The following is a 72,089-nucleotide window of genomic DNA, read 5'->3' on the forward strand; positions in this document are numbered from 1 at the left end:
TTTATTTTGTTTTGTTTTGTTTTAGGTGGACACAGTATCTTTATTCATTTTTATGTGGTGCTGAGGATCGAACCCAGTGCCTCGCGCATGCCAGGCAGCGCGCTACCACTTGAGCCACATTATCAGCCCTTGGACCTTTTTCTTGACCTCCCTTCTTATATTCATTTGTCTAGTGACATCTTGAATAGTAAAGAGGCATCTCAAACTCAGCAAGTCCACAGGCAAACAGGTTGGGCTTTTGGTATTTGTTAGGGTCCTCCTTTCCTTCTACAGCACCTGGGTGTCCTTTTACCTCCATTTCCCTGTAAACTGGTCCAGTGGATTTTTGAAAACCCCATACTTATAAGAGTGAGACTCCTTTCCTGTACCATCAAATAGATGAGATGTATCCTAGGGGAACTCCCTGAGAGGTAAAGGACCTGTTGGCAGTTGAGTCCTTAGGCTTCAAGAGAGGGATCTGCAGGCACTATTCATTCATAAATAAGGAGAAAGTTGCTTTTATTTTGCTTGGTTTTTTAATAGAATTAAAGGGGTGAACTGCAAAGCATAGTAAAATAAAAACCAAGGTTTAACACTTGGAGTTCCTATGTAAAGTTATCTATTTAATAATACGTAGTCAAAAATAATAAAACTGGACTGAACCCTGTACCCTGTGTTCAAATCCTAGTGATGTAGCCACTCACTAGGGAAAATTATCTAACCTCATTTTACCTTCTATCCCATTGGATAACAGGGATTAAAAAAAAAAAGCTGTTTTGTGGTTGTGGTGAGGATTAATTAGTCAATATTGTACCCATTGTACCCAGAACCTAGATAAGTGTTTTTATACTAAATGTTAACTATTATTTTTATTCTACGTGCCAGGCACTGGAATTATGACAATGAACAAGAAAGATACAATCTTGTGCATTCACACAGATTATAGGCTAGTTAGACTAGAAAGCAGATAATTACAATATATTTTATTAAGTAAGTGAATGGAGAGATGCTGCAGTACTCAATCACATATGAAGGACATGTAAATAGATTTGAGGACCAGGAAAATCCACCTAAGGTAGGCAATCTCAGGCTGAAAAAAAAAAAGAGGTTTATTATGGTCATCTGTCTTATTAAATAATTCTACATAGGACTGTATTCCACAACCCTTTTATACTATCACACGGTAGTCACTTAATACATATAATCATTGTTGAATAAATTCCTCATATGTAAAGCCAAGTAATATCCTTGTCAGCTGTTTGCAAGTTAATTGTGTAGGTTCTGTTATCAGACAGACCCAGTTAAGCTCTTCTCTATCTGTAAAGTGGCTGTTACAATAGAACCTACCTCATAGGGTCATTTTGGGATTAAATATGTATGGGAAGCATTTAGCACTGTAAAACTAGGACATAATCAACATCCACAGAACAATGGTTTTATGAGTACTCTTTCTTTGAGCCTGCTATGATAATTTTGCATCCAGTAATTCCAGATTATCTCCATGATTGTAATATGGTTTGTGTGTTGTTCTGTCCTTGATCCAGATCACAGGATTTCCCATCCAGATGCGATACACTGATGTACAGTCTGTTATTGATGCTGTGTATCAGACTGGAATTCACGCTTCTGAATTTCCCCAGACAGAATATGCTTTAGCTGTGTACATTCACCCATACCCAAACAACATACTGTCTGTGTGGGTCTACTTAGCTTCCTTAGCCCGACATCAGTGAAAAGAAGAAGGGAAAAGGAAAAGACAGAAGCCACTAAAGCTTTTCTGGTACCATGGAATTTGGCTGCTTATGCTCAAGTCCAGTTGCATGCTGAGCCTTATTTACCTACACAATTGGGCACAATGGAGACTAATCCCCACCCCAAGTCTTTAAGGATGAATCTAGATGACCTCTTCACCAGAAACCTCCTTCAAGAGGACACTTGGGGCATTGAGGCTGTTGGGTGTCACTGTCTACAGTAGGCTTCACATTACTTCTGCCTGGAGAGTTGTTGAAAATGCAGATTCTTGGGTGCCTTGCAAGACCTACTGAATGAGAACCTCAGAGAGTGGAGCTCCAGAGCCTGCGTGATTTTCAACAAGCTCCCCAGGTGATTCTGTAAGCGAAAGCCCAGCCTTACAGAATGTCATCATTATTGAAGTGAAGCTGGTGTGTTTGATATTGGTACCTACTCCAGATTGAAGTTGTGGAAGGACAAAGAGGGGAAAAAGCAACCACAGCTGTTCTCTTGAGAGAGGAATCTCTGCTCCCTTGTTCCCTTGAGTTTTAGGCACCTCTGCATCCTCCCCTTACCCCTGCTGTGCTGCTACCACTACATTTACTGGGGATGTAACAAAAGCACCTTTGAAACTGTCCCTTGCTCCCCTGCCCTCCCTTTTGCCATTTCACTCCTCCCTAATTTTTTTCTGAAGAAAAACCCTTCCTTAGGTTTTTCCTGACTAGCTGCAGGAAAGTCCATAGCAATATCCTGGCCACAGAAGAAGAAAGGAAATACACCCCTTGGTGATCAAGACATCCCCCATCCCCCAAGAGCCTGTAGACTTCCTATTCTCTGTACTTCCTTTTCCTCCCAACAAAAGCCTTTCATTCCTGAGCCCTCTCAAGATGGAGCTTTGAGGCAATAAAAAAGTCCATCTTTTCTCAAGATTGGTGGCCCTTGAATAAACATGATTCTTTCCTACCAAAGCTCATCTCCTGAAGACTGGTATTCCAACAGCAGGCAGCAGGGACATTTTATTCTGGCAACAGGATTGCTTGGGGGCTGGAGAAGGGAGGGAAGGAAAGGGGAAAGAAAGAAGGAAGGATATTGCCTCAACTTGTGAGCATTATGAGGCTACTTTCCCATTCCTCATGATTGAAAGGATTCTAGTGTTTTCTTTCTCTCCACCCATGCTCTGGTAGCCATTTCTGGATTTCAAGCTAGGGATCCTGGAGAAAGAATGGGGTAATTCACCACCAGTTTGGTGATATTTCAAATTATGATCTACCCTAGTCATCTGCTATTATTTACTTTTTTAACCTGTCCAGGTTTTATAGCCACATTCAATGAGAAAGAAAGGGAAAAGTTTGTTTAATCTGTTGTATTTGAGGTCTCCAGAGATAGAACCAATGGAACACGTGTGCGCCCGCATGTATGTGCAAGTGCATGCACGTGTATGTGTGCATATAGGATGTGTGTGCATATATACACATGTATGTGTATGTAGATGTAGATATATATATGCAAATGTAAATATGAAGATATAAAAGAAAAATTAGCTCACATGATCATGGAGACTGAGAAGGGCCAAGATCTTCTGTCAACAAGCTAGAGATTAGGACAGTCAACATGTCCCAGTCAAATCCCATCCAAATCACCCTCAAAGTATTTGACTAAGTATCTGGGCACACTATGGCCCAGTAAAGTATACACATAGAAATAACTATTATATCCATCTTATCTGGAGTAGAATCTCATGTAGCATTTTGAATTCTGGAACACTTTCTGGTAAACTGATTATAAATACCTACAAATTCTAGCCCCTATTTTTAAAAATAACTTTAGAAAGTATTATTGTTTTATTTTATGTGCACGCGCACACACACACACACATTTATATATATATATATATATATATATATATATATATATATATATATATAGTAGACACAATACCTTAATTTTATTTATTTTTATGTGGTGCTGAGGATGGAACCTAGGTGCCTCATACGTGCTAGGCAAGCACCCTATCACTAACCTACAATCACAGCCCTAGAAAGTATTCTTAACATTCTATGTTATGCTAAAGTGGTTTGGAAAAGTGACCCAGGAAATCTTCTCTATCAAGTGGGAGTATACAATGGTACAGCCCTTGCCTAGCATGTGTGAGGCCCTAGGCTTGATCCCTAGCATCACAAAAATAAATACATAATAGGTGTAATTTGCCTTTTTTATAACCACCCCAGATGCTAGCTAGGGTCAAATTTCTTGGAGAAGGACAGGAGGAGTACAATAAGACAATGATGCCTTAAGCAAGGATGTTAATATGAATAGTAGTTTCAGTGAGATTAATAGTACAAATCACAACGAATCAAGAACCAGAGAAAGGGCTTCTGGATACCAGTCTTTACATTCACTAGAGCACAATGTAGCCACTGAAAGGAATCCTGGGTGTTCAGTCATGGAATGTTCACCAGAATATATTATATGTCAAAAACAGGTACACAACATAGATTGTAATGTTCTACCATTTGTGCACAAAATGGGGTAAAGGGGCCATACACATGGATGTTTATAAAGACCTGGATTATTTCTGGAAGAATACAAAAGAGTAATAGTGTTGCCTCTAGGAAGAACTGGGATCAGGAGAGTGAGAGATTTGCTAGTCATTGTGTACAGTCTTCTACTGTTTAAATGTTTTATATTTTGCATGCATTTGTTTAAAAAAAAAGCCATTTTTAAAAAGTGGCTTTTCACTGAGTAAAGTTCAGTGAGTTACAAAAGCTGTCCAGAAATTCTGACCACACCCCATCTCTTGCCAAATCCACTTGTGTCTTCTACTGCAGGCACACTGGACTCTCTAGTTTCCATTCTCTGCTCTTAATGTAGATGTTCTGTCTTTTTCACTTCAGTCCTTTTGTACCTTTGTTGATCATTGCTTCCTAAATTTGGAAATCTTTCCTGTCTTCTCTTCACTCCAGCTAGAGAAATCAGTCTCCATTTTCATTCCAAACATGCTTTCTCCTTACAGCCTTTGCGTTTGCCATTCCCTCTACCTGGAATATTCAACCACCAGATATCTGCATGCTTCCTCAGTCCTTTGCACACCCCACCTTACTATAAAACAATGCCCCCCGCCCGCCCATGGTCACATTATAAACCTCATATCCTGTTTATTTTTTTTCACCACACTTGTTACCATGTGATGTGTTTGTTGTTGTTCATTTATCATGTTTATCTCTTCCTAGTAGAATACAAACTTCGCGAAAACAGAGACTTCATTTAGGAATAGGTGAAATGCCTTGTATCCAGTTTGTGCTAAAGAAAGTACTAAAGAAATCATAACAAACCTGAAATTTGCATTTTAGGGATGTATAATCACAGTGGGGACACGCACACATGCCCCAAACATTAATGTATAAAAGAAATAAACACAAGTTTTATAATGAGGCAAACCCAGAAAAATAACATAAAGATGATTTCTGAACAAATGTCTTCTAATGAATAACCTCTTCAAAGTAGAAACTAGGAGAGACAACCTGTTTATTACACTGATGATTATAGTCTGTGACCCCTTTTTCTGAAAGAGTTCTTAAGGAGGCCCTGGACATTTAAGTCATTTGTAGGCCAAATTATTGTCATAAAGTTGCTTAGAAGTCAGGAATTGGAAACTTAAGGAGGCAGGTACTATTTAAATGCCATTAAAAAAAATGGTAAGATTTTATCCTTATGTGTCCTTTCCTGAGATATGTCAGGCAGCTTCTCCCTGGACTTTGCCAGGCAATGCCAACTTCCACTTCTGAGTTTCCCTTTTCTTGACATTGGTTCCTATTGCCCTGTTCTCCTGGGCATCAACATTGTCTATGATCGGCTGTCTAATCGTATGGTCTGCTGCTGTTCCGCCATTGTGACAAACCTCAGATTCACAGAAGGTCCATCCGTCACTTTGTAGTAATTCTTTATCATCCTGAGTCTTTTTGGATTCAAAAGCAAAAGTGGTGGGTCCCATAATTTTTTAGTATTAAGAGTCTGATTTATTATGTGCAGATCTGTCTTAAGCTGACCATCCCCTTCTTTTGTGATAGTCCACCAAACGTGAAAATAACAATTGATTTGGTTTCTGCTAATCACATTTCAGTTCCAGCACCCCTTAATTGATGTTGCAGTGTTTCCAGTTTTGTAGTTTCCTGATTTACTACCACAGATGGTTAATTACATCCTCTATGGATTTGACAAGCTAGGTTATTGAAGGTAATGTTAATTCCCTTCTTGAAAAGTTCTCGGGAATCTCTAAAGCAAAGAACTAAGGCGAAGGATAGGATTAATTAGGTCTCTAAAAGAGGAGTGGATTTTGAGGTAGAACACCTCGCGGAGATAACACCTTAGAGATTACAGAAACACCTAAAACCCATTTAAAAGGCCTGATGATCCCGAGCATCCCCTAGGATGTAGCAATCTGAGGTAGGGCCCATTGGTTTCAAGCTGTGAAGAGCTTTAATCGCCAGAATAAGGCGTCCAAACTTTCTTTTGCTTGCACGCGGGGCACCGAACGTTCTCAGCAGGTGAGTGGCTTAACCAGATGGGTCACCTAATGGTCAACATTAAAATTTCTCGGGCGCTCTCTACCGACCCGGATCCGCTCTCAGGCCGGTTTCGAAGAAGGTGAAGGACGGGCTCCAGGCCCAAAGCACAAGGGCGGACCGAGCCGCGCGGGACGCCGTGAGCACCCGGGAGGGGGCCGTCGAGCAGCGGAGCCGCTGCGGGGCGTAGCACCTGGGCCCGGCCTGGCCGCCGATTGGACGGCTGGGGGCGACCCCGCTGTATCGCGAGAAGAGATTGGCAGTGCAGGACTGCTTGTGCCCCCGCGCTGGCTTTGTACGCCGAGCCGCCCGCAGGTCCTTTAACAATGGGCGGCGCGAGCGCCCGGGCGCTGGGCCCTAGCTGAGGCCGGCGCGTCGCTGCCGACTGTCCGCAGCATGAGCGGGGCCGGGGTCCCCCGCACGCCGGCGGGGCTGGGGCTGTGAAGGCCGCGGTTCCGGGTAAGAGAGCCGCGGTGCGGCCGAGCAGGCCTGGGCTGGGCGCGGGCACCAGTCCCGGGGGCGAGGCGCGGATCCTGGCCGGCCCGGCCTTTTGTTCGCCATTCAGGGTCCGCGCGGTTCCTCAGATCCCGGGGAGGAGCGGGCGCCCGGCCTTCTGCGGCTGGGCCCGGGGGCCGGCGGACGTTCGTTTCTGGCCTCTCGGAGGGAACTTTGCGCCCCAGCGGGGCTGGGACTGGTGTCAAGTCTACCCGCTCCTCGGAGCGTTTCAACCCGGGACTCCAGGAGTCCGAAGGCGGGCCTCCCGCCCCGGCTCTTGCCCAGCTTGCAGCCAGGTCTGTGAGTTGGCAGCTCGGGGTCCGAGTCGATCCCCTTCTTTCCCTGAAACTAGTTGGGCAGTTCCCTAAATAAGCTAGCTCCTCCTGAGTGCATAGGACGGGTCTTAAGTGTGGGATCTAGGAACTGTTGGGTGCGTCCCGGGCTTAGGACGAGTGTGGTGAAGATGAACAGCCGCACCGGGTAGCTGAGGTCACACCCCTCAGGGAGGGGGCGCGGAGGGTCGTGGGGGAAGTTGCTGGCAGTGACCGCGTCTGGGGCGTGTCTTCCAGACTGAAGTTGCCGCGTCTGGCTAGGCGCGCCGCCGAGTCTCATGGAGCTGGAGGGGCAGTGGTGGCGAGGACAACTGGCTGCTGATATTCACCAAGCGCTTCGGTACAAGGTAACACTGGTTCTCAACCTTGCCATTCGGGGTCTTGCGCCAGTTAAAATGAACCTCAAGTTCCCAGAAAGTCCAGGTCTTCCAGGCCAGAAAACCCTAGTTCGCTTATTTGCTCAAGGTTAATTAACTTATTCGTTCCGTCCCTGGGCTATATCAGAAGAACCTGCAACTTAAATGATGCGAGGGCTTAGGAAAGGAAAAGTGGATGTTCTTGTCTCCAGATGGACCACGAATTTGATCTTGTATTTCAGAATACATACACTCTGAGTTTTTATTGGACAAAGCAGCCATAATTGTTCTATAGTTGGTTCTGCATGCCGCTGTTGTAAGTCTCTTTTGTACATATCTAAATTTCCCATCCTTTCATCTAACTTGCTGTGAGACATTGGGCTAGTTAGTTTTCTGGTTCTCAGTTTGCCCACATGTAAAGTGAGGAATAAACATAATAGAATGTGGGGTGGAAGGTATAACTCAGTGGTAGAGCACTTGCCTAGCTTGAGCGAGGCCCTGGGTGATCCCCATCACAATAACAAAAACAGTAGAACATATCTTACTAGGTGATTTTGAAATTTAAATGTATTGTATAGGGGCTTTAGTGCTTGGCATATAGTAAGCCCAAGTAAAAACTGTTATTATTACTTGCCTCTTAAGATTTGGGACTGTTCAAAAAGCTTAATATTAAAGGTAGAAAGACCTAATATACTTAACAGATATTGAAAAAATACACTTTTCTGGGCACAAAATCTGTGTATCACAGCTCTTAAATAACTTTACTCTGCATGTTACAAAACAGATTAATAGACAGCTCTGCCTTTCTGATAACCAGAAGGTATAACTTCTGAGCCAAAATGATCCATAGTTTAACTCACTTTCGCTTTGGATAGAGAGAACCAAAGTGAGAAGCAAAACAGCCTGCTCTTTAATAAAGGGGATTCTGATCATTGGACTTGAGATTCTGGGATGATAACAACTTTTATCTTAAGTCCCTGACGACACTAAGTAGATTGGAAAAAAAAATCGAATTGACTTAAATTCTTAGAATTTTGGATGTTTTTAAAGCTCTAGGTTTTTAAATGCTGTTTACTACTTCTGACGTTCAGTCTTTTATCCTGAATACAACTCAGCACCCTAAGAGAGCATTTTTACTGCATAAAAGTTCCAACTATGGAATGGTTCTCTGGAGTGTTAAGAAGAGTTGCAGGTTTTCTTCTTTGAAAATTGTCTGGATACACTTTTAATTTTTTTTTTTCCTTTTGGCAGATGTCATCTTTTAGTTGGAAATGTGCTTTTCTAAGGGTTAGATTTTTAATCCCTCTTGTATGTGGTGAAATTAATCATTTGTAAATGATACTTATGTTTTTTAATTGACTAAAACTTTTAAGATTTTTCTTGGTGATCCCTCATGGTTTTCAATTCTTGTATTTTATGTGTAGATAATTGTAATCATGAGTAATTATCTGAGTTGGTTTTGTCAGTTGAATTTAGTAGTTTTTTTTTTTTTTAATCTGAGTTTGTTGAATGCTCTTGTGCATTATTCTCTGAAGGAGCCAAAGAATAAGACAGCCCTGCACTCAAGTTGCTAATGAACTGTCATAGGACAAGATAGCACAGAGTCTGAAGGAATACCACTGAAGGTGTCTTGGACCATCTGTGGCACACTATCCTGGGTTGAAGTCAAGGAAGTTAAAATGAATTTTTATTATAGAAAAGCAAGTTATGGGCTGGGGTTGTGGCTCAGTGGTAGAGTGCTTGCCTAGCTTATGTGAGGCACTGGGTTCAATTCTCAGCACTGCATATAAATAAATGAAGAAAAAAAAAAGACAAGTTAAATTCAGGCTGTTGATTGATGATTTACTTAGATAGTCATCTGCTTATTGTATTGAACATGCTGAGTACTTAGTATTATCAGGTGCCATACCAGTTGGAGCAGTAACTGAGAGACACAAACATCCCACTTTCATAGAATCCAATCTTTTTTCATAAGTCAGAACATCCAAATTTAGGTCTTTCTTTGGGGTGTTGCCATTGGATACTCTGGAAGATGTTCTGTGTTTAGACCCAAGGTTTGTAGAGAAATAATCAATGTGACCAGCATTATTTCTTCTAGGGAAGAGTGAAATACAGTGACTAGAAATCCTCTTCAACCCCAAATGCCAACTAGACAGTTTTTATAAAACACAATTTACCACTCAAAAAAACCTACAAATCAACATGTCTCCTCAGATGCTTATGTCTCCTTTTCTTATCTTCTTGCTGCATTTAGTGTCATAGTTGTTTGGGAAAGAATTTTTAGAAGATTTAATGACAGTTCTCAAATTGTAGCTTTGTGAAAAACATTTAGAAAATATTTATCCCATAGAATTGTAGTTAAAATTCTGAGTATTCTTTTAAGCCTGTATTTCTGTCCTGTCTGGGAAGGGAATGGCATTTGAGAAGCAAGAAGTAAGAGTGTTCAATTCTGAGGGATTGGAAATAGACAGCAGGGGAAACCTGTAAGTTGAGAAAAACATAGTCATTTTCTTATGTTTACATAACTGCAGTACCTAGACAAGAACAGACTCTTGTTGGTTATGTGATAAGCACTTCTGCTTTACCATTTAAAAAAACTTAAAAGAGAATATATTGGACACGTTATTTAAAATTGTCTATTGATGGCCCTTAGGTTTCCTTCCTTCCTCCTCCCTCTCTCCCTCAGTGCTAGGGATCCAACCCAAGTCCTTATGTGTGTTTGGCAGACACTCTGCCCCTGAGCTACATCCAGAGCCCCTCCTGACATTTTTTTTAAGTTTGTAAGGTTAACATTGCTAATAATAAACACCTCTAGCACTTTGAAGGTGTGTTTCCTAGTATGTCTTTTCCAGAAAACCTACCCTGGCTTTATTTTTTCCCAGTTCCTCACTCCTTAAGCTGAGTTAGCCTTTCTCAGTGTACTCATAATACCTTGTGATTATAATATTGTGTTATAATGATCTCTGTATTTTGATTCACCTGCTAGAGAGAGGCTTGAGACTGTTTTTCCAGCTTTTCTCCTGGGGTTAGCACAGTACCTGCTACAAGGGAGATGCTCAATATATGTCACATGATGGCAGCAAAGAAAGGTAAAGTTACAACTCATTTACACCATTCTAAAAATCTATAGAAATAGTGAAGGAGAAAGGAAGAATCCTAGGAGCTATATGAGAAACCAGCATGTTCCTTTTATTGAGAGAAAAATTATTTTCTCAGTAGTGTTTGTTTATGCTATTATTATTATTATTTCTATTATTATATATTTGTATATGTGTGGTACTGGGATTGAACCCAGGGCATTTTACCACTGTACTAAACCCCACAATCCCTTTTTGATTTTTATTTTGAGATGGGATCTTGCAAAGTTTCTCAGTCTGGCCTTGAACTTGTAATCTTCCTGCCTTAGCCTCCTTAGTCATGGGATTATAGGTGTGTGCCACCACACCCAGCTTGTGTTGCCTTGATCCTCTTAAGGTTCTTTTACCTAGTAAATCAGTATATCTGAAAATATAATATTTTGTTGTTCCTACAGAGGTCATGATATATATTCATTATTCTGTACCTTCCTGCCATACCACCCCCAATTTATGAGATTTTTCCACATCAACCTATCTAGGTATATTGACCTTTATTTTAAATGCTACATTGCATCAACATCCCATAGTTTATTTAACTAGATCCCTATTAATAGACATCACACTTTTTTTAAAAAATTAAGCTTTATATTTTGAGATTATTAGAATCCTATGCAGTTATAGTACAGGGAGATCCCCTATAACCTTTACCTAGTTTCCTCCAGTGGTAACTACTTGAAAAACTATAATCCTCTATCACAACCAGGGTAATTACATTGACGTAGCCAAGATGTAGAATATTTTCCATCATCACAAGGGTGTATCTTATGTTACCCTTTTATAAAAAGCATACCCTCCCCCTGCCATCTCATACCCTCTTTTTAAAAAGAGTTTTTTTAAAAAATAATTTTTTTAACTTTATTTTATTTATTTATTTATGTGGTGCTGAGGCTCGAACCCAGTGCCTCACATGTGCCAGGCAAGTGCTCTACTGCTGGCCCTAAACCCCATCCCCTCATGCCTCTCTTAACCCCTGACAACCACCAGTCTGTTCTTTCTATAGTTTTGTCATTTCAAGAATGTTATATAAATAGAGTTATAAAATATGTGACCTTTCAGGATTAACTTTTTAAACTCAGCATAATTTTCTGGAGATCCATTGTGGTTGTTGGGCATCAAGCTTTTTTTGCTATTACAAACAGCTGCAAAAGGATTCCTTTTTATATATGATATATTCCTGGGATTAGAGTTTTTAGGTTAAAAAGCATTTGTACTTTTAAAAAAATTATCTATTACAAATTACTCTCCAATAGTTGTCAATCTGATCAATAGTATGTGAGAGCTACTATTTCTCTCTCAATAGCATAAACAAAAATTGATAAAACCAGATCTAGTAAGTAAACAATTACATAATGCTTTAAATTTGAATAAGATCTGACATCTTTTTATATATTTTTGGTCCTGTTGTATTTTTCCTATGATCTTGGTTCATATGTTGTCTTTTTCTTACTGATTTACTTGTAAGAGTTCTCTAAACAGTAAGAAATTAGTTCTTCATCATATTTAACAGAAATATTTATTAAATATATCTATTCTCCCCTTATTTGAAATGCCATTATTTTCATATATCTTATCCTGTCCAAGAACATCTTTCCATGTAAGTCCTTCACACCTATCAATTTTTTATCTTTTTTTTTTTTTTTTTTTTTTTTTTTTTATATTACAGATTGAACCCATGGCTGTTTACCACTGAGCTACATCCCCAGTCCTTTTTATCTTTTATTTTGAGACAGGGTCTTGCTAAGTTGCCTGGGCTGGCCTTGAACTTGTGATCCTTTTGCCTCAGCCTTCTGAGTCACTGGAATTACAGATATGCGCCAACTCACCCAGCCAAATTTATCTTCATACTGTGTTGGCATATGTAAATCTATTCTTGGTCTTTATTTTTATAGATACTCATGTGAAATATTGTATTAGATTGTATAGAAAAACTATTTTAATATTAATTTTATAATCAACCATCCTACTGAAATCTTACTGTTTCTCTTTAATTTTTCTGTTGATTTTCTTGAGTTTTCTGGACACAAATTCTGCCATCTAAAAAATAACAATTTGTTTCATGACAATAATTTATGATTCTTCCTTTCCAATAAGTATACCTTCACTTTTTTCTATCTGAATTGCAATCATAGGCACTAGCCTGGTAATCCTTCTATTGTTTCACCTTCAAGTGAGATGCAGGCTCTTATATTCAATATCTTTTTACCTCCGTCCAATCCATTCCTTCATTAAAGATATGTATGAATATTTGTTCTGTTTCTCCCAGGGTCACTTTTATTTCAGATGCTGTTGTGGTATCTGTCAAGATGATTGTGCATATTTGTGTATGAATTTTTTTGTGAATTACAGTTCCTAATACCAAACAGTCCTTGTATTCATGAGAAGTATTACAGCTGATTATGATGATGCATTTTTGATACTAATCTAATCTTAGAAAATATTAGATTATATGTAACTTCCCTGTTTTCATGTATTGTTAAATGTACATGTGATAAAATTTGCCATGTTAACCATTTTTAAGTGACTGTTCAATAACATTAGGTATATTTACATTGTTTTGCTTCTATCACCACTGTCCCCTCTAGAACTTTTTCATCTTCATAAACTGAAACTCCATACTTAGTAATTTCCCAATTTTCCACCCTTACCCTTCTGTCCCTGGTTACCACTATTCTGCTTTGTCCCTACAAATTTGAATATTCTAAGTACTTCACATAAGTGGAACCGTAAAATAATTATTCTTTATAATCCAACAGCATACTGTCTTCTCTGTAGCATTTATCAGAATTTCCTTTTTAATACTGAATAATGTTTCATTGTGAATGCCACATTTTATGTATCCATCAATCAGTAGGCATTTGGGTTGTTTTTCATGTTTTGGTTATTATACATAATGGTGACATGAATGTGGGTGTACAAATATCTGTTCAAATCCCTTCTTGCTGTTCTTTTGGATATACCTAAAAGTGCAATTGATGGATCATTTGGTGATTATTAAATTTTTTTGACGAACTGCCACCATCATCCATGATAATATGGATGTGAACTGTACCATTTGACATCCTACTAGTATTGTACAAGAGTTTCAGTTTCTCCACATCCTCGTTAACACTTATTTCTATTTTTCTTCCTTTTTTTAATAGTTTTGATTTGCATTTCCTTAGTGATTAATGATGCTGAGCATCGTTTCATATGTTTCTTGGCCATTTATTTATGTTCTTTGGAGAAATGTCTATGCAAGTCCTTTGCCCAAATTTTTAAAGTGGGTTAGTTTTTTATTGTTGAATTGTTAGTTCTTTGGATATTAATCTTTTGTCAGATATATAATTTGTAAACATTTTCTCCTATTCTGTTGGTTGCCCTTTCACTCTGGGGACTGGACATTTTTCTTTTTGCCTGTGCTTTTGGTATCATATCCATGTTACTTCCTGCTATTGTAGTACCTATTAGTTAAGTGTCAGTTTTATACTTATCCATAAAATGAATTTGGAAATTTTCCACTTTTCTCTATGCTCCTGAAATATTTTACTAGTATATATTTTCCAATTTTTGAAAAACTAGTTGGTATATTATTTAAGATTAAAAACTGATGATGGGAAAAATTTAGGTATATAAAGGGCAAAAGAAAGATTAGGCAAAAGAAGATCATAAAACTGCTGAAAAGGACATGAGATTAGAAAATACTAAGGATGAGTACTGGTCTCTAGATCTCTGCAAGTATAACATAATTTATGCAGCATACCAGGAACATATCCACCTTCTTAAGAAAAGTTTTGAGATTCCTCAGGGGTGTGTGTGTGTGTTGTGTGTGTGTGTATGTTATGGTTAGATTTTTGGCAAGGACACATTTTTTTGAAAACACATGATAGTGAAAATACAATTCTCTTTTTTTTTTTAAAGATCTTTGTAGAATGCATCCATTCCATAAAGCAAGAAACACTTAAAATTGGTCACGTCAGAGGTCGTTAAGAATAAATAGAAAACTTTGATTTTAACCAGATTAATTTTTAAATGCCATTTATTATTCTCCCTTTTTTCATTTCTGTGTTCCTCTTAGGAAAAGTGTGTTTTGGACGTACTTGTAACACTAATATATTGGAAAGACTATGTGGGGTATTTCTACAGATTATGTCAGACTAAGTGTTGTTCTTCTTGCTTTAGGAGCTGAAGTTGCCCTCCTACAAAGGCCAGTCCCCTCAACTAAGTCTCAGAAGGTATTTTGCTGATTTGATTGCCATTGTGAGCAATCGCTTCACACTCTGCCCTTCGGCTCGACATCTTGCTGTCTATTTGCTGGACCTGTTTATGGATCGCTATGACATCTCTATCCAGCAGCTGCATTTAGTTGCGCTTTCCTGTCTGCTTCTAGCAAGTAAGTAGGAATGTGATTTACATGACTGGAAATCTCCATTACTTATATGATAAAATAGACTTACATAGAACTCAAATCCTATTCATTAGTACTATCAGGAAGTTTATGATGAAAGTGCTTTTTTAGCAGAACGATTGTTAACCAGACATGAAAAAATGGTTCTGGAGTATTTAAAAAATATATGCCTAAGCCCAACATGTTGAAGATTCTGATATAAATGCAAATTCTAGACCACCACAGATCTATTGAGTCAACATTTACCTAGTGGGACCTGGATAATTTTTAATTTTTAAAAAGTTCCAAAGATAATTCTGTTGTGCTTTTCCAATTGAGAATCATTATTTAAAATCAGTGATTCACAACCAGGAACAACTCTGACCCGAAGGGGATGCTCATCAACATGTGAAAGCATTTAGTTATCACAACTTGTTGAGGGATGCTGCTAGCATTTAGTGCACAGAAACTTGGTATGCTGTTAAACATTCTATAATGCACTGGACAGTTCCCCAGAATAAAGAATTCTTTGGCTCCAAACATTAGTGGCGCTAAAGTTGAGATACTTGTAAAAGTACCATGCTCTTAGATTGTTAGAATGCTTTCTACTGACTATATAACAAATTGGCTTAGTGAACTGAACGTTCATTGTAGCTACTACAGATGGAAGAATCTTTCTTGTGCATCAGGCCAACTAATCTTTTTAACCCAATTTACAGAAGGTACCACTAGACCTTTTCCCACCTCTTTCTCTTAATATCTAATTGGAACTCATTTCATTGCTTGCTAGTACTCTCAGTGAAGAGAAAGGGCAAATAAAGGAATTGAGTTTTTTTCTTTTTTCAGTAATGAGAATGTCTTTATTGAAGTCAAATTGATGTATACTTTTTATATTATCCATGTTACTATAATAGAAAGTTAAGCCCTGTAATATGTACATATATCATCAGTCTTCACCTCTAATCACCACTGAAGGGTTAAGATCCAGTATGGCTGCTGTCCACAAAACATTCCCACTATGCCAGTGCCACCGAAGTTCTTTCTGAAACACCTTTGTGTTTTGGCTGCTAATAAACTTAAAAACCAAATGTAGTCCCCTGTGGTTTGATTTCTGGTACTAATCTCTTCTCAGATTTTATTTTCCTATCTTTATTCTTCCTGTGATTTGATGACCTCATCTACTTATTTTGTCCCCTTGAATATCTTTTTGTATGTTATTTCATATCCCTTGTTAGGACAAGAATGAATGTAAAGCCATTGTCATGTAAAGCCATGACTTCCCACTATTTGTGGTTTAAGGTAGAAACTGCTTACTATAGCATTTAGAATCTTTCATCTGGATCTAGTCACCCAGTCTCCTTATTCAAATTTCTTCCCAGATACCTTGAGCCAGATTCTTAGCAGAATACTATCTACTTCCTGAATAACTGCATTTCCCCTTTAATCTGTCTTCCTCCTAAGACCCAGACACATCTCACATCTCTCCCCCACCCAGAAGCCAGAGAGGTACTCTTTGCACATTTATAATTAACCTTTAACTTTTTTTTTTAATATTTATTTTTTAGTTGTAGGTGGACAGATATCTTTATTTCATTTTTTTTAACCATACGATTTATTTTTATTAGTCATACATGACAGCAGAATGTATTTTGACGTATAATACATACATGGAATATATATACATCAATCATATTGTCTATTCTGCTGCCCTTCCTATCCCCCCTACTCCTCCCCTCTCCCATCCTTTCTCTCTATCCAATCTATAAAGGTCTGAACCTTTAACTTTTAATTAAAAAGTTTCATGCCCATAAGTAATCACATGTACAGTGCTGTATATGTTTCATCACTGACTGTGAAGCCCTTTGGGGTTTAAAACTTGGGATCATTAATGAAAATTTTTTGCTTGCTGTAGCTGACACTGTCATTTTGCCACTACAAAATCACACTTGCTCTGCCTGTAGTTCTTAAAAGAATGGTGTAGGTCAAGTGGGAAGCTCATCTTTGGATTATGAAATGATGCATGGTCAGTTCATAGACTGACTTATGTGACTAAATTAATTTTCAGTTTGATATGTTTTAAATTTGTAGAATTCATTCTTAGTGTTATATTCTCATACTCTGCCTTCTTACATTTGATGTCAATGGCAGCTCTCCTGTTAGTTACCATAAACATTATTCAGATAACTGCTATCTTCCTCATGGAAGGACTGAACTCTATTATGATCCTCCCCCAACTTTTCCCTGCTTTGGGGTGGGCATCCTGGAGTATGAAAGTACGGGATAGCTTATAACTGAAAGGACCAGGTGAAATTTATTTCAGTTATGGAATAGGTTGAAAGACAGCTGCTTATAAAATTCCAGGAGCTTAAGTTGCCAATTCCTTGTTGTATTCATCATTAGAGAAAGGAAGAAGGACCTACACATTATTTCTGATTGCCTTGTTTTAGAGCAGGAACTATAATGATGAATTTTTCTGGATTTGAATCACCCACAATATGAATTTCAACAACCTTGCATCCCAGGTTATTTCTCTATTAAGATGAAAATACAGATCCCTTGCCTTACAAAGTTTTGAGGATAAGGTGGGTTTTAACATAAGAAAATGCAACATAAAGGGTTTGACATTGTAATTATTCCCTAAGAGTCCTGGTTTATCCTAAAATAGACCCTGGTTTGTACAGGGAAATTCTCATATCCTGTGTTTATCACGTGTAGCATGGCTTCTGTTGGTGTCTGTGGCCAGCATGAAACATATGAAGAGCTTGGAATCAGCCTTGAAGATGGGGTGTCTGATAATTTGCTTAAGGTCTTATGAAACTAACAAATGATCTTGGAATCAAGATGAAGTGAAAGTGAAATTATAGACTTTTAGTAGTAACAATTGTAGCAAGTGCTTGTTTCTCCTTGACACCAGTAGTGGGTTAGCAAAGTTTTTTTTCTTTTTATAACTTCCTCTTATATTTCACAATATTTCACAGTTGATCTGATTTATATCTCAAATTTCTAATGAGCTTAGAATTTTTTTCTATGAATTACCTTTTTCTGTTCTTTATCAATTTTTCTATTAGATTGATGGCCTTACAAATTTGTGAGTATTCTTAGTATGTATTAAGGATGACTTTCCTACTAAGTAATTAAAAAAATAGAAAGTGGTTTGGCAGAGCTCAGAATTTCCCCAGATCCATTACCAATTCGGTGTACAACTCTTCTCTACCACATATCTGTCATTCACTGCTGTCTTTGAAAATGTTGCTTTCCATGACTGACTTGCACATTTCCTCTAAAGGAAAGACAACTTGGTGTTTTGTTTTCTGTGGCCTCTTAATTCTTTATTTTCTGGGAAACTGATATGAATTTCCTGTGCCCTTATATCCTGTTTGGGGCCTTTATCAATATAATCACATGGCTTCTGGTATTTCCTTTCAATTGAAGAAACCGGTCTTTTTGATGTGTGTGTGTGTGTAGCATTATGGATAGATAAATAGATTTAAAGTACACACACATAGCATCAGCATAATAAAAACTATAGATATGAAAGCAGTTACTCATTGATGTTATCACACTCTTTGAATTTAATGTCCACAAAGCTGAGCACTTATATCACTATACATAATTAAAAAGTTCCAAAACTCTTTAACCTGAATTAGAATTCTAAATGTGGCTATATATGCAATATGCAAGTTATTTTTAACTTTGCAAATCAGTATGCAGTCTTTTATAATCATTGAATACTTACTGTATACATTTAAATATAGAAATCTGTCATTCTAGTAGTTGTCTCTATAAAATCTGGTACAGTACTTTGGTTCAGATTTGGGAATTCAAACATAAATCTTCCTTTTGGCTTCCTTTTTTTGTTTAAATCAGTTTATTTTCCCTCTCTATCTCCTCTGCTGTTGTTCAGAGAGGGAAGATGGGAGGGGAGGGGAGGGGAGGGGGGATAGTAGGGAATAGGAAAGGTAGCAGAATACAACAGTCACTAATATGCCATTATGTAATAATGTGAGTATGTAACGGTTGTGATTCTGTAATCTGTATTTGGGGTAAAAATGGGAGTTCAAAACCCAATTGAGTCTAATGTATGAAAGATGATATATCATGAGCTCTGTAATGTTTTGAACAATCAATAAAAATAAATAAATAAATAAATAAATCGGTTTATTTGACCTTAAATGAATTGGCCCACCTCACTACCTGGTTTCTTGAGATGTGAAATCGATCATATGCAATTTTATTTATTTATTTATCTGGCTTGCTTTGCTTTGCTTTGCTAGGGACCAAACCCAGGGCTTATGGTAGGCAAGCACTTTTCCACTGATCTACACTCCCAGCTGCAATTTTATTTTTGCTGTTGTAAGTTTCAAAGAGATAATATGAAACATCCTTGATCTGTGAATTATGGTATATTAATTTCTTCAAAGGAACTCCAAACATGATATAAATAAACTCATTAATTTTTTACAATGTTCCTTTGAAGTATACTGCCAGTGTGGCTGCTGCTACACAAATGTCAGGGTGCTTTGAAAGCTTTAATGATTCATCCTGAGGGCTTGAATCAAATTCCTAGGTCGTCATTCTTCTGAAGAATTTCACTTTAAAAACACTGAGAACAGTCTGTCTTCTTCCTTCACTTTATTCAGTGGATGGTGGATAACTATATTAAAAAAAAACACTAAGATGTTTTCAATTATACAAAGTGTATACTAAACTTGCAGAAGTCTTCTTTATGTGATTTGAACTAGAAAGAGCTATCTAGATTTTAAAGTCTGAATTATGTAAGTTATAGATCAACTCCTATCTTCAGCTTTATTTAGTTAAAGAGCAATTTAACTTTCTTGAGCAGGAAGAGATAATATCTCTCCTCCTTTGGGCTTGGGTTTTTCTCAAGATGGGCACTTAGAATCTCCTGGCATCAGAGGCAGAACTTAACCCCAGTTGTGCTGCCTAAGCAAAGATCAAAGGCATGTAGCAGCAGTTTTTCCTCAGCACTGAATAGGTACCTCATCATGAGTGAATTTTTGCTGGCTACTATACAGTTGCCTATACTTTGAGCATCTGCACTGAGTGGCCTCTACCATTTGTTGTTGCAGCTTTAATGTGTGGTACAAACCTATCCCTCTAGAAGAGAAAGTTGACAAGGAAACTTCTAGTTTCTCTCACTTTGGCAATTTTTCTGGCTCTTCTCCAAAAGTGTTTTTAAATGCATAAAATAAAATTATAAGATTTCCAAGGAAACCACATATATTGAAATTGTTATCAAAATATTGAAATGTCAAAATATTTTTTAAACATTAATGTAAAATAGAACACAATAATGGGAGTTAGAAGGCTTTAGTTATTTCTGTTTTATGAACTACCAAGGAATAAGACCCAAAGAGACTTGGAAACAATGCTGGTTCTATTGCTGCATCTGAAAAATCTTAATAGTAAGTGATAGTTCTTGACTATTCTCCAGCCATAAGTTCTAGAAATACCTAAAATGCATGCTTTATGTATAGGAAAATGCTTATTTGGAAATAGTGTGAGGTGATACATACAGATAATAATCAGTAGAAATGTGTTTCTTGGGCTGGAGAGGGAATCTTATTCCTCAGTTGTTCATTGTGGAAACCTTATAGATGAATATTTCCTGAAAAATTAATGCCTTTGAATAATGAAATCCAGCTATCATGTTGTCTTCTATTCTGCTTTGCATAAGGGGATTTGAAAGAGGATAGAAAGTATCTTCTCCTTTCCCCCTCCTTTTAAAATAGACTTAGCTAGATTTTGCCTAGAATTCAGAAGAGGAGAGATGGTATTTTTTGTGGAATGATAATGCTTGCTAGACATTCACCCAGCCCTACCTCCCCATCTCTTATCTCTTTCTGGAATTGAGATTATGCTGAAAATATGCCAAAATGAGACACTTGAGCTTAAAAAGCTCTGACATTAAGTCCTTTAAACTCTACTCTGCTTCTACCTTAAAATAATTTTCTTTCACCAACCATCATCTGCCCACAAGAAGGAAACTTTCTGAAAAGAATCAGCTTGTGAGATTTGAGTTATTTTTCTCATTGGCATATATAACTATTTTCTTTTTACAAGGTAGGATACAAATGAAAGTATTCCATGCATATTTTTTTGGAGGATAGGGAAAATGGGAGATGGTGTTACTGGGAAGGAAAGTACGTATGCAAATACAGAACCAAAGTATTCTGGCACAGTCCTATCTCAGTAAGGTAGAAAAAATAATGTCTTTGGATCTAAATCTTGATGGTAAGTCAGAAAATCCATTTAACTGAATAGACATATAATGATCTCTTACTTAATACTTTTTCCAACCTTTCTCCTTTTCTTAAAAGGTAAATTTGAAGAAAAAGAAGATAGTGTGCCTAAGCTGGAGCAGCTCAACAGCCTGGGTTGTATGACTAATATGAATCTAGTATTAACAAAACAAAATTTGCTACATATGGAACTATTATTATTAGAAACCTTTCAGTGGAACCTCTGCCTTCCAACAGCTGCCCACTTTATCGAGTATTATCTCTCAGAAGCAGTACATGAAACAGATCTTCATGATGGCTGGCCAATGATTTGCTTGGAAAAAACTAAACTCTACATGGCCAAATATGCAGATTACTTCCTGGAAGTATCTCTGCAAGGTGAGTTGTTGTGGCTGCCAGTAAGTAACTTGTGTGCTTATAACTTGGTATTCTGTTGCTTAAGTTCATTTTTGGTGTCTCCACAGATTATGCCTTTCTAAATTATGCACCTTCTTTAGTAGCTGCTGCATGTGTGGCTTCTTCGAGGATTATACTTCGTCTTTCTCCAACGTGGCCTACAAGACTACATCGTCTTACTGCTTACTCCTGGGATTTCTTAGTGCAGTGTATTGAACGACTGTTGATGTAAGCCTTTTTAGTCTTGTGTTCATAGTTTCTCATTAACCTTTTTATTCATGTGTAAGGTGCCCCCCAAAAAAGTTCTCAAAGGCACAGAGTTCTTAGGAGACTTGCTCTTAACAGCTGCTTGCTGCCATGAGAACAAGCCACTGTATGAGCAGGACTCTGTAGAAGGGGAGCTCCTTTTGGCTTCTAGTAAGTTAGAAGTTAACCCTTGCAACTGTGGTTCTAGGTACATGATAGGGAAAGGATCTGCTCTTGAATGTCTGTAGGCCATAACTTTGAGATCAGTCCAAGTAAATCTCACCCCATTCTTATTTCCACTTCAAATTTTGGGGCTCACTAGAGTGTTACTAAAGTCACAGTCAAAATTAAGTGCTTATTTTGGACACACCTCCCAAGTTGGAAATAGCCTTAGGAGGGTACAGGGAAGATCTTGCTGCTGGGAATTATGGTGCAATGACTGCTGCCTGTGTAGTGGTGGCATTTGATGGAGTGAGCTGTTGAGGAGGTGGAGGTGGGAGTTCCCTGCAGATTCTTCTCAAGTAATGGTATTGTTTCCTTTTTCCTCCATGTTTCAGTGCTCATGATAATGATGTAAAAGAAGCAAACAAACAGAGAGGACAGGCAGGCCCTCAGTCAGCACAACTAGGTGTGTTCCAGACAGCCTCCCAGCCCTCACGGCCGGTCCATTTTCAGCAACCTCAGTATCTCCCTCAGACTCAGCAGACCTCACTGCAATATCGCCATCCTGTATCAGAACAACCAAGCTGTCAGCAGATTGTATCTACCACACACACCTCGTCTTACACACTACAGACATGTCCTGCTGGCTTCCAAACCAGTGTTCAGGGACTTGGGCACATACAGACTGGTGTTGGGATGTCCCTAGCAATACCAGTAGAAGTTAAACCCTGTCTGAGTGTTTCTTATAACCGGAGTTACCAGATAAATGAACATTATCCTTGTATTACCCCGTGCTTTGAAAGGTGATTATGTGCAAAGGCAGTAACCAACCCAGACTGTCTTGTGACTTGAAGCTCTGGGACAAACTTTATAAACTTCTCTTCAGAAGGAAAGGGATCTACCAGAAGACTGAATATCCCTTTCAGTGCACCATTAATATCTAGGAGGACTAAGCAAACACTTAATAGTGTGTGTCAAATCCTGTTACAAAATCCTGTGTGACAGATATGTTCAGGCCTGGCTGATGGTCCAAATATTTCAAATATTTTCAATACAACAACAAATTTGGACAGACTCCAATTTGCCATTTTGAGGTTTGACCTGTGGTAGGCTCTGGGCCTTATGTTGGCTTATATGTCAAAGACTATAATGATTATCTGTGGACTTGCCAAACCGTCTTCTATGAAGGAAAGTTACAGTATTAATTTTTGAAGAGATCTTTTGTTTATTCTGCAGTTTTGAGTTGTTTTGTTTTGTTCTGTTTTTTTTTTACCTACAGATTAATTTCTGACTAAGGTTAAACTCATGAATTGATATGCTATACCAATCTGTGCAGTAAAAATTTTTTTCAGATGATTCTGTATAACTTCCTATCACAAATAATATAGGTATCTGAATTTATGTACTAAATTTAGGGGTGGAGTAGATCCCATGTCTTGAAATCATGGTCATAACTTTTGTTTGATTGCTTGCTTGTTTGTGATCAGCCTCAACTCTTTAGAATTAAAACACATTAACTCAGGGAATTTGTACTACTTGGAAACATTTAACTGTAATGCAACATGCTTTGGGAATGTTATAGTATGAACTACCTTTATAACATAGGTTAAATATTCCTATGCTAAAATGTGTTTTCCAGTGAGAACTTAATATTGTAGCACAGAATGAATGAAGTGGTGGTTCCTATGATTCATAATATGTATACAGGTTTTGCATTTCTCAGTGCAATTAATGGTTTATATTCAGATTTGAGAATACTCTTAAGAAAAAGGTTTTTTTCAGAAGAAGACATAACTGTAAAATATCAGTACTAGAATAAAGTCCCGTAGATTTATTTTGGAGAGGGGAGTGGCCAGGGTAGTACTCAGGTTGTGCTAGTGCAGCACTTTGTTATGTGGAAGACAGGTTTTATAAGCAACCATGGAATCCAGCTAGTTTGTCTAAACAGGCAAAAGTACTGATTTCTAAATTTCAGTAGCTGCTTTCATTAGGTTGGGCCCACAACTGCCCTGGCATATTTCACTGTACTCATGATGAGTGAAAACACAATAATAGTCATGTTAGCAAGGGCAACTTGGGAGAAAATGTTTTGGGGGAATAAACTTAAAAAGTAAAAAATAATAATGAATAAACTGTATACATTACTCTCTTGTTAGTGGGAGAAGAGAGATTTGGTGGAGGGATGCTTTCTGGTTTAAAAATTATTAAGGTGTGTCTATTTGTGTTTTTTTTAAGGATAGCACTTGAATAGAGGGGCATCTGCATGGCAGATATGCAACCGCCACAATGTGCATTGAAGACAAACATAATGATGTTGTGGGTATGCAGCAGGAGTCTCAGTAATCAAGCCAATGGCCTTTGTGAGGAAAGGAAGGGGCTCAACACAGCAAAGGACTGATCCAAATGGCTCCAGTGGTTGAGTGTGGGTGGGTGGCTTCTGCCAGCATGAATTCTTAGAGAAATGTCCTTTCCTTAAAAGGAAAATAACTTTTATATAATTTAGAATACAGAGGGCATGATGTGCATTTATTAGTCTGGTAAATTTAAAAAACCACTCAGGTAAGAACACTCGCTCATGGCAGTTTTCAAGTGTGGAAATTGATTTCTGAAAGTATCATCATTTTTCCTCTAAAAAGGCTGCTAATTGGAGCAGGTTTAGTAGTTCTTACCGTAAGAAAACTTGAATCATTGGGGGGGAAAATATGTTCAAAAGATAGTATATCTTTCACATTCACAAACTCAGCAACCTGGAGTCCAATTTTCAGTATTTTAACTACCTCAGTAATGCTATGAATGTAAGATATTGGGATAGAGATCCTAACTTGAAACAACAACCAGTGCCTGTGGTGATTTAATGTCTTGTCAAATGCTTTTATTGATTGGTTTGTATGTCATTCTTGTTATAGAAGAATATGCCTTTTTTAAAAGCTTATTAACACTTTTCCCAATTTATATTTAAAAAAGCTAAAGAACACTGGATTAATTGGGGAGGGGTAGAATAAAATAATTGATTACTATTGCTGCATACCCAGGGTGGGGTGGGGTGGTTGGAGAACCAGAAGTGTTTTTAAAACATTAGGTTTCAATATAAATACAACTCACAACTGTTAGCTGGGAGGGGGTTGGGTGGGGGAGTTGTGTGGGTTTTGTTTTGTTTAATTTATTGATTAGTCTTTAAAGCTGTTTGTTATTTTGGTTTTTTGTTTGTTTTTTGAGATTACTGGACCATCATTAAATGTGTACTGTGAAGAGATTAATATGTATCAAGGGCTTTACCAAAGTCCACTAAATAAACACTACTCAAGTACAGACTGCAAACCAAAATGTATCTGTGTTATGATATTAATTGCAAATAGCGAGCATGGTGCTAAAGTCTACACCAGTGGAATTAGATGAGTGCTATGCACTTAATTTTAAAATAAAACTAGTTTTCATTAAAATGGTCTTGGTGTTTTTGTTTTATATACAGACTAGTAATTTACAGGTTCATTGAGCCATGTCTTTGTACAAGTCAGACTTAGAATCACGATTTACTAAGTCATCCAGATGTAGGATATAGCCACAGTGGTGGGAAAAATTGATCCATCATGTATTCCATCCTGAGCATTTTATTTGACACCACTGTTGCCTTTTGATCTTAAAATTAGTACTGCAGATTCTAATTTGTTACAGAATGATACAAGTTTCAGAATACTTTTAAGAAAAATATGGACCCAAATGATCAAGGATGTGAGAGGCAACAGAATTAACTAAGTAGTGGTCTGTTTATGTGGGTGTAAATATTTTCTACTTAATCTAACTTAAACCTTAGTAGATGTAAATTATTTTTAAAGAGTAAAATCTAACAGGTTTGTACAAATGGATTGGGGATTTATACCCTTAAAATAAGTCCTGTAAGAATTTTCACTTACTCTGGCATAATGCCAGGGTTTAACAATAGCTCTTGAGAGTTAATATGCAATGTTCTTTAGGGCTGAATTTAAGAGAGAAAAAAAAAAGCAACAAGCATTCAAAACCAGGGCAAGAAACTTTGCATTGAGGTGATTCTGTACCCTACATGACAAGGTGATAACTGCCTCTCAAGCACATTATGAGACTTGTCCTCTCCAGCCCTAAGCAGCTTACATCTAGGTTAATAAATATGACAGGAACACTGTAAGCAATTAGAATGGTGTCTGGAACTCAGTTTAATGTTTGGTTTAGGGATCACTCAGTATCCATTTTTAAATCCCTTAGATTAAAAAAAAAAAAGTATACTCATCAACAGCATAAAGATCAGGCTCAAACTGTATAGAAAGGTCATCTGCTACCTGATGCCTACCCCCACTACCACTTTTCTTCATATTTACTCCCCAAACACTGCCTACTAGGGAAGCATTACCACCCTGAATTGAAGAATCTGGAGTCCATGAGACCTTGCCATTGTATTTAGTTTATATATAAAAGTTTGCCTCTGTCCATATAATTTTATCAGTTATTCAAAGGAATCAGTGATTAAAAATAGTAGTAGCCACTGTCTTATCTGTTTACTTGCTAGTTTTCTCCTAATTTAAAATGTTCTCTTTTTTTTAAAAAGGCTTTTAGAATACATTTAGATTTATAGAATTATTACTAAAATAGTAGAGAGTTCTCATGTATCCCAATTCAGTTTTCCCCTTATTTTCATCTGACATTGGTGTAGCCCATTTGTCACAATGAAAAAAAAATAGGTTATTGTTAACTAAAGTCCAGAATTTATTCAAATTTCCTTAGTTTTCCTCTAATGTCCTTTTCTGTCCCAAGTTCCTATTGGGGATATCCCGTGACTTTTACTTGTTAGGTCTTAGGTAACTTGGTTGTGCTAGCCAGACTTTCCTTATTGATGATGATCTTGATAGTTTGGAGGATCATTTATCAGGTATTTCATAGAATGAATATTTGTCTTTTGAGAGGTGGGCTTTATTTAGTCTTACTCATCTTGTGCCCTTTGTGTGATAGAGAGCCTGGCAAAAGGCTCTTGGGACTTTAGGTAACTCAAACACCACAGTGGGCAGGAAACAAATGCTGTCTTGGCTGATTCAGTGTTCCAGAAAAGGTATAGTTCCATCGGATTTGGTAGTGATTAGATGGTATCCAGATAATCCTATGAACTGAATTGAATAAATCAAGTGTTTCTAAAAGCTGGTGATACATCTAGAAATGATGTTTCATGAGAAACAACTGAAGGAACTGGTGAGTTTTTCCACTGAGGGGAAGGTGAAACACCTGTCTTCCCACTTACAGGTAAGATGTCATATAACTTGAAAGGGCTGAGTTAAAATAATGGTCAAGGGGCTGGGGATGTGGCTCAAGTGGTAGCGCGCTCGCCTGGCATGCGTGCCGCCCGAGTTCGATCCTCAGCACCACATACAAACAAAGATGTTGTGTCTGCCGAAAACTAAAAAATAAATATTAAAAAATTATCTCTCTCTCTCTCTCAAAAAAAAATAGTAGTCAAAAGTTTCTCACATTTTGGTGAAAAATAAGCCAGAATATTACAAATGAATGCCTGGGTTCCTTCTTAGTCACCAGAGGTCCTTGACTTAGACCAGAAACAGGATGAAAGTAATTCTCAAACCTGGATATAAAAGAGACTGGATGACTTCTAAGTTATTTGCCAATTCTCAGGAGTTTCTTGGGCTCTCAAACATTTCTAAAAGCTTTATGGATAGGAACTTAAGCTGGGTGTACAAGGAAGAGAAAAGCCTCAACTACCCAGGGCAGCTACAGGAGAAGGCATCACCCCAGTGATGTCCATGAAGCAGCTCCCACTAGCCTGGCTAAAGCTCGTCCATCCTCCTATACTCCACCCGACTGTTGGACAGTAAGGACAGACTCCCTGAGAAAATGTGGAGGAAACAAGGTGCTATGAGGCTGGTTTATGGAGTATTTTTTGTTTGTTGCAGTAGTGGGATTGAACCCAGAGGCACTCTACCATTGGGTTACTTTCCTTGTTCTTTTTATTTTATTTATTTTTTGGATACAGGGTCTTGCTAAATTGCCCAAGTTCTCCTCGAACCTATGATCCTCTCAGCTTCCCAAGTCACTGGGATATGGATGTGTGCCACCATGCCCACCTGGGTTACAGAGTTTCAAAAGCCAGAAGAGAAAGATTTTGTGAGGATCAAAGAAACTTCTGAGGATCTGCAGTGCGATTTGGCTGATTTTAGGACGAATGCTGTATATGTATTGTAGTTTTGTGAGAGGAGATAAGAGTCAGGAAGCCTTTTGAAATAATGACAAATCAAGTAATGAAAGTGTATGGATATTTAATAGTACAAGGGTAAACACTAAGGAAGATGACAGAATTAATAAAATTGGGTAATGGAATTACAGAAAAGAAATAAGGATCAGAGAAATGCAAATCAAAACCACCCTAAGATACCATCTCACTCCAGTAAGATTGGCAGCCATTATGAAGTCAAACAACAAGTGCTGGCGAGGATGTGGGGAAAAGGGTACACTTGTACATTGCCGGTGGGACTGCAAACTGGTGCGGCCAATTTGGAAAGCAGTATGGAGATTCCTGGGAAAGCTGGGAATGGAACCACCATTTGACCCTGCTATTGCCCTTCTCGGACTATTCCCTGAAGACCTTAAAAGACCATGCTACAGGGATACTGCCACATCAATGTTCATGGCAGCACAATTCACAATTGCTAGACTGTGGAACCAACCCAGATGCCCTTCAGTAGATGAATGGATAAAAAAAATGTGGCATTTATACACCATGGAGTATTACGCAGCACTAAAAAATGACAAAATCATGGAATTTGCAGGGAAATGGATGGCACTAGAGCAGATTATGCTTAGTGAAGCTAGTCAATCCCTAAAAAACAAATACCAAATGTCTTCTTTGATATAATGAGAGCAACTAAGAACAGAGCAGGGAGGAAGAGCAGGAAGAAAAGATTAACATTAAACAGATACATTAGGTGGGAGGGAAAGGGAGAGAAAAGGGAAATTACATGGAAATGGAGGGAGACCCTCATTGTTATACAAAATTACATATAAGAGGTTGTGAGGGGAATGGGAAAATAAACAAGGAGAGAAATGAATTACAGTAGATGGGGTAGAGAGAGAAGATGGGAGGGGAGGGGAGGGGGGATAGTAGAGGATAGGAAAGGTAGCAGAATACAACAGTTACTAATATGCCATTATGTAAAAATGTGGATGTGTAACCGATGTGATTCTGCAATCAGTATTTGGGGTAAAAATGGGAGTTCATAACCCACTTGAATCTAATGTATGAAATATGATATGTCAAGAGCTTTGTAATGTTTTGAACATCCAATAAAAATTTAAAAAATAATAAAAATATTCTAATAAAAAAAGGAAATACACTGTTCTAGCATTACTTGTAAAAGTGAATTACAGATACGAAGGTAGTAGCTAAATAACTAGAAAACAGGATTTTTTGTACAATCAGGATATTACAGAGGTATAACTATGAAAACAAAAATACAAGTCTTCCTCATTAAAAGAAGAACAAAATAAACTTATCCATATAGTAATATTTTTAAAGATATAAATACTGAAAGTTAACAAAATGGGACAAAACTAAACAAATCAATGAGCTAAACTTAACTATTAAGAAAAAATTTCAGATTGAATCATAAACTAACTTAACTAATTAAGAAAAAATTTCAGACTGAATCATAAAGCAAAGCTCAAATCTATGTATGACTTTCATCTAAAATATAAGTGATTTAGAAAGACTGAAAATCAAAGGATGAGTAAAATACCAGAAAAATTCAAACAAAGCAAGGATCAAGATATTAACAGACAAGGCTGAATCCATGCCAAAATACATTAAATCAGACCAAAACAAAGCACTCCTAAATGAGTACAACTCACAGTAAGAATGAGCAGTTATAAATAGCTGTGGGTCAAATAACTTAGCAATTTTAAGCAAAATCTACAGGGAGTATAAGAAAAAAGAAAAAAATAGGAAAACTAATTCATCTCAGTCTGCAACAGATCAGTAATTACGAAAAAACAAGGATATAAAAATCTTAATATTGTTGTTCTGGTAGGTCAAATTGATAGCTGTTGAGAAAGTCTAAAAAGGGAAGTGGTGCAGACTGGGCATAACAAAGAAGAAAAACAAAGGACATCAGACATACAGACAGCCTGTCACTATATCAAGAACAAAAGGAAATTACTTTCCTTGTTGATCCACTTAGGTGTCTAGGATCAGAGTGCCCTGACTGGCCTCTTTGTTAGCTGCCAACTAATCTGCACAGCTCACTCAAAAAGAAAAGAAAAAAAATTCATGGTTTCCAAACTGCAATTTCTGCCTTTGTTCAATGAAAGCAACCACGGTTTCCACTATATGTAAGTAAGCAATGCACCATTAATTGACTTATATTTCTTCAAGTTTTCTTTGATAATATCAAACTCCAGTATGAACTTTCAAAAAACTTGACCATGCCTTAATCCAGAAAGAAAAACTAATCAAATCTAAAATGTAGAAGCAATGAAGAAAACACTCTCATGAAAATGTGACTAAAATATTTAGTAGGACCAAAAGAAATAAGGAATTCATTTGAGTCAGATAAGAAATCTGAAATTTTAGAATATCTAGAAAATTGCCATAAAGAAAATTCTACATATCACATCATGAGCTCTGGGATAAAGATAAAACCGTGCTCACAAGAAAATTAACATCAAACTGAAAAAATTTAAGAAAGAACATCTAAAACAAAAAAAAAACTGAAGGTAAGAAATATGACAAAGGTAAAAATTAATCATTTACAAAAAAAACTAAGACATCCATATATAAACATGCAGTGAAAAAAAATGTTTAAAAATTGGAAAAAGAGAAGGTAAAATTACCATTATTTATAGATATTACTGTATACCTGGAAACTTCAAGATAATAAACTGAAAAACTATTACAGACACTAAACAAATTCAGTAAATTGGGAACATAATTAAAATATCTTTCCTGTATACACAAACAGCCAGTTAGGCTTAATGCAAAATATACTCAGTTATAATGGCCACCAAAAATTAATATTAATAAGGCCTAACAATATAAGAAATGTGCAAGATCTACAAAAACATAATTGAACAAGGCACACCATAATCTTTCACATCAAGATGTCAATTCTTAATCTATAATCTCACAAGCTTCTTTTTAAAAATAATCTAAACATGCAGAATAACCAAGAAAATTCTAAAAAATAATAATGAATGGTCACAAGCCTTACACGAGCCTTCAATAAATAAAACATGATGGACTGGCAAATAAGTTGACAGAAAATAAAACAATAGAAGTTCTGGAAATACATATGGAAATATATATAAAACATTATTTGGTAAAGGTGGCATTTTAAAATTAGTGGAAAATATATTGATTATTCAATAAATTCTGTTGGATTAACCAGATAGCCACTTAAAAAAAAAAAACTATCCATACCTCAAATTTTTAAATTCTGATTTAAACCATACAAGAATTATTTTGTAATCTCAAAAAGGGAGTAAACTTTCTAAACATGTAGAAGAATTCTAAATGCACTAAAATTGAACTATATAAAAGTTTATAAAATTTCTGCATGTCAAGAGACAAATAACATGAGTATTTACAAATAATCTCCAAAGTGATACTTTTCTTAACATGTAAAGAGAGAGCTATATGAACAGTTCTCAGAAAAAGAAATATGGATGTCTCTGAAGAAAAGACACTGAACCTTATTTTTACAATTGACTTAATAGTGTTGGTGAGGGTATAGGTAATATCGTATGTTATTTATGGAGTGTCTGAGAGATCAAATTCTATAAAGGACAATTTGGCAATATGTATCAAAATTACAAAGGCAAAAATCTTCTGACCCAGAAATTCTGCTTCTAGGAATTTTACAGAATTACATACATGTGAAATGATATAGGTACAAATTATTTATTTTACCATTATTGATAAGAGCAAAACTTAAATTCTCTTCATTAGGGGACTTTGTTTTACTATTACAATGGCATTAAAAGAACAGAGTATTTCTCTATACACATTGAAATGCCCGATCTTCAAGATATATCACAGTATAGAGTACACTCCCATTACACCAGTGCTTACGGGACCACATAAGGTATCTTGTTTATTCATGTTCACTGCTTTTTTTCTGATGGCCAATGTAGAACCTTTAGAAAATGAAAAATATAAAGCAAAAGGACATAACTATAAATTTGTTTTTGATATCTTCCCTGTACATACTTTTCAATGACTTGCATGTAGAATATATAACTTTATATTCTACTTTTTGTACTTCACAATTTATCAGCAACAATTTTTCATAAAATTAAAATATATCCAAGGGGCTGGGGATGTGGCTCAAGTGGTAGTTCTCTCGCCTAGCATGCGTGAGGCACTGGGTTCGATTCTCAGCACCACGTAAAAATAAAATAAAGATATTGTGTCCACCTAAAACTAAAAGTAAACATTTAAAAATATATATATCCAAGTCACACTTTTAGAGGTTGTTCCTACAAAGTATATAAATAAAATATAATTTAACCATTTCTAATGTTTTAAAATAATTTAAAATGCTAAAGTGAATATGTATTTTACCAAATTTCTCTACTAATGTGTGTTAACCTTAAACTATTTCATCTTCAAAACTTTAACAAGTATGCTAGTCAGCTTTTCTTTGTTGTGACCATAATACCTGAGAAGAACAGCTTGCAGGAGGAAAAAATTTATTTGGGGTTCACAATTTCAGAGGTTCAGTCCACGTTGGCCAGCTCCATTGCTCTTGACCTGAGGTGAGGGAGAACATTATGGCAAAAAAGCATGGTGGAAGAAAGCTGTTCTGCCCCTGGCAGCAGAGAAGCAGAGAGGAAAAAGAAAGGAAACCGACAGGGAGGAGCTCTCAGGAGGACAAGATATAATCCCCGAGGGCACACCTCCAGCGACTTACTCCCTCCAGCCAAGTTCTACCTGCATACAATTTATACTCAGTACAGTAGTCCTTTCAAATTATTAATCCATCAAATGAATTAATATACTGATTAGATTACAGGAAAATATCCCAGTTTTGTTTTTTATTAGTAAGTCTTAAATTCCAAGTGTAGTTGAACATCTTTGAATGAGCCTATCAATTACTTATAATTATCCATGAAATATTTGTTCATTCCTTTATCAGTTTTTCTCTTTGGTTAATTCTAACCTTTATTTTAAAAAGCATTCTAGCCAGACACAAAGGCGCAGGTCTGTTATCCCACTTACTTAGGAGGCTGAGGCAGGAGGATCCCAAGTTCAAGCTTATGCAACTTAGAGATCCTATCTCAAAAGAAAAGATAAAATGGGTTGTGGATGTAGCTCAGCAGTATAATGCCCCCAAGTTCAATCCCCAATACCAAATATAAATAGCATTCTACATAGTCAAAAATTATCTATTTACCAGTTATAAATTTTTTACCAATTTTTTTCTTTGAATCTTGCTTATATTATTGGGAACATTCCCATTCAAGATCAAGATATATCTTTCAATGTATTGAAATATTTTTGGATAATAGTATAATTTTAAAGTTTTTTCATATAGTTCTTACTCATTTCTTAAGTTTACTTCTGACTATATTACTCTTTTCAAAAATTATTATTATCATAATTGTGAATGGAATTTATTCTTCTACTATATTTTTAACCGGTTATTGTCTGAATCAAATGGATTAATGCACTGATTTTGTAAGACTCTCATTACCCAATCATTTCACCTCTAAACTTTGTTGCATTGTCTCACACATGAGCTTTGGGGGACATCTCATATATAAACTACAAGAGGTTCTAAATAAATCAGCCTTTAATATTGATACAAACAATAACCATGTCTACTTTCCTCTGCCACACCCTTCTGTGCCCTCATGTTCTGCCTCACTTTAGGCTCAAAGCAATGGATCCAGCCATCTATGGACTAAAACCTCTGAAACTGTGAGTGCCAAATACTTTTCCTCCTCTAAAATTGTTCTTTTCAGGTCTTATGGTCACAGCAGTGAAAAAGCTAACTAAAACAGAACCCTATTTTGTTTTCAAGATGTTTTTAATTATACTAACAATACATGAATACATGCTTGCATTTAAACATTTAAAACATTGTTTTAAACATTAAAACACCATGCCTTTCTTTTGAATCAATAAAAGAATAAAAATGATTCATTCATTAAAACTTTTAATTTCATAACCACCCAGAATTTATTGCATTCTTTTGTTTTTCACAAAATCCTGTTGATTGCTTTAGCTTTCTCAGGTATACAGTCAGATCAATAGCAAACTAGTGAAACTTTTGGCCTCCTTCTTTACAAAATGAGTAGGTCTAATTTTACTTTCTCACTTCATCTTATGAGCTATTCCATCCAAAATTAAATAACAATGGTATGATGGCTGAGATTTTAATGTGTACAGAGTACCAGTAATAATATATATGGTACTTAAATGACATATTTCAGCTATACTGTAAGTAATAAAAATATGCTGAATATCTACACACACACACACACACACAGACCCCTTTAGTTATTACCTAACTATAGAGTTATTCATAGGCAAACCCTGTTGAATTTTTATTGGAGGCTAGGAAAAGGTGTTGCCACATTTTAAGAAAATGAATCTAAATAGTATCTGGAGGTATGTTTAGTAACATCCTATGGGGTCTTTCTCTTTGCAAATTATGTGGGAATGAAAATCTAACCAAGATTAGAGATTTTCTCATTGAGCACAAGAATTAGAGAAGGGTGAGAGATGAACCTCTTGATGCCTGTGGTCTGTAAAACACCATGCCTTTCTTCTGTTGATGACTTGCCCCTTTAAGTGGTTTGGTCATCCTCTGTGAGGCAGTGGAGTGGGTGGACTTGAGTGTGAGTTGTGATAGGGAATTTCCAAAAGTGATGCTGGGCAAGAGCAGCTGCTTTCTGGGACCCAAACAGAATTGACTATCTTGCATCTGGGCAGCAGAGCCTGCAATGACTACACTTTGTAGTGCAACTGAAGATTTGTTCCTGAGTTTGGAGTTCTTATTCATTTCTTTATCAGACCAAGCATGCTTTGATTATAAGGCCTTAAACACTCTCCAAGGAATGTTTTATGGCTATTTTCTCCTGCATGAAAGAAACCAAGATATGATGTAAGAGCAAGAACCAGTTATTTGCATAAAAATTAACATAGTTTCTGTAGTACCTTCTTCTCTAAAGACCATCCAGCAGGTATCAGAAATGAGTGGAGTTTATGATCAGAAAGCACCAGGTACAAACCTCTAACCATTCCCAAGTACCATTAAGTATAAAAAAATATCACCTTACATTAGTGTAAGTAAAGTTCACAGAGGCTTCTCATAGTTTTAATCTCATCTAATATCCATGAGGCACCTTGGCCAAAAGCAAACAAACAAAACTTTTGCAGGACCATGTTATTGCCTTCTGTGTGCAGGAAGCAGAGATAGTGGTGAAGCTGTGAAGGATCCTGGGGCAGTTATCTTTGTATTTCCTCAAATGCCCAACACAATACATGAAACAGTAGTTTAGCATATTCAGTAAAAATATTAGCAGTTGTGTAAACAAAAATCAAGATCAAAGGGAACCTGAGGCCACATGTTGACAGCTCACTTCTGATGACTTAGGGAAGGGGCTTGTCACTACATGAGAGGATGGGACCAAATCCTCCAATTTCACACCTCTTCCATCTTTCACACAATTGAGGGAAGTACTGTCATTCAAGGACTATAGCCCCTATGGGTCCCATACCAAGGCACTGAAAAATAAGATACTTTATCTGGAATCCTAGAAACTACCATCTCCAAGAAATACTGAGAAATCTATACTGAAAATAATGTTTTGTTATGTGCCACTAATATTAGCAATTGGAATATATATGAAGATACATTTTACAGCTGTTCTTCCCAGTGAGGTGTTAAGTGAGCAGTCTTTGGATTCCTAAATCACTTTAGGATATCCCAATGGGAACATTTAATTAATTTAAATACAACTAATTTAATGGGATCATCTGAAAAGATGTATGTCAAAGGGTTAGGTAATGGGATTGTGGATGATTTTTGTTTCTTCCTTTGTAAATTTGTTGGTTTTCTAAATTTGCTTACTGTAACTATGGGTCACTTTTACAATTAGGAAATAATCATTGTTTTGTTTTGTTTTTGAGAAAAGTAAAATCTTCTTAGATCAAAAGCAAAGTTATTTCATTATATCTCATAGTTGGTTCTGGATGGAAGCCTTAGTAGGCATTTGTACAGAATTATTTTTCTTTCAGTTTGAAGAAATCCAAAGATCTCACTTTTAGGAACTTTGTAACTTGTGATATAGGACCTTTCTTGATTTAAATAGAGAGGCCCCATGCAAGGAGCCTACAAAGATGACTTTGTCTGAGACCACTTCCTTGTAGGCTCAAAAACAAAAACAAAAAAATCTGACAGGTAACTTTTTCATCTCTGATCTCCTATTGTATGTGGATCTCTCATTACTGTATAAATTACACTCAGAATCAGTGTATCTCCCTGCTATTGGTTCCTGAAGAAATGAGGAACCACTTCTTTTTAAAACTGAGGTACAATTTATATGCAACAAAATGCACACATTAAGTTTTGACAAACATATACTCCTGTGTAATAACTACCACAATCAAGATACAGATCACTTCACTGCCCCAAAGTGTTTCTTTGTGCCTCTTCCTACTCAATCCTCCCTGCAACTCAAGTCCCTGGCCCAGGCAACCATAGGGAATAACATCTATGAGATAAGGATATCTCATGGATGTGGAATAAATTTGTCTTTACTAGAGAACAGAATTATATAGGATGCTCCTTTTTTTTCAAAGAGAGTGAGAGAGGAGAGAGAGAGAGAGAGAGAGAGAGAGAGAGAGAGAGAGAGAGAGAGAGAGAGAGGGAGAATTTTTAATATTTATTTTTTAGTTCTCGGCGGACACAACATCTTTGTTGGTATGTGGTGCTGAGGATCGAACCGGGCCGCACGCATGCCAGGCGAGCTTGCTACCGCTTGAGCCACATCCGGATGCTCCTTTTTTGAGTCTGGCTTTTTTCATTTGTCACCGTTTCTAAGGTTCATTATTCTGTTTGTACTTAATAATAAAAAATAACACATAACAGAAATTAATGATAAATAGTACTTGGATTTGTTAGTGCTGTAATTAATTTTCCTTCATTCAACAAACATTTTTCCAGTGCCTTTTATGTATCAGGCAATTTGCTGCCACTGGTTAAATGTAAACCACATACTTGATTCCAGGCTCATGCACCTAATTTTGATCCTTTGGAAAAAACATCATTTGAGGCAAATGTCCAATGGTAGCCCTACTTTTGTTTTTTTTTTGTTTTTTTTTTTTTTTTTTTTTATTGGTTGTTCAAAACATTACACAGCTCTTGACATAGCATATTTCTTACATAAGCTTTGAGTGAGTTATGAACTCCCCTATTTACCCCCAACGCAGATTTCAAAATCATATCATTTAAATATCCCCATTTTTACAAAATGCCATATTAGTAACTGTTGTATTCTGCTACCTTTCCTGTCCTATACTATCCCCCCTCCCCTCCCCTCCCCTCCCATCCTCTCTATCTACCCCATCCACTGTAGTTTATTTCTCTCCTTATTAATTTTCCCATTCCCCTCACAGCCTCTTATATGTATTTTTGTATAACAATGCGGCTCTCCCTCCATTTCCATGTAATTCCCATTTTCTTTCCCTTTCCCTCCCCCTTCATGTCTCTGTTTATTGCTAGTCTTTTCTTCCTGCTCTTCCTCCCTTCTCTAATCTTAATTGCTCTCATTATATCAAGGAAGTCATTTTGTATTTGTTTTTTAAGGATTGGCTAGCTTCACTAAGCATAATCTGCTCTAGTGCCATCCATTTCCCTGAAAATTCTATGATTTTGTCATTTTTTATTGCTGCATAGTACTCCATTGTGTATAGATGCCACATTTTTTTAATCCATTCATCTATTGAAGGGCATCTGGGTTGGTTCCACAGTCTAGCTATTGTGAATTGTGCTGCTATGAACATCGATGTGGCAGTGTCCCTGTAGCATGCTCTTTTAAGGTCTTCAGGGAATAGTCCGAGAAGGGCAATAGCAGGGTCAAATGGTGGTTCCATTCCCAGCTTTCCCAGGAATCTCCATACTGCTTTCCAAAGTGGCCTAACCAATTTGCAGTCCCACCAGCAATGTACAAGAGTACCCTTTTCCCCACATCCTCTCCAGCATTTGTTGTTGTTTGACTTCATAATGGCTGCCAATCTTGCTGGAGTGAGATGGTATCTTAGTGTGGTTTTGATTTGCATTTCTCTGACTGCTAGAGATGGTGAGCATTTTTTCATGTACTTGTTGATTGATTGTATGTCCTCCTCTGAGAAGTGTCTGTTTAGGTCCTTGGCCCATTTGTTGATTGGGTGATTTGTTATCTTGCTGTCTAATTTTTTGAGTTCTTTATATACTCTGGATATTAGGGCTCTATCTGAAGTGTGAGGAGTAAAAATTTGTTCCCAGGATGTAGGCTCCCTATTTACCTCTCTTATTGTTTCTCTTGCTGAGAAAAAACTTTTTAGTTTCAGTAAGTCCCAATTGTTGATTCTTGTTATTAACTCTTGTGCTATGGGTGTCCTATTAAGGAATTTGGGGCCTGACCCTACAATATGTAGATCGGAGCCAACTTTTTCTTCTATCAGACGCAGAGTCTCTGTTTTGATATCAAGGTCTTTGATCCATTTTGAGTTAATTTTTGTACATGGTGAGAGGAGAGGGTTTAGTTTCATTTTGTTGCATATGGATTTCCAGTTTTCCCAACACCATTTGTTGAAGATGCTATCCTTCCTCCATTGCTTGCTTTTAGCCCCTTTATCAAATATTAGGTAGTTGTAACTTTGTGGGTTAGTCTCTGTGTCCTCTATTCTGTACCATTGGTCCACCCGCCGGTTTTGGTACCAGTACCATGCTGTTTTTGTTACTATTGCTCTGTAATATAATTTGAAGTCTGGTATTGCAATACCGCCTGATTCACTCTTCCTGCTTAGTATTGCTTTTGCTATTCTGGGTCTTTTATTTTTCCATATGAATTTCATGATTGCTTTATCTATTTCTACAAGAAGTGCCATTGGGATTTTGATTGGCATTGCATTAAACCTATAGAGAACTTTTGGTAATATTGCCATTTTGATGATGTTAGTTCTGCCTATCCATGAACAGGGTATATTTTTCCATCTTCTAAGATCCTCTTCTATTTCTTTCTTTAGGGTTCTGTAGTTTTCATTGTATAGGTCTTTCACCTCTCTTGTTAGGTTGATTCCCAAGTATTTTATTGTTTTTGAGGATATTGTGAATGGGGTGTTTTTCCTCATTTCCGTTTCAGAAGTTTTGTCGCTGATATACAGAAATGCCTTTGATTTATGTGTGTTGATTTTATATCCTGCCACTTTGCTGAATTCATTTATTAGTTCTAGTAGTTTTTTTGTAGACCCTTTTGGGTCTTCTAGGTATAGAATCATGTCATCTGCAAATAGTGATAATTTAAGTTCTTCTTTTCCAATTTTTATGCCTTTAATTTCTTTCGTCTGTCTAATTGCTCTGGCCAGTGTTTCTAGAACTATGTTGAACAGAAGTGGTGAGAGCGGGCATCCTTGTCTTGTTCCAGATTTTAGAGGGAATGCCTTCAATTTTTCTCCATTCAGAATGATGCTAGCCTGAGGCTTAGCATAAATAGCTTTTACAATGTTGAGGTAAGTTCCCGTTATCCCTATTTTTTCTAATGTTTTGAACATAAAGGGATGCTGTACTTTGTCAAATGCCTTTTCTGCATCTATTGAGATGATCATATGGTTCTTATCTTTAAGTCTATTTATATGGTGGATAACATTTATTGATTTCCGTATATTGAACCATCCTTGCATCCCAGGGATGAATCCTACTTGATCATGGTGCACTATTTTTTTAATGTGTCTTTGTATCCGATTTGCCATTATTTTATTGAGGATTTTTGCATCTAGGTTCATCAGAGATATTGGTCTGTAGTTTTCTTTCTTTGAGGTGTCTTTGTCTGGTTTCGGAATCAGGGTGATGTTTGCCTCATAGAATGAGTTTGGAAGAGCTCCCTCTTTTTCTATTTCCTGGAATAACTTGAAAAGTATTGGTATTAATTCTTCTTTAAAGGTTTTGTAAAACTCCGCTGTATACCCATCCGGTCCTGGGCTTTTCTTGGTTGGTAGTCTTTTGATGGCTTCTTCAATTTCATCCATTGATATTGGTCTGTTCAAATTGTGTGTATCTTCCTGACTCAGTTTGGGCAAATCATATGTCTTAAGAAATTTATCGATGTCCTCACTATCCTCAATTTTATAGGAATATAGGTTTTCAAAATAATTTCTAATTATCTTCTGTATTTCTGTAGCATCTGTTGTGATATTGCCTTTTTCATCCCGTATGTTAGTGACTTGAGTTCTCTCTCTTCTTCTCTTCGTTAGCATGGCTAAGGGTCTGTCAATCTTATTTATTTTTTCGAAGAACCAACTTTTAGTTTTGTTAATTTTTTCAATAGTTTCTTTTGTTTCAATTTCATTGATTTCTGCTCTGATTTTAATTATTTCTTGCCTTTTGCTGCATTTGTTGTTGTTTTGTTCTTCCTTTTCTAGGGCTTTGAGATGAAGTGTGAGTTCATTTATTTGTTGGTTTTTTTTTTTTTCTGAGGAATGACCTCCAGGAGATGAATTTCCCTCTTAAAACTGCTTTCATTGTGTCCCATAGATTTCGATAAGTTGTATCTGTGTTTTCATTTATCTCTAGGAATTTCTTGATTTCCTCCTTTATGTCTTCTGTAACCCATTGATCATTAAGTAACATATTGTTCATTTTCCATGTGATATAGGATTTTCCCTTCCTTCTTTTATCATTAATTACCAGTTTCATTCCACTATGGTCAGATAAAGTGCATGGTATTATCTCCACACCTTTATATTTACTAAGGGTTGCCCTATGGCATAATATATGGTCTATTTTTGAGAAGGATCCATGTGCTGCTGAGAAAAACGTATATACACTAGAAGATGGTTGATATATTCTATATATGTCAGTTAAGTCTAGGTTATTAATTGTGATATTGAGTTCTATAGTTTCTTTATTCAACTTTTGTTTGGAGGATCTGTCCAATGGTGAGAGAGGTGTGTTGAAGTCACCCATAATTATTGTGTTGTGGTCTATTTGATTCTTGAACTTGAGGAGAATTTGTTTTATGAACGTCGCAGCACCATTATTTGGTGCATAAATATTGATAATTGTTATATCTTGTTGGTGAATGGTTCCTTTTAACAGTATATAATGTCCTTCCTTATCCCTTTGGATTGATTTAGTCTTGAAGTCGATTTTATTCGATATGAGGATGGCCACGCCTGCTTGCTTGCGAGGACTGTGTGCATGATATATTTTTTCCCAACCTTTCACCTTCAGCCTGTGTACGTCTTTTCCAGTCAGATGTGTCTCCTGGAGGCAGCATATTGTTGGATTTGTTTTTTTAATCCATGTTACCAGCCTATGTCGCTTTATTGGAGAGTTTAAACCATTAACATTTAGAGTTACTATTGATGTATATTTTGTACTTCCAGCCATGTTTGATTGTTTATCTCTTTTTTTTTTTTTTTTTTTTATAGTTTAGTTTGTTTCTCCATGGTTAGCTTTCCCCCCATCATCTGTCCTTATTGAGGTACTTCCCATTGTTGGCTTTGGTTATTGTTATTCACTTCTTCCTCGTGTAGTGTTTTGTTCAAGATGCTTTGCAATGCTGGTTTTCTGGCTACAAATTCTTTTAGCTTTTGTTTATCATGAAAGATTTTTATTTCGTTGTCGTACCTGAAGCTTAATTTTGCTGGATACAGAATTCTTGGTTGGCATCCATTGTCTTTCAGTGTTTGAAATATGTTGTTCCAGGATCTTCTCGCTTTCAGCGTCTGTGATGAAAAATCCGTTGTTAATCTTATTTGTTTACCCCTGAATGTAATCTGTCTCTTTTCTCTTGCAGCTTTTAATATTTTCTCTTTGTTCTGTATATTTGATATCTTCATAACAATGTGTCTTGGCGTTGGTCTACTGTGATTTTGTGTGCTCGGTGTCCTGTATGCATCTTCAATTTGTATATCTGTTTCCTTTTTTATTTCTGGAAAGTTTTCTGTAATTATTTCTTTTAGCAGGTTACTCATTCCCTTGGTTTGACTCTCTATCCCTTCCTCTATCCCGATCACTCTTAAATTTGGTTTTTTTATGTTGTCCCATACCTCTTGGATGTTTCTCTCGTGGTTTTTAACCGTCCTATCAATGTTGGCTAGACTCTTTTCAAGATGATATATTTTGTCTTCATTATCTGAAGTTCTGGCTTCTACTTGCTCCATTCTATTAGTGATACTCTCATTTGAGTTTTTAATTTGGTTTATAGTTTCCTTCACTTCTAAGATTATCGTTTGATTCTTTTTTATAATCTCTATCTCCTGATACAGATGCTTAACTTCTTCTTTTATCTGTTTATGTAATACATTCTCAATGTGTTCTTTCGCTGCTTGAATTTGCTGTCTCATATCCTCTTTAAGGTTCCATTCCATCTGTCTAAGGTGTTCCTTGAGCTCTTTGTATGACCATTTTTCTGATGACTCTAGGTCCTCCTGAATATTTAGGCTATCCTGCATTGTTTGTACTCCTTTTCTTCCTTGCCTTTTGAAGCTGCTCATATTGCTTCTTGTTCTGTTTGACTGTTGAGCTAGTGTTTACTCCTATAAATTTATTTGATGCTTGGGATGAAAGGTATTAGAAGGGAAGAGAGGAGGTCACTAAAGAGAATGAGAGTAAGCAGGTAGAATTCAAGGAAGGGGGAATAAGAAAATTGAAAAGAAATGTAAAGACAGAGGAAAAGAAGGAAAGAGAGAAAAGGATAGAGAATTAAAGAGAATTTAAGGACAAATAATAGTAATAGAAATGAGAGATGAAGTTTAAAAATGGAATAAAATAAGATAAGATAAAATGGATTAAAAATATCATTTAAAAAAGACAGTAACAATAAAAAAAATAATACTAATAATAAAAAAATTAATAAAAAAATAAAAAAAAATAAAATAAAATAAAATAAGATAAAATAAAATTAAATTAAAAAAAATTAACAAGAAAGAAAAAAAAAAAAATTTATAAATGCAGCCCTAGAGTGCGATTAACTGTTCTTCCAGTAGATGGCGCTGTGGCCACCGGGCCAAGATCCTCCTCTCAGTGGTCGGGATTCAATCTCTGTGCAGCAGATCTTCCACCCGGACTGGGCGGGTCTCCACTCCTGCTGTTCGCCCTGTGGGCGGGGCCTGTTGCCTAGCCCGGCGGGGGTCGTTTGTGGCTCTGGGCTGGCAGTTTGGATGTGGTCGTCTGGAGCCCTGTACCGCCAGAGGGGGTTCAGAGATCTGGGCCTGCTGGAGCCGGATAGGCAGTGCCCTCTCCCCCACTCACTGCAGCATGTGGGCAGCGGCCGCCTGTCTGCGGCTGGTGTCAATTTACAGAGCTGGACGGGCTCGGGCTCAGGCAGGCAGCGCCCGTCCCCACTGTCGCTGCAACGTGTGGGCAGTGGGCGTTTGGCGGCAGCTGACGACCACTCACAGAGCCCTATGGGCGGGGGCCCAGGCAGGCAGTGCCCGCTCTTAAACTGGCTGCAACGTGTGAGCAGCTGTTGGCGGAGGTTCACAGAGCCGCCAGCGCGGGTCCAGTCAGGCCGCGCCCGCTCCCACAATCACTGCAACGTATGGGCAGCGGCAGGGGCCGGTTCACCGAGCCGCCGGCGTGTGTCCGGGCGGGTAGCGCTCGCTCCCAAGGTCGCTGCAACCAGCGGCTGGGGCCGGTTCAACGAGCCGCAGCGTGGGACCAGGCAGGTAGCGCCAGCCCCCTAGGTCGCTGCAACCAGCAGCCGTGCCGTTTCCCAGAGCCACCGGCTTGGTTCCAGGCAGGGAGCTCCCGCTCCCAAGGTCGCTGCAACCAGCGGCCAAGGCCAGTTCACCGAGCCACCGGGATGCGTCCAGGCAGGTAGCGCCCGCCCCCAAGGTCGCTGCAGCCAGCGGCTGGGGCCGGTTCCCAGAACCGCCGGCGTGGGACTAGGCAGACAGCGCCCGCTTCTCTGTTTACCGCAACGTGTGGACTGCCGCCATTTGGCGGCAGCCGGCGGGACTGTGTCCCAGCTCTGCGTTGCCGAGGTTCAGGCGTCTGGGACCCGCTGCCACCTCCAATTAAACTTACTAGTTCCAGGCAGGTCTCCTTTCAGCTGAATTTTGCTAGAGGTTTCTCAGTAGGACGCCTGTGGGTGTATTCTTTCTGATCCTGTTACAGCAGAGGTACTGACAGTGCTGTTTCCTCGCTGGCCGCCATGTTGTCTCCTCGGTAGCCCTACTTTTGTATGGGAATATGAAAACTGTGTGGGTCAGTGTTAAGCTTCCTGATGTGGCAGGGAACCCAGTGTCTTCAGTTCATTATAGACTTCATGAATAATGTATCTCATTCTATTATAACAAAGTAGGCTGAGTGCAGTGGAGCATCCCTGTAATCCCTGCAACTTGGGAGGCTGAAGCAGGAAGCCTGCATGTTCAAGACAGCCTCAGCAACTTAGCGAGACCTTGCCTCAATATAAAAAATAAAAAGGACTGGGGATGTGGTTAAGTGCCCCTGGATTCAATCACCAGTACCATAAAAGAAAAAGAAAAAAAAAAACCCACCGCAGCCAAGATAACATGTCCATGTTTAAGGTAGGAAGAGCTAATAAAAGAAAATGGTTGTTTGCAACTACATCTGTCACTTTTATCAGAAAAACAAAAGTCTTCCCTTTTGCACCCTGAAGATTTCCTGTTTAATCAGCCAGAAGTGTGTCACATGACCATCCATAGCTGCAAGGAAGCTAATGAGAGTCTTTCAAAGGGAAATAAAATAGTCGTGATTGATAGATTATCATGATTTATAGCCCAAGGCTGGCACACTGTCATCCCAAACTAATTCTGATAACAAGGAACAACATGGAAATAATAATGCTATGTCTACCATAGCTTCGCATTATGTCTGCAGGAAGCCTTAGGATGATTCTAGCACAGATATGACAATGTGAGTAATGAAATGTAGGATGGAAGCATCCTTTAGATGGGTACAAATTTACTTTATCCCTCCTAAGTTCTCTGGAGAATTATAAAAGTATCACACACAGGGAGAACTCTTCTGAGACATTTACTTTTGTCAACAAATGGGATTCTGGCTCATAGGGTCATAATTGTATAATTAAACCCACTAATTATGAAACAAGATACAGTTAGAATGATATTCACAGATTTCCTACAAAGTGGCTCTCACAAACTTCAAAGATGAATAAAGCACAATTTCTAAGGGAAGTTAGAATCTGCTCACCTTCCTTCAACTGTATTTCCCAGTCATGCTGCCAGTTAGCTCACCTCTCACATATGTGCCACTAGAGACAGGGTAATTCAATTGTGATTCTAGTCTAGGTTCTAGGGGTCAAGTAAATACCATCCTTCTCTTCTCTCTCCCAAATAGGGAGAAGTCAGAACTAATTCACAGATAGAAATATGAATCAGGCAAGGTGAAGAGCAAAATGTCAGCTTTAGAACAAAAATACCTGGATCAAAATACACGCCTTACATGTATCACCTCATTGGGTATCTAATAAATATTTTACTACAGAGTTCAGTACTCCCAACCAGACTTAGGCTGGGCAGGAGATTCAGCCTTTCCTACTGAAAAAGGCCCACCATAGTAAATTTCCTGTATGAGCAAATCAGACTTGTGTCCTCTGCCAACCTGAAGATCAAAATGGGAGAGAAACAACACATGTGGTCAGTTCATAAATGACCATTGTGTCATGATTAGTATTAGGTCGATAACACACAGGGAGAACTCTGCTGGAAGACTTCCAGGACAAGTTTTTCAAAAATATGGAGCAAATGTTGACATCTCTAGATGTGATGTTTGGAACTGCTGCAGCCATATTGCTACAACTTGATGTTGAGGTTATAATTACATACTTTTATCCAGAATATGACAGAGGATGGGGGATATAGCTCAGTGGTAGAGCACATGCCTGGCATGTGTGAGGCCCTGAGTTTGATCCCTGGCACTTTATTTCCCTCTTGAATTTCCCTAGGGAAACAAAGAAAGAAATGGGAAGGGAAAGGAAGGGAAGGGCAAGGAAACGATGGAAGGTAAGAAATAACCTGTGTCCTTGGAAATATCAATGTGTAGGTGAATAGAGGCAACCAACCCTGAAGCCTGCCCTGCAGTTAGAGTTCCTGTTACATAAGTAACTTTATCAATCTTGTTTGAGACTGGATCATTTCCTATATTCTTCAGTATGGCCAGATATATCTGCATTTCATCATGTCTTACTCAAAGTGCTATATTTTGGGTATCTGAATAATCTCAGTTAAAAGAGTATTTTTACATTCATGCATAAAACACATGCTACTCCCTAATTGCTTTTCCAGAGTATGTGTTTATATTTTACATATCTTTTGGAGGATATGTATTATATTCATGTCTCCTGTTGTTGCAGCTGCTAGTGCTACTAAGGCCATAAATGCTACTGAACATAATTTCTGAATAAAAACAAATAAAATTTCAGCTAAAATTATACCTACCCACCTGGGTATTATAATTTATAAATGTCCTAAACCAATAATATTAAAAAGCTGCACACTCTACAACTCAAGTCAAATGTATAGACATGGCAAGTGTCTTATTCACAGCTTATTGGTGGTACTAAAGTAAGAAACTCAGACAAACTTTCACTATCATAGAAAATATGCAAAGGAAGATAAACACCACCTTCCTACAATTTTATCACAGGTATATATCTTTACAAATCAGGTCTAAATTTGCATTTCGGTTGGAGATGGGCGGAATTACAGAAGGAAGGAAGGTAAAGAAACCATCAAGAATAATAATAAAAGATTATTCCATTGAACCATTCATACAAGCTAAATGATCTCAAGTTTGTTTACAAAAATTAGTTTTACTCTTAAAATCATAGAGATACTCTATAGTTTGGGTGCTTCAGGCGCAATTTTCTCAAATTTTAGGCTTAGGTGTTCACATTTAATGTCTACAAAAGGCTTCAAAGAGGGCTTAGAGTATGCAGTGTACAATCTTCCATGACTTTAAAAAAGCACATGTGTGTGTGCACGTGCAGTCACATATACACACACATACTTTTTTAAACTATCAATTCTTATTTCACTTTCAAAAGGGATAGACAAAATTCAATTTTTGATAAATTCAGTTTTTGATAAATTACTAACAAAAATTTATATCCAATCTATTTCAGTATTCATATTCAAAACCAATTACAGAGTATAATCAACTTCTTCTCTTGAATATCCATTACCACTCACCCTGATCTGAATTACCATTATCTCACAGTTAGATGATTGGTTTTTTTAGGTCTACCCTATTGCACTCTAATCCTTTCTCCAAGCACAGCCAAGATTTTCTCAAAGCAACCCAAATCTGGCCTCAAGTATTATCTCCTCACTCTCTCCTCCAACCACAGAGTCCTTCTTATAATTGAATGTTCTTTCCTACTACAAATCCTTTGTGTATTTTAGACCTTTTATGAGGCAAACTTTCCTTTCCTCTTAACCTTGTTAACATTTACTCATGTCTTCAAATTTCAGCTTGTGATCACTTTAAGACAACTTTCTGATCTCCCTAACTAATCAAATTCTCTTGCTATAGACTCATAGAACCTTATACTTCTATGTGTAATACTTGTTACACTTGCATTTTTATTGTGATTATCTAGTTACTGGTAATCTATTACATTAAATCATTAGCTTTATGAGCAGGGTTGAATCTATTTTTACTCATCACTTACTGACCAGTATTGAAGACACAGTGGGTGCTCAATATGTATTTACTATGTGAAAAAAAAAACTGTCAAACTTTATCTCCTATGCAAAAAACTCTAAAAGAAACATGAAACTCACTGTCTCTTAGCTCTTTCTATGATCAAAGGAAACCATTATGGAATTTCTAGCTAGAAGATACTCTGTAAAAACATGTTATATGAAGAAGATAAGAGCTGGATCTTCTAAGCACCACTCATTTTGGAGGGGTAAAGGATGAATAGCATTAAGGGATAGTGTCCAGAATGCAAATATTCTATTTGTGACCACAAGATATCACACAAGGACCATCTCCTTTTTTTAAAAAAAATTTTTTAGTTGTAGATGGACACAATAACTTTATTTTTATTTATTTTTATGTGGTGCTGAGGATTAAACCCAGTGCCTCACATATCTAGTTAGGCAAGTGCTCTACCACTGAGCTACAGCCCAGCCCTCCATTTCCTTTTCTTGTCACTAGGAATAACTTCATCAAGTAAGGAATTCTTCAGTCTCCTGTCTATTCCCACTTCTTGGAAGCTGATATCCAAGCCATGATTTGAACCCTAGTAGAAGCTAGAACTCTACTCAATCTAACCTCAAAGATATCAGCTCTATCACTCCATTTCCTCCTTTTCAATAGTAGGTTCTTTCTTTCTTAAGTTTTGTTCTCATGACATCAATCCAGGCAAAAGGGTGTGGGGATCATGGGGGTGAAAACAACAGCTTGTTCACAAATGTTAGGTTGGGAGAACTGGCCTAGTATTAATGTCTTTGGGCCGGGGGTAGGTTACCTGGGGATGGAACCCAGGACCTTGCATCTACAGGGCAAGTGCTCTACCACTGAGCAACACCCTAGCCTAGTCTTAATGTCCTGAGGAAAGTTTCCAGCTTACAAAATCTTTCTTCTGGGAAAAACTGTCTTTATTTTCACTTTCCATGGGCTTTCTCTTCTTTTTTAAATTTAAGCTTCTTAAGGAAGTTTTTTTTTTAAAAAAAAATGTTTCTATAAAAGCTGCTACTAAAATAGGTTGGAGGTCTTGAGGCAAGGCTTTTTAATTCAGAATGATAAACAAGCATTGTGCACTCTGTGAGGCCCTTGACAATGGTATGCCAAATTCTGAGTGGCTGTTTGGAAATAAATTTTTCTGGAAAGTCTAGACACTTTCAAATTCTGCCACCAGAATGTAGTATGCTGCCTAGGTGTGTGAATGCTTTATAAATATATGAATGAGAGAATGAATTAGTGATGAGAAGCCCTTAAGAAACAGGACAAGGAGCTGGGGCTATAGCTCAGTGGCAAAGTGCTTTCCTAGCATGTGTGAGGCACTAGGTTTGGTTCTTAGCACCACATTAAAAATAAACAAATAAAATAAAGGCATGCTGTCCATTTACAACTATGAAAAAAAGAAAGAAAGAGAAAGACAAAAGAAACAGGATGAATGGCCAGAGAAAATTTATTTACCACTAGGAAACAATGATGTCAGCAAAGCCCAAGGAAGAGAAACTTTTAAGAAAATTGATTAAACTGTCATCAGTTGAACAGAGGTTAAGTCAGATAAGGCCTGAGAAGTATTCAGTGGATTTAGAAACACTATGGTAGTTGTTGATCTTTAAAACTAGTATTTTCAACTGAAGTAAAATATTGCAGTTGGTCGAAGAATATACAGGAAAAACAAACTAAGAAACAACAGGTAGAAAAATGTTTTCATGAGCCATGTCCATGAAAGGATGCAAGAAACAGAATCGAGGGCAAATTGATATAGAAGGTTTTCTTTCCTTCTAAGATGGAAAAGACTTGAGAATGCTTAAATGTCAAGGTGAAGGAGCCACAGATACGATGCAAAAGTGCTAAAAAAAAAAAAAAAAAGCAGTAATGAGAAGGAATCCAGAGTCTGGGACCAGAAGAGAATCACCTTTCCATTGTAAAATAAGGGAAGGACTAAGAGTGGATTTCAAAGAAGTAAGTTTGAAAGTTTGGTGGCATTAATTTGAAAGTTTCTATCTTATGGTTGCTACTTTCTCCAAGAAAATGGGAGGCACAATAATCTTTTGATAATGGAAGGGTGGGGGACTTGGCCAGCAAAAAAGGGAAAGCCTGAGGTAAGTAAAAGGTGTTTAAAAAGAACCCTTGCAGTTGGGCGAAGTGACCCATACCTATAGTCCCAACTAGACTAGGTCAAGAGGATCACTTAAGCCCAAGAGTTGGGGGATTATGAAAAATAAAAGAACTCCTATAGAGAACAGGAACAGAATTACCAGGTATAAGGGGCAAGAGACAGGGAGGGAAGGGGGAAGTACTGGTGAATGATATTGGCCAAATTATATTATTTATTATGTTGTGTTCATGTACAAACAGGTAACAACAAATACCATCAATAAGTACAATTATAATGCATCAATAAAAATGTGGAATTAAAAAAGATTTATCAGGTACAGTCATGAACATAAACATGTCACACTACTACTTTTCTCCAGTGTGTGATTTTTCCCTTTCAAGAAGAGAGGAGTTTCTAGGAAAAATCCCCATTCACCGCAGGTTACCTTTTCTGTTGAAATTGAGTAACTTAAACTCCAAGTTCAGAGTTGTGATGGAAATATCATTCATGTGAGTAGTATATGTAGAATTACATTAAATGCAAGATAAAAGTAAGAAGTTACTGGCATTATTTTAAATATGTAGAAGATAAAAGTGTGTCTTTTTAAGTACATAAGAATGGCAATGGAAAAGACTTTTTGTACAAGGAAACTAAAACCATTGTCCAAGCACACCCTAAAATAACTACATAGAGGGCTTCATAGGTGGCCTATTAACTGGAACATTAGCCCATCACTTCAAGTGACAGTGTCAGGGTCAAATAATCAGAACAGAAAGCATGGTTTTTCTCAAAACAGATGGAGGACTCTCACCCATCTATTCTTTGCCAAGTAAGCCAAGTCCAGTCTCTAACGTTGAATAGTTGCCTCCAGGCAGAGGTGACAGATCATGCTCGGTTTCTAATCCAATATACATTCTCTTTAGCTTTTCTTCTCCTTCTGGTTATAGACTCCCAGAAGCAGGTGGTGCAATAAATACCAACTCATTGTTACTATTCTCCTGGCTTGACTGATGACCTCCAAGAGAATTAGTTACTAAGATAAAGACCTAGGTGAACTCAACATGGTGTGTACTATGATTCATTTACAGAGAAACAGAAAGATGAAGGGAAAAAGCATAGAAATAGCAAACATTTTTTTAAAATTATATTTTTGAGAAAGGACCTCCCCATATTGCTCAGGCTGACCTCAAACTCACCATCCTCTTGCCTCAGCCTCCCAAGTAGCATAGCTAAGATTACAGGTATACATCACCATGTCCTGCTAAAATACCAATTTTTTATGGTAGCACAAAGCAATCTTCAGGTACTTAAAATATTCTCTAGTTATATTTCAATTAATATATTTGCTCCAAACTTGATACATACCACTTCTTCACCTCTCCAAACTTTGACTGACAAGACTTTAAAAACCTCATAAAATGAATTACATTATTTGAACTCACACAACAATTTCTTTTTGGCTACTGGTCTTATTCCCTTTGGGTTTGGGGAATTCTGAAAAGTACACATTTATACACTCTATTCAAGGAAAATAAATAAAAACAGAAGTGAACACTATTCCCTTTTCATTACTGAATAGCCAATAACTTACAAAGGAATAAGACTGTATTTTCTGTAAAAATGGGGTCCTAAGAAAAGCGAAGTGTTGGTGGAAATTCAAAGATGCTAGTGGTTAATGTTCACCTAGTAATGATGTGCTGTCATGTGATGCAGAATTTTATTTTAGTGGCAGAAATTATAGTAGCTACATAAATGACTTTTATATTTAAATTTTTAAAGTGAGGTATATAAACGTATCTAGTTTACAGAATTATGCAAAGAAAATGATAATTGTAATGTTATGTAACAACTGAAAGGAGTTTGGACATTTTGGATCTATCTATCAATATAAAATAATTTTCGGTTTCTCATGTTTAAACAAACTGCTGTTTGAGGGTAAGATTTTTTTGTTGATTTCCCCAATCCCTTCCTGATAATGTCTCACATGTTGTTGGTTTTTCTAGCCACAGCAGAACACTCAGCTGATTATCTACAGAGAACAGTTTACAACTCTATAAATTCTGCATACCCTTCTTGGTTCTAACTGAAACACTTCATTACAGATCCTGTAATAATTTCTTTAGTTACATTATCATATACCTATCCTATGCCTTTTCATATATTTCAAAATATCTTTCAATTATAGTTTTAAATTCATAACTCATTAATCTTTAATACTATTTATATGTTGTTCATATCCATAATGCTCATGAAAATTCAACAAGCTATCAAACAATGTGTTTTCAACTTCTCTTAAAATGAAGATCTCGGGGTTGGGATTATGGCTCAGCATAGAGCATTCACCTAGTATGTGCGAGGTCCTGGGTTCAATCCTCAGCACCACATAAAAATAAATAAACAAAATAAAAGTATTGTGTCCAACTACAACTAAAAATTAAATATTAAAAAAATGAAGATCTCTACATATGAAATAATGTTCTTATACTATGGCTAGTCTAAAAACAAAACCAGCAAGTTTCCTTGTTTAAGTCTTCATATGTCAGCATTTCAATTTAATAATATCTCTCAAGGAACAAAGACACCCCCATACTTCTTGACAACCAACATCATATGACATTGAAAAGAAAGATACTGTTTGTATTATAAAAGTTCACTTTTGAATGCAAAAAATGGTAGTGAAATATTTTTGCAGTATTGATACTATTATATTTTATGTCAAATTCAAGTCAAACACAATTTTTTAAAAAATTGTATCTATACTACTTCGAAATGAAGACTTGTTTAAATAATTTAGCAAATTGGGTATTCGCATATGAAAAATATAAAAATGGTTCCTACTCTTCCACTACCATAAAGCTTATGTTTTATCTTAAATTATTTATGTTGAAATGCACATAACCCAGCAATGTTATAAATGTGCAGGTGTCACAGAATCACGGTTGAAAAGGAGCTCATTAATTCAAAGATACATGTTATTTTGACATCCCTGAAATCAGTGATAACTTGCAATGTAGTTAGACCATGCAACATAGACATACAGTTGTCACTACCAAGAATACAACAAAACTTCCAGGAGGAGTATCAGGGGCTTGGGAGAAATCCTTGGATTCAATGGTGAAAGCACTGTTTAAAGGATTCTAGAAGATTCAAAATTCAATAAAATACAATAATTCAGTGTTTATTCATTACACATGAGGAAAATGAAATCCAAAGAGTTTAAGTCACTTATTTTACTTCATAAAGTTCGGTAGGTAGAGTTCTGGTCTGTGTTACATTTTCATTTTTCTTCTACCAAAGTGTTTAGTTTTAAGGTGGCAAAGGGATATCACGAAAATAAGTTGATAAGATCCTGGCTCCACAGCCAAAGAATGTAATCTCTTTTGCCTTGGTTTCTCCATACATTAAAACAGAAATTCAATAAACCTAACTCACAGTGCTGCTGCAAATATTCAAGTAAGATAATGTGGGCTGGGGATGTGGCTCAAGCGTAGCACGCTCGTCTGGCATGCGTACGGCCTGGGTTCGATCCTCAGCACTACATACAAACAAAGATGTTGTGTTATTAAATAAATATTAAAATTCCCCCCCTCTCTCTCTCTCTCTCTCTCTCTCTTTAAAAAAAGATAATTATGTATAGTACTTATTTTAGAGATTGGCAAACGGCATGTGCTCCATAAATGCCAACTACTTAAGATCAAACTGTACATTTAATAAAGTCATCTTCAATAACCTCACAACTACTGTTAACTACATAAAGCTCACATCTAGTTATTTAAATAAAATACTGGAAAAATAAATAGGCTGGTAAAATGTTCAAACTAATTAATACAACAAAATCTTCCACATTAACACTGGTTGTGCTATACAAAGAACTCAGGAGACCTACCTGTAAGAAACCATACAAAAAGAATCCAGGTGATTTATGATCATCACATTATGAAGTACTTTAATGGGTGCAAATGTATAAATAAGCACAATCTTAAGTGAGACATACACAAGGAACAGATATTTTAAATGTATAAACAGATTATTTTTGCTTTCTTTAAAATATTGTAACTATATACAATACAGATATTTTTAAAAATAAACATAAGTATTGGACATTAATATGTACAACAGCAAGACATAACTAGGCCAGAAACATGAGATAATAACTGTTCATTATTTATTTCATGTATTTTAAAGCATTTATGTATTTTCTCATTCATTACCAACTTAGTGCTTTGAACATAGTACCTAATTGTAAAAAAAAAAAAAAAAAGATTCAAAGTACTTTCTAATGTCATGTTATTTTCTGTTCAAATAATGAGATATTCAAATAAAGGTAAAGATCTACCTTTCTTTTCTCCTTTTTAAAGCCTTTTAGGTCAGCTCTTATACTTTTGAGACTTTTATGTGAACATCCAAATTACAACACACTTTAAAGTTAACCTGTTTTATTTTCTCCATTTTTGTTTCTATTAAAGAAAGTAACATTCTACATGTATTTGACCTATCTCTTTAATACATATTTCAGGCAAGTAAAAATGGCTTCAAGTGAGACTTTGAATTCATCAGATACATAGATGAGTACTTTAAAAGTCACTACTAGGAAATGGTGATGAAGCAACTCACATTTGTTCCTGTTTCATTTGATGACAAAACCTATAGGAAACCCTGCAAAGGAAAAGTAACTCAAATTAATATAGCTAGAAGTGCTGTATTTGCAGAAGCTTCTGGCAGTTAAAGAATTATGTATTAATAACCGATGTCTTTGTATTATAACTTGTAGCAGCAAAATTAAAGAATTTCCTGAATATTTTCAGTATTAATATATTACAAGAATGCTTTAAAAAAAAATCTCACAAGCACGAACATACAAATTTAAAGCTTTGAAGAAAATTATCACATGACTCAACTGTGAACTTTATCCATTATTCCAAACGTAATGCTTATATTTGAAGTTTTTGTTGTTGTTGTTTTGTTCTGTTTTTTAACTAGTCTCACTGGAATATACCCATCCTAGACATTCCCTAGGACCAAGGTCCATCTGGAGCAGGGCAGACTGGTTGAGTGTGGCTGGGTCAGCCAACCCAAGTCCTGTGATCAACTGAGACCACCCCGTGGTGAAGAGTATCTCGGCTAAAACAAGAACCTGGACTCAAAGGGGGCGGCAGTTCGAGGCAGCACTCCGAGGCGTCCCCCTAGCTTCCCCCGCCCGGGAGTCTTCGGCGCGCCCCACCTCCCCAGAGCCTGACCCGCCTTTTCCTCCCAGGCTACCGCTGCGCTGCCAGCCCGGCTCCAGGGCCGCGGGGTGACGGGAACAAAAATTCAGCACACAAAGAAAGCCTGGGTGAAAAGAGAAGCCCCACCCTGTCAAAAGGGGAGACTTCTCTATTAAAACTTGGCAAGTTAACAGGAAGTGCGGAAACGCAGTTCCTGGGCACCCTGCTACCCGGCATCCTCATCCTTTTTCTCTTGACAGACTTCCTTGAAACCCCAAACTCTGAACGCTTTCTGGGCAACCCTTGACTCGATCTCCATTGCGGTGCCTCACTGGTGGCAGCCATGACAGTTGTATCCGGGTATTTTGGTTAGCCACGTCCTGAGTCCCCCGGAAGTGACGCGACGCGGAAGGATCCGAGTTTGGCAGAGGGAAGACTGAAGTGAAGGGTTTCCCGGAAGAGGGTGTGATAGGCCTGCTGACGGCGGGAGGGAGGTTGTGGTCTTTACATCAACTCCAGTTCATTTTATGTGTTTGTCTTTGTGCTTAACGCGGTCATTGCTGTGCCATTTTATTCTTTCAACAACCCCAGGAATTAGAGGCTGTAATTTCCATTTTAAGAATGGAGAAACTGAGGCTAAGAGAGGGCAATTTGTCCAAGATCATGCAGCCATATTTGGTGAAGCTGGGCCAACCGAGACAAGCTCTCTGGTGACTCCATTTTGGAAAGCCCAAGCTGTTGGTGCTTGGCAGCCTGGTATAGCATTTCTGCAAGTATCTTGTTCAGCTCAGTAGCATTTTGTCCTGGGGATGGGGCCAAGCCCAACCATTGTGATTTTTATTCTGCTTTCTTTAGGGTACAGATTTTTCCTCCTCCCCAGTGCCAGGGATTGAACTCCAGGACCTTGTCCAGGAGTGCTGTTTTAAGCAATTTATTTCAGACTCTGCAAAATCAAGCTTCATCTATTCTCATCCTCCACTTCCTACTATTACTTATTAATAAAACAGATGCAGAAGAAAGGGAAGAGAAAAATAAGGATCTGGGAGGAAAATAGAAAAATGAGAATTTGCTGATTTAGGAGTTGAAGTTATGTTAGGATTCCAAGGTAGCATGAAGCAATAGTCTAGCACAAGCCTGGTTGCCCACTAAAAGGTAGATTCACATCCAATATATGTGTTTCTCCACCCAAATTTAGCACCCAAATTTACGTTGATAACAATCAAACATACACCTTTATGTTCGTATGTTAACAAAATTTGGTATGGTTGAACAATAAAATACGTGAAGTAAAATCCCATAGTTTCCCCTAGTGCCCCCTGTTGGTAAAGATGGTGCCAGAGTGCTTCTCTTCTGGGAGCTCAGGTCCATGACCACTGAATGGCGCAGGAACCATCACCTCCAATCCCTGTGAATGGCAGGAACTTTGAATGGTGCGCCTTCAATCCCTGAACTGGCCGTGAACTCTCAGCCAATGAGGAAGTAACAGCCCACTCCTTGCTCCTACTCATCCTGCATTAAGCCCATAATTATCAACACCCTGTTCGTGTTTGTTCTCTTACTCTTACTCTCTCACCCTCTCTCCCCCCCTCTCTCCTCCCCTCTTCCCCCCTCTCTCCCCCTCCTCTCTCTCCCTCCTCTCTCTCTCTCTCCCCCTCTCCTTCCTCTTCTCTCTAGCGCGCTCTCGCTCTCGCTCTCGCTCTCGCTCTCTCTCTCTCTCTCCCTCTCCCTCTCCCTCTCCCTCTCCCTCTCCCTCTCCCTCTCCCCCTCCCCCCCTCTCTTCTGCGACTGGCCACTAGGGTCCTGCTGTTTGGGCTTGTCGGAGTTTACTGAGCTTTTCCATCATCCTTTACATCCCCTGTTCCCATGTCATGTATTCATCTGGTGATTTGCAGCATAACTAAGCATTTAACTGGAAACTGCCCACAGCATTATAGTGTAATAACGCTGAAACACAGAAGTGAGGTACTCGACTATAAGGTCCTTGCTTAGCATCTGGATGGCCATCTTAAGTGACAGCCGCCATTTTAAGGAAAAAGTTTTGCTTTCTGCCCAAGGGCATTTCTGAGAAAGGCTCACCACTCCCTCATACCAACCCAACCACTAACTGCTTGCATTAGGGCACTTGGGCCTTGCTGGGCCTGCCCTATAAAAGTCACAGAACCCAAGCCTGTTTTGCCTCTCTCCTCTACAGAGAGATGGTCTTTATTTTTCAGCTCATATGTATCTCTGCCTGGTCTTCATTTCTCACTTACCTGTCTCTTGTTCCTTGCTTTCCCTTCACTAATAAAATGCACGTTTTCAAAAGAAATACCTTCATGTTAATCTGGCTGTTCTGAGAAACGGTGTTAAGATGGTATTATATATGCAGGAATATTATAGGTGATTACTCTGATATCAGAGTATCAGAGTAATCACCTATAAGAAATTCACTTTCTGGTGAGGGGCACTTTTAGTGTCTTGCAGAGGACTGCTTTATGTCATCACATAGCTTTTTCACTGTGCCAGATTAAGAAGAGAGAAAAAGGATGAGGCAAAGGCAAAGAGAGCTAGAGGAAAGGAGGGAGAGGTAGAAAGCAAAGATCCATTCTGATGACCCCCGTTTAACCTTGATTACTCCCTAGAGGCCACATCTCCAAATATAGTCACACTGGGGATTAGGGCTTTAACACATGAATGGGGTTTGCTGGATACGAATATTCAGTTCATAATAGAGTATGACTCTGGATCAAAGATCTTTTGTGGGGGTAGGGAACATTAGATCTGTTTGTGCCTTAGACTCTTATGTAGGAGATAATGCTGTAGACTTTGCAGCCTCCTGTAGTTTGGATCTTAAATGTTCCCCAAAAAGTCCAGGTGTAAAAGACATGGTCACATTCCTTGGGGGCTATAGTAGTTGAAATGTAGGTTTAGTTGTGAGCATGGAGTAATAGACATCTCCAAAATAAGAGTTATTTAAACCTGCATGTCTGTAATCCCAGTGGCTTGGGAGGTTGAGACAGGAGGATTGCGAGTTCAAAGCCAGCCTCAGCAACAGCAAGGCACTGTCTCTAAATAAAATACAAGATAGGGATGGGGATGTGGCTCAGTGGTCGAGTGACTCTGAGTTCAATCCCCGGTACCTCCACATAGTTATTTAAACATGACAATTAATATTTTTCCTTCATATAGAAGTCTGGATGAAATCAGCTTAGTTTAATATGGTGTTTCATTGAGTGAGGACTCCAGGTACTTGCTATCTTATTGTCCCACTATATTTGGCTTCTGTTTTCTAAAATCACTTTTTCATCCATGATGGCTCCTAAGGCTCTTGTCATTTCAGTGAAGGGAAAGGACTAAGGGATTCAAAGAAAAGCCCACCTCTTCCATTTAAGGACAATTCCCAAAAATTGTACACAAACTTCTACAAGATAAGTGGGAAAAGTAGTATTTGTTTTCCTTGTAAACCAATGCCCATCTTTAAAAATGGGGTGGGGATTCTGTTACTCAGTAACAGGTGTCAGAAAACTACAGCCAGTTTTTAAAAATAAAATTTTATTTGAATGTAGCCAAGGTCATTTGACCTGTTGCCTATATCCACATTTTTTAAGCAGCTTTATTGACATACAATTCACATGCCATACAATTCACCTGTTTAAAGTTTTACAGTGCCTTTTAGTGTTTACAGAATTGTGCATCTATCACTGCAGTCAATTCTAAAATATTTTCATTGACACCTCTTTCCCCACATTTTCTTTATCCACTCATCTGTTTAAGGGCACCTAGATTGGTTCCATTGCTCAGATATTGTGACTTGAGCTGCTGTAAACATTGTTGTGGCTGCATCACTGTAATATGCTGATTTTAAGTCCTTTGTGTATATGCAAAAGGAATGGGATAACTGGGTCAAATGGTGGTTCTATTCCAAATTTTTTGAGGAATCTCCAAATTACCTTCAAGAGTGGTTGCACCAATTTGCAATTCCCAAGAACCATGTATGAGAGTACCTTTCCCCCACATCCTCACCAACATTTATTGTTACTTGTATTCTTGATAATTGCCATTCTGGCTGGAGTTAGATGGAATCTCAGTGTAGTTTTAATTTGCATTTCTTTAATTGCTAGAGGTGTTGACTCTTTTTCATATATTTGACTGATCTTTTTCTTCTGTGAAGTGTCTTTTCAGTTCCTTTCCCATTTAGTGATTGGATTGATTTTTTTTTTTTTTGGTGTTAAATTTTTTGAGTTCTTTATATATCCTGGAGATTAATGCTCTATCTGAGGTACAAGTGGTAAAGCTTTTCTCCCATTCTGTAGGCTCTCTCTTTACATACTTGATTGTTTCCTTTGCTGTGAAGAAGCTTTTTAGTTTGATGCCATCCCATTTATTGATTCATAATTTTACTTCTCGCACTTTAGGAGTCTTGTTGAGGAATTTGGTTCCTAAGCCAACATGTTTGGAGAGTTGGGCCTCTTTTTCTTCTGTTAGGTTCAGGGTCTGTGTTCTAACGTCTAGGTCATCATGTCTGGTTTGGTGTCAATATCATGCACTTTTTTGTTAATATAGCTCTGTAATATTATTTACGATCTGGTATGGTGATACCTTCTGTTTCACTTTTCTTGCCAGGAATTGCTGGGCCATTATGGGCCTCTTATTTTTCCAAGTGAATTTCATGATTGCTTTTTCTATTTCTATAAAGAATGTCATTGGAACCTTAATGGAAATTGCATTAAATCTGTATAGTGCTTTTGGTAAGATGGCCCTTTTTTGTATATATTTTTTATTTGTCACTGGACCTTTATTTTATTTATATTCTGTGCTGAGAATTAAAACCAGTTCCTCACACATGCTAGGCAAGTGCTCTACCACTGAGCCCCAGCCCCAGCCCAAGATGGCCATTTTGACAGTATTAATCTTGCCTATCCAAGAACATGGGAGATCTTTCCATCTTCTAAGGTCTTCTTCAGTTTCTTTCTTTGGAGTTCTGTAGTTTTCACTGTAGAGGTGTTTCACTCCTTTTGTTAGCCTCAGCTATCATGAATGGGAATGTTTTCCTAATTCATCACTGCATCTTTTTACATCTAATTTAAAAATCTTATTTTGGACTCAATGCTGTTGAATTGTGCCAAATATCACAGAGGCTGTAGATCTCCATAGCTTCACTATTCTGCAGTTCTTGAGAATTTATGGAATAATGGTCTTTACTATGGTACCAGTAGAGACAGAATTGGTACCCTCTTTATGATTATGAACTGGTAAAATAGTTACCACCAGGGTAGAAAATTGTCATTTCTATACCTCCCACTTCTATGAGTACTAGACCACAACTGGCAAACCCAAACTATTGGTTGAGACTCACACTGAGTACTGGGAATGACTCCAGAGCTTATTATAGTCTATTCCCATTCCTTATAGAACTAGAGCTAGCAGAGCAATATTTGTAGCTGAATACATGCTTCCTAACACATGGACATATAGTTTTAAAAAAGAATATCAATAACCTCAGGAAAAATAACCACCAAAAAATGGTGGTCCATAACAAAGAGAAATAAACAAACCTATTGATATTCTACTTTTCCCTGAGGTTGACTTATCTCTCCCTTATCTGAGGTTTGAACATGTGAGCAAATAAATCCTCCTTTATGTTTGAACTCATTTGCATTGAGTTCCCAATACTTGCAACCAAAGGCACATCAATTAATATGGAATGTGGACCTGCCAAAATGGTTATACAGCATAACATTATTCATGCTAAAAAGAAGTGAGTGTCAGAAATAAACCCTTGAAAAATATAAAAAGTTGTTCACTATCAACTATGATAGAAATTAATTGTGACTACCAGCATTTATTTTCTCCCGTTATTCTTGGGCACCTTCCTTGTATCTAGGTGTCACCAACAGAATGTGAGAAGCAGTGATGTGTTATTTTCAAGTTGTTATGGTTAAGAAAGGGTATTGGCTTATTCTTTGTCTTTTTCTGAAAGACTGACATGGAGAATTCAGAGAATTCTGAGATTCTAGGGAAAGGTGAAATCATTGCCTATAAGAAACCTAGGTCCCTGACGGACCGCATGGAACTGAGCCTTCTCACTATGTCTATTAACCCATGTTAGACTGGGACTTGAAGAAACAATTATCCTTTATTCTGTTAAGATAATGAAAAATTTAAAAACCTAACCTGATATGTTGCCTACTCTAATGTATTGATAGCTTTAAACACTCCCTTAAAAGCTAGGTGTGGTGGCATGCATATGAAGTCCCAGCTATTTGGGAGGCTGAGTCAGGAGGATCCCTTGAGTCCAAGAGTTTGAAGTCAGCCTGGGCAACATAAGAAGACCCTGTCTCAAAACAAGAGCTATTTTCTTATATATTTTGATGGAACTGACTAATATGGGCAAAGATATTGTGTAAAAATATCAACCATTGGATAAACATGATTAAGATTTAACCAAAGTCGTAAGAAATACTATAACACTATAGCTATTGGTGATCCCTATTCAGAGAGTAATATAACATTCTCATATGCAATTTTTAGAAGTTTTCTTAACATTGTTCAAAAATGAGTTAATACCTTCAGATTGTGTGAGCACAAAAATGTGTGTAACCTAGAAGACAGAGTTAATTACCCTGATGAAAATGCAGAAGTTGTCACCATTTATGTCTACCACTAGAATCTTGAGACATTTACATTATTCAAAATATATTCTGTTGAGGAAAGAGAACCAGTGACACTAGTTTATGGTTATTCAGAAACCATTTTCCTTATGCTACTTCCTTCTTCATCAAGTACTAATCACAGATAAGTGCACAAGCTCTATGACTAGATCTAAGAAATCTTCAGTGATGCCCTAAACCATCCATTTGACTCCTTACTGGTAGATTAAAGGTGCCTCACATGAAGGAAATCACCTGAGTACTGGGCTTTTCCCCCCAAAATAGTAACACAGTTGTTAAAATTATTAATCCTTCAGATGTTCTATTCTTTATAACTTCTTTAGATGTTTTATTGAGATAAGAGATATGCCTTCTACTGTAAAGTGGCTCATAATTAGGCATTATTTATCAAGGCAGCTAAGGTTGTTATCAACTGGTTCCTGTCAGTCCAATTTTACTCTTTTATCTGTAAGATTGGACCTGGGTCTCACAATACTTTTCCTTTGCTAGGAGGTATGATGGTAATCTTTTTAAGGAATGAGATCTGAACGACATTGTAGGAGAAAAACTGATTCTAGTGGCTCTGGGAGAACATGCTTTTATTTTCCACTACTCTGTCTGTAGATTTCTGTAGTATGAGGTATGAAGGAGGCAGCTTTCTGAAGCATTGGGCCACTATGCTCAGTTTTAAACATGGGTTGCTGAGGCATAGCTTGGAAACTTAAAATAGTGTTAGACTGTGCCTTCTCGAGTCACTGTTCCCTATTACCCACTCCTCAGACCCACATGTACACATGTCTGGAGCCCTGCAAGCTGGCTGTCTTGTGAGTCAGTCACCCAGACTTTGTCTATGCAACTGCCTAGAGCTGCCTTTGATTAAGCCACAGAGAGATAAGCACTAGTTTGCTATGGCTCCCAGTTCTAGCAGCATCTACAGAAGTACTCTGACTTGTTCTGAGCCCTTTACTTCCTGCCTATAGCCTGTCTACCAAAGTTAGTTCCCCTGTTCCCCAGAGTTACTGACTTGTTCTGTGCAATTGGGTAGGCATATACTTTTATACAATTGCATCTTCTAATTCATGAATGTGGTATTTATTTAAGTATACTCCATTTATTTAAGTATACTTTAATGCCTTTTACCAAAGCCTTAGAATTTTCTCTACAAAAGTCTCAAAAACGTTTTATTTTAATGTTTACTCCAGGAATAGTACTTCTTTATTGCTCTAGTAAATGGCATTATCTTTAAATATTTAGTTTTTAACTATTGGTTGGGGATGCAACAGATTTTCATATGTTGATTTTGCATATCCAGCAACTTTGCTGAACTTTCACATTCATTCATATATAGGTTCTTTCAAATTTTCTATATCCCAAATCATATAATCTGTGAATAATGACAAATTATTATTCTATTCATATTTTTTATTTCTTTTTCTGGCTTCATGTGTCAGTAAGGATACCAAATATAATGTTCAGTAGAAATGGTATTAATGTCACTCTTCTCTTGCTTTTAATTGTCCACTCTTAAGTATGGTGTTTACAGTATTTTTGTAAATGACCTTTATCAGATTAAGGAATTTTCTTTGAGATTTTTAATACATCCTTAATTATTTTATTGATGCTTCATGCCTGATGTTGGCATTTTAGTTCCCTTTTTCTGAAATAACAAATTATCATGAAGTTACTGGATTAGAGAACCACACATTTATTATCTCACAGTTCTACAAATAAGAAGCCTTGCTGGATAAAATCAAGATATCAACAGGGTTTTGTTCTCCCTAGAAACTCAAGAAGATAATGTGGTTGCTTGCTTATTCCAGCTTCCAGGGGCCATGAGCATTTATTGGTTCATGGTTCCTTCCTCCATTTTCTAAGCCATCAGCATTGGATCTTCAGAATCTCTTTTCTACTCTGATCCCCACACCTTCTTGGTATTAGGACTCTTGAATTTAAATTGGATCCACCTAGATTAATTCAGTGTATCTTCCTATCTGACAATTCTTGTGTTGTTCTTTTTAGTTATACATGACAGTAGAATGTATTTTGACCATCTGACAATTCTTAACATACATTTACAAAGTCCCTTTGCTATGAAGATAACACAGATTTTCATGACTATGTCATGGGCATTTGGGGGGGGCATTATTCTATATAGCACAGGTAGAAATATTGATTATTAATTTTCCTCACCTTTGGCCAATGAGTTCATATATAAATTGGGTAAACTTTGAAATACAGATATACAGATACTACTTCAATGAATCACTTTTTTGTTGTTGTGTATTTCATTTTTAAGATAGTATATTATATTGTACCTCTCATATTTTTACTGCTCAACACTTCTCCTGTTCTTCTGGTAGCAACTTTATAGTTGCTGCATGGGAGGCTCTAGCCACTAGAGTGAATTTGAAAGCTTTGGATTTTTCAAATTGAACCTAGAAAAGAGTCAGGTTAGTCTTTCTCATCTCATAGAGGCAGAAAGGGTGGAAGAGCATAGATAGAAAAGTTTAGCAACTATCAATAGTGACATTCTGTACTATTTGTACAAAGGTCTTTTGCTGTGAGATAGAGTGAAACTATTAAGTAAAGAGAAGTCAAAATAGAAGATTGATGGGAAAAGATCTGAGAGTTTCTGTGTCAGTTTCAGGGAGTTCCTGAGACTCTGTAGTTGTGTGTTTAACCTTTCTGTCCATTACAAAGGATATCATACTTTAGTTTTTCCCAATGAATTTATCTTTCTGGCTTTATCATAATGAAGGTTTAATGCTTGTAAAATACAAAAACTATTATGAAGCATGAAGTACAGGGCTTCTCCCCTCCTTCTTCCAATTTATTATTCCCATTGCACTGCATTAACTGCTTTTAACAGTTTGCTTAAAATCTTTCCATATTTTTTCTAGGTATATTACACATATGAAATTATATTATTGTATAATCCATGTTTGTCACTGTCTAGTTCAGCAATATATTATGGAAGTTTTTCTATGTCAAGATATATGAAATAGGGGCTGGGGATGTGGCTCAAGTGGTAGCGCACTCGCCTGGCATGCGTGCGGCCCGGGTTCGATCCTCAGCACCACATACAAAGATGTGTCCACCGAGAACTAAAAAATAAATATTAAGAAATTCTCTCTCTGTATCTATCTCTTTATCTCTCTCCCTCCCTCCCTTCCTCTCTCTCTCTGTCTTTAAAAAAAAAGATATATGAAATATACTTCCACTTTTTAATAGATGCATAATATTCTTTTTAAAAATATTTATTTTTATGGTTGTAGTTGGACACAATAGCTTTATTTTATTTATTTATTGTTACACAGTGCTGAGGATCAAATCCAGGGCCTTGCACATTCTAGGCAAGCATTCTACCACTGAGCCACAACCTCAGCCCTTGATGCATGATAATCTATTGTATGGTTTGCCCTGATTTATTTGGGTAATTTCCAATTTATGTACTATTTACGATGTTTCAAATTTCATGCACTACAAAACAAAGATACAAATCCTTTTGTTTACTTATCAATTCAATAGAGGATATTGTTGAATATTGTACACATACTATATGCCAGGCATTATTCTAGACAAGAATAGGCACTATTCTATATGGGGGGGAGGTAAAAATAAACAAATGTGAACTAAATAATTTCACCTATTGATGATTTCTGTGAAGACAACAGGGCAATCTGATAAGGAGTGCTAAGGGTAGGTAAGAACTTCTTTAGCTGGAGGATCTGGGTTGTTTCCACAAGGTGACACTTGATCTAAGTCCTGAGAGAAGCAAAGGAATCATCCCTGTGTGACTAAGACAGAAGAAACACCAAAAGCAAAAGTCCTACAGGCAATAATGACTTGGCAGTTTGGAGAAACAGAAGAGACCAGTTACAGTTATGGGTCTCGTTTGCAATCAGTAGAAGACAATGTAACAATGTAAGTAGAAAAGGAATTCACTGAAAGACACTTGGCAGCTCACAGAATTTCTGGAATGGCCAGAATTTCATCCTGGAGACTAGCTCACCAAGATAAATCCCCAAAAAATCACACTACAGAACTGGTCTAGTGAGAACAGTTGCCAGCCATGACTGCTGGTTATATCTGCTGTGGCTTGTACCAATGACAATACTGAGGTTCTATAAATATAGAAGGAGAGAATGGACATTAGTGTACAACTATCTATCTTTGCAACATGGTTTTAATTTAAAAATCAACGCCACTGGTTTGACAATACTACCTGTATTGGCTCTGCCATTTCAATGTGCTTGCCACAGTCTGTAATCTATATTTGCAATACTACTTTCCAATTTAAAACCTCTCATTCAAGTAGACCTTAATGTATCTTTGTACAATTGTACTGTAGGGTTTAAAGAGAAGCACATTTCAAATTTGACAGGCGGTGTTAAATTACCTTCTTTAGATGTTGTAGCAGTTTATACTACCACAAATAGTTTGAAGATGACCACTTCCTTGTCAATTCTAGATTTGTTTTGTAGAGCATGTTTGTAGAGTTGAGCAGGCCTGGACTTGATTCTGGCTTCAAGATTCAGTGATTGTCTATCATTTGGAAAATCAGTTCACTTTCTGGGCTTCATTTACCTTGTATGTGTGAGGTTTCAATGATAAACATGTTGCCAAGACTGTTGATTTTCTCCTAATATCCATTCTTTCTTTCTATATTTACCGAACCTCAAATTTAATCTAGATCCATAGCTAGTCAGAATCAATGTGATTTCACCAGTTTCTCTTAGTTATATTCAGGGGCAAAATCCAAAGACTTGATTTCAGCAATGATACTGGAGAGAAAAATTCAGATATTTATGCCACTGATTTAAAGTGATTCAGAAAAGTCAAGACTCTGGATGTGAAGAAATTTTTGAAATACACCAAATAATTTATTTTATATATTCATATTAAATATACAAATACATATTATATATTAATATATGTTTCATAGGAGTGATATATAATTGAGTTCATGCCTAAATAAATTGAAAAGTTCTATTTCAATATGTCCACAATAAAAAATTTAAGTGATAAGACTCATGTACATTGCTGGTGGGACTGCAAATTTGTGCAGCCAATATGGAAAGCAGTATGGAGAATCCTTGGAAAACTGGGAATGGAACCACCATTTGACCTAGTTATCCCACTCCTCAAATAATTGTACTCAAAGGACTTAAAAACAGCATACTACAAGGACACAGTCACAGCAATGTTTATAGCAGCACAATTCACAATAGCTAAACTGTGGAACCAACCTAGATGCCCTTCAGTAGATGAATGGATACAGAAAATGTGGTATATATACACAATGGAATATTATTCAGCATTAAAAGGGAATAAAATCATGGCATTTGCAGGTAAATGGATGAAGCTGGAGAAGATAATCCTAAGTGAAATTAACCAATCCCCCCAAAATAAATGCCAAATGATTTTCTGATTTAAGGATGCTAATCCATAATATGCTTTGGGAGGGGGATGGGAGGATTAAATGAACTCTAGATAGGGCAAAGGGGAAAAGGGAAAGGAGGGGGCATCAGAGTAGGAAAGATGGTGGAATGCAATGGTCATCATTACCCTAAGTACATGTAAGAAGACATGAAGGATGTGACTCTGTGTACAACCAGAGACATGAAAAATTGAGTTCTATGTGGGTAATATGAATTGTAATGCATTCTGTTGTCATATATAACAGATCAAAATTTTAAAAAATGTAAGTGGTAAGAAAGGATTATTGGAGTGGAGGTTGTAGCTCAGTGGTAGGGCATTTGCTTAGCATGTTTGAGGCACTGTGTTTGATCCTCAGCACCACATGAAAATGAATAAATAAAACAAAGGTATTGTATCCATCTACAACTAAAAATTAAAAAAAAACAAAGCATTATCATTATTGGAAACATTTTTTTATGTTCTTGGACTCAATTTAAAAATAGACAGTAGTTCCAGGTATGGTGGCACATACCTATAATCCCAGAGGCTTGAGAGGCTGAGGCAGGAGGATCACAAGTTTAAGGCCAGCATCAGCATCATAGCAAGACCCTGAGCAACTCCAAGACCCTGTCTCAAATAATTAAAAATATAAAAAGGGCTGGGGATGTGGGTCTGGGTTCAATGCCTGTTGCAAAAAAAAATAAATAATAACAATAGTAGTATTTTTTTAACAGATATCTCACCCTCAAGCTTAGCAGGGCACAGGGCTGCCAAAAATAAAGAGTCAGTATCCCTTGTCACTAGGTCATGTGACTTAGTGCTGACCAGAACATGAGATATGTGCAAATCTCAAGTCACAACTTTGAAAGGTTTGTGCCTCTTCCCTTCTCCTTATCCCTCTCCCTTTACTGATTGGAATCAGGATAGAGTGGTGAGTCACTTGGGCCATAAACCAAGGGTAACAAATTAGGAATGGCTGGGAAATGAGATGGAACGGGTTTAGGTCTCCAACACTGTAAGCTACCACACTAGTCCTAGACTACTTAAACCAGATTGTTGCATGAAAGGGAAATAAGTTCCAGTCTGCTGTTGTCCACTGTATTTTTAAAAAATTTTAATTTGTTATATATGATAACAGGATGCATTACAATTCATATTACACATATACAGCACAATTTTTCATATCTCTGGTTGTACACTGTCCACTGTATTTTTAAGTCTCCATAATAGTTGCTAAACTTATACCATAATGAATTTGACCTACTTCGTTGACTCATGGTGAATATTAAATAAGATCATGTATGTAGGGTGCCTAGCACAAGCATGTAATTAATGTGTGCTGAAGTAGCTTGTCTTAAATTCTTATTATAAGCCATGGCAGATTTTTAAATTTTAATTCAATTTCTTTTTTCCTTTCTTTGTGAATTTGGTACCTACTTACTAAGTGTCTACTACATTCCAATAACTATACTTGACCCTAGGTACAGAATGGGGGATAGATACAATATCTAGAAATAAAATATCTAGAATGAAAATCTAGGATTTATAATACAGGTGCTTAGTTTCCAGGTAGCAAGCAGATCTTGAAGTGGAGATAAATGTCTGATGGTATTGAGAGGGAATGAGGGACAGCCTGGAAGACCAGCAACTCAGTCACACCCCCACCATCTCAGTTGAAAACAGACAATAACCCTGAGTAATTTGCTTTCTTCTATCTTACTAAGGAAGGCAGTGTGGTGAGCCATTTTGCTGCACTGCCTTGTGTGGGTGTTGGCTTAGTTCTTGGACAATAACTCAGTGCTTTGTGGTCGGCCAGTTCCGGAGCGAGCCGATATGATAATGTGCTGAGTGTTCTAAGAACCGGTAAAAACTGGTAAGAACCAGTTGACCTGTACTTCCTGGCTCTGGGCGCCAGTGCTGAATTCCTTGCCTTATTGGCTGCTGCTGTGTTGCTATGCGCTTTTGTCCAATCGCGTGAGACTTAGGCCGCGGCTCTAGTATATTAGGGGTGGTCTTTTTGGGCTCAGGGTCCTTTCTCTCAACGAACCATAATGGAAGCTCCCAATAAAGCGTGCTAGAGAAGAATCCTGTTTGTTGTCGTCATTCCTGCCGGCGGGTAGACGCGACAAGTGGTGCCGAAATCCCGGGAATTGTCATCTGTCGGCTACGAGGGGACCCCCGACATTTTGCGGGAGGATTCAGAACTTTACACGCGGAGCGGTGGCGCCGGTAAGTAATCCCCTGATCCGGTGGCTCTGGCTTAGTATAGTGCTCTATCATGGGTCAATATCAGTCTGTTTTCCTGAAACCACTAAAAAGGGGACAGGAGATTTTGATGGAGCATCAGGATAGTAGGTCAGAGTCAGAGGAATCTAAGCAAGAAAGACATGAAACAAAACAAAAAGGGGGATCTAATGCAAAGTTAAGTGAAAGTGCACTCAAGGAACAAAAGGATGTGACTCCAACATTAGGAGCACGCCCGAAACTTTATCCAGATTTATCTGCCTTCCGTAAATTAAAGACAGTTGATTCAGATGAGTCTGAATCAGAAGGCGAGTCAGAAGGCTTTACCCCAGAAGAAGAACAAAGCTTAGAGAAAATGGCGGCTGAATATGAGCATGGCCGCTATGACGCGGCAATGGCCGCCGCCCTTCTTCCTCCGAAGCCTCCGGCGTATCCTGTAGCCAAACAACTGTTGCCACGTAATGGGTCTCCACCCACTGCTCCAGGCCGATCTTGTGGCTTCATAAAACGCAGTACTTGGAGGAAGCTGGAAGAGGAGGGTGCATATCCTGTTGGTGCATATCCTGTTTTTGAGGATGCACAGGGACAGAGATATTTTGAGCCCATTCCTTATAAATTAGTTAAAGATATAGCTGAATCTGTGAGGACAAATGGTGTTACAGCATCTTTTACAATTGCATTGCTTGAACGCTTACATCTTAGTGCTATGGCACCAATGGATTGGTATCATTTAGCAAAGGCCTGTCTCTCCATGGGACAATATCTTGATTTTAAGGCATTATACTTAGATGCCGCTACACAACAGGCTCATGCGAATGCAGCTGATGGTCAACAAGCCTGGGATGTGGAGATGCTGACCGAGACAGGTCAGTGGGCCAAAAATCAAAATGTTTATCCATTATTAGTATATCAACAGATTAATATTTTGGCCTTACGTGCCTGGAAGGCTCTCCCTAATAGAGGTGAAACAACGGGGAATCTTACAAAAATCATACAAGGCCCTACTGAGCCGTTTTCAGATTTTGTCGCCCGTATGCTTCAGGCAGCCCTCTCACAGGTCATCAATGGTCAACAGTCTGGTTCAGGAAATTCCTCTGACGGAGGGTGTGTCCCTGTTACCACCCTGCTTATGGTTTGTTATGTAACCGTTCCAACATATCAGGGGATACCAAATGCTACCAAAATGAGACCTGGGCCACGGTGCTCACCCGATTATTCCTTTCCGCCAGAGTTTACTCCTTGCCAGAGTCCTCTGGTTCCAGAAAAACAAGTTGCCCCGGGATTTCAATTATCCCCTCCCCTTAAGGGATTTTCTTTTAATATTACTGGAAATTCTACTAAGACAAATTTGGCAGAATGGCCTATAATTATAATTGATATCAAAGACTGTTTCTTCTCTATTCCTTTATGCAAACAAGATTGTCAAAGGTTTGCATTTACTTTGCCTAATATTAACCATGAAAAACCTGATAAAAGGTATCAATGGAAGGTTTTGCCTCAGGGCATGGCAAATAGTCCCACTATGTGTCAACTTTTTGTGGGAACTGCCATACAACCTATCAGAGACAAATTTCCTAAGCTAAGAATATGTCATTATATGGATGATATTTTGCTTGCAGCACCTAATGATGCTCTATTAGAGGAAGCTTTTGCCTCTATGATTAAATATTTGGAAGGAGCTGGCCTTCATGTAGCACCCGATAAAATCCAGCAAGGTGCTGTTGGACATTTTCTAGGAGCTACAATAGACTCCAAAGTTATTAGACCTCAAAAGATCACTATACATACTGATCACCTACAAACTCTTAATGATTTTCAAAAATTGCTTGGAGATATAAATTGGGTAAGACCTTATTTGAAAATATCTACACATGAATTACAACCTCTTTTTGCCTTGTTAGAAGGTGATTCACAGCTTTCCTCTCCGCGAGAGCTGACGCCTGAGGCTCGAAAGGCTCTACACCTTGTTGAGCAAGCTCTTCGCTCTGCACAATTACTCCGAGCAGTGCCCAACCAACACATTCAACTATTGGTTTTGCCATCAAAGAATGCTCCTACTGGAGTTTTGTGGCAGGATGGGCCACTGCTCTGGATTCATCATTCTTCTACTGCTCATAAGACTATAGCTCATTATCCAACCATGGTGGCTAGTATTGCTTTACAAGGAATCAAATTGTGTGTTACTCCTTTACGTTATAATATGACTGCTTCTGTGGAACAAAGTAACAGATTGTCTAGATTTTTACAGGGAAACTGGACTAAAGAAGGAGAACGGCTCACTCAAGAATTGCTGTCTCAGATTGCCAACTTGAATGGAACACGTGTGGAGCCCCTTTCTGTTGCAGACTTTGCCTCCTGGGCCTCTTCTATATTTTCCTACTTTAAAGAGTGGGTAGGGGTTGGGTTATTCGGTATTATGCTTCTTTTTGGCCTTGTCTTATGCCTTTGGATGATTTGTCGTATGCGACGCACGCAGCAAAGTGATAGGGTCAAGGTGGTTCAGGCACTCGCTGCATTGGAAGCTGGGGCCTCCCCACAAATTTGGCTCGCCAGCTTGGCAAAAT

The 72,089-nt window shown here is 37.6% G+C and overlaps 2 protein-coding genes and 1 long non-coding RNA gene across 6 annotated transcripts in view; 2 read left to right on the top strand and 1 right to left on the bottom strand.

The window, feature by feature from the left end:
• The window catches only part of CC2D2B (coiled-coil and C2 domain containing 2B), a gene marked incomplete at both ends in the record, with an annotated part of 107,876 nt that extends 106,164 nt beyond the window's left edge, over positions 1–1,712 (top strand). The window contains one exon of the mRNA XM_081268240.1: positions 1,524–1,712. Coding sequence (XP_081124366.1) covers positions 1,524–1,712 — 189 coding nt within the window. The remainder of the gene's footprint in view (positions 1–1,523) is intronic.
• Positions 1,713–6,309: 4,597 nt separating this feature from the next.
• Positions 6,310–25,456, top strand: CCNJ (cyclin J). 4 transcript variants are annotated; one of them, XM_081267233.1, is made up of 7 exons: positions 6,310–6,731; positions 7,337–7,446; positions 10,442–10,544; positions 14,751–14,961; positions 21,297–21,596; positions 21,683–21,842; positions 22,418–25,456. In XM_081267233.1, the coding sequence occupies exons 4-7, from the start codon at positions 14,895–14,897 to the stop codon at positions 22,827–22,829; spliced, it is 939 nt and encodes a 312-aa protein (XP_081123359.1). In that variant the 5' UTR covers positions 6,310–6,731; positions 7,337–7,446; positions 10,442–10,544; positions 14,751–14,894; the 3' UTR covers positions 22,830–25,456. The 4 variants fall into 4 exon arrangements, with proteins under 4 accessions (XP_081123359.1, XP_081123357.1, XP_081123358.1 ...); XM_081267231.1 differs by lacking the exon at positions 10,442–10,544 and having other exon boundaries at positions 6,327–6,731; positions 21,716–21,842; XM_081267232.1 differs by lacking the exon at positions 10,442–10,544 and having other exon boundaries at positions 6,331–6,731; positions 21,719–21,842.
• Positions 25,457–31,804: 6,348 nt separating this feature from the next.
• On the bottom strand, positions 31,805–55,582 carry LOC308633899. The gene is made up of 3 exons (XR_014018898.1): positions 55,379–55,582; positions 54,642–54,683; positions 31,805–32,180 (listed from the first exon to the last, which is right to left on the bottom strand). It is a non-coding gene; the product is annotated as an uncharacterized lncRNA (long non-coding RNA).
• Positions 55,583–72,089: the final 16,507 nt, after the last annotated feature.

The sequence above is a fragment of the Spermophilus citellus genome (assembly GCF_964194105.1).
Source record: "Spermophilus citellus genome assembly, chromosome: 15".
In the NCBI taxonomy this organism is placed as follows: domain Eukaryota; kingdom Metazoa; phylum Chordata; class Mammalia; order Rodentia; family Sciuridae; genus Spermophilus; species Spermophilus citellus.

Bases quoted from the DNA above. Each gene is read 5' to 3' on its own strand.
- CCNJ (XM_081267230.1), top strand. From the start codon at position 7,378: ATGGAGCTGGAGGGGCAGTGGTGGCGAGGACAACTGGCTGCTGATATT. The intron at 7,447-14,750 runs GTAACACTGGTT...TTCTTGCTTTAG, and splicing joins ACCAAGCGCTTCGGTACAAG to GAGCTGAAGTTGCCCTCCTA. The intron at 14,962-21,296 runs GTAAGTAGGAAT...TTTTCTTAAAAG, and splicing joins TTCCTGTCTGCTTCTAGCAA to GTAAATTTGAAGAAAAAGAA.